Source organism: Spea bombifrons, chromosome 1 (assembly GCF_027358695.1).
Source record: "Spea bombifrons isolate aSpeBom1 chromosome 1, aSpeBom1.2.pri, whole genome shotgun sequence".
Classification (NCBI taxonomy): domain Eukaryota; kingdom Metazoa; phylum Chordata; class Amphibia; order Anura; family Pelobatidae; genus Spea; species Spea bombifrons.
Genome location: NC_071087.1, coordinates 32146303 through 32218391, shown reverse-complemented (window position 1 = coordinate 32218391; position 72089 = coordinate 32146303). Strand labels below are relative to the sequence as shown.

At 37.7% G+C, this 72089-nt stretch overlaps 1 protein-coding gene across 1 annotated transcript; it reads right to left on the bottom strand.

Annotated features, from left to right (window-relative positions):
* Positions 1 to 15247: 15247 nt before the first annotated feature.
* NAF1 (nuclear assembly factor 1 ribonucleoprotein) lies at positions 15248 to 35922 on the bottom strand. The gene is made up of 9 exons (XM_053460040.1): positions 35859 to 35922; positions 33792 to 34294; positions 31576 to 31693; positions 28321 to 28414; positions 25161 to 25243; positions 20737 to 20897; positions 17890 to 17941; positions 17387 to 17489; positions 15248 to 15760 (listed from the first exon to the last, which is right to left on the bottom strand). Exons 2-9 carry the CDS (start codon positions 34283 to 34285, stop codon positions 15330 to 15332), a joined length of 1536 nt encoding a protein of 511 aa, XP_053316015.1. The 5' UTR covers positions 34286 to 34294; positions 35859 to 35922; the 3' UTR covers positions 15248 to 15329.
* Positions 35923 to 72089: the final 36167 nt, after the last annotated feature.

Genomic DNA, 72089 nt, shown 5'->3' with positions numbered 1-72089 from the left:
TAAATTATACAGCGCTGCATAATTTGTTGGCACTAAATAAATAAGAAGTAATAACAATTCACCCATTTCTAGAAGTAGATAAACTAAGCTTACTCGTTAGCTAATGCTCAACAAACAATCCGTTTTATTAAATTAAAATAAAATTAACAAAGGTTAAAATTCCTCACTGAGAACTCTCAACTCACCCACACAACTTACTAAAAAAATCCCTTAAGGGTAAAAAATTAACCCTTAAGGGGAAAACATAAATAGTATAGATACTCCTGATATGATCACTGTTACCATAAAAATATAAAAAAAATAAAAAGCTTTTTTTGACACTGTATGTTTCTCTAGTACCGCTCAGAGAACAGAGACAAAATCATTGCAGCCTAGTATTGAATTTTTCTGTTAAAGGTGTCCATTACTGTGTGAAGTACCCCTACATATGCTGAAGCTGGTCTGCCCAGTGTCTGTGTAGACAACTTCAACCGTTCCTGCCATAGATTGCGAGGGAAGAGCAGTGCTGGAGGGGACGAAGTATGTGTCCTCAATGGCAAGTAACTGCAGGATGTTGTCCTATTATCTAACCAATCAATAAAGAATGTATTCCTAATAAGAGATCACCTGGCGATAATAAAAGATTAAAAAGTACTTCAACAATAGGCAGCTGCAACCCAAGAAAAGACCCTCTCCGACTGTCCAACACAATATAGATCCACTATGGGGGGAAATGTATAAAACACAATAGTGTATATCATTATATCTGATAGTAATTGTAGAATATAAATCTAATACAGGGTGAGACAGAAAACTATTTAACATTAGGCTAAAAAAATCCGCAGCACAATGTCACGTCCAAGTGTTCTGCTACCAGCGCGCAGGCTGCTGCTAGCCGGCGCAAGGGTCCTAGATGATACGTACTCACCTGACTGACCAGGCGATCCTTTCTGCAGAGGTATACTGGAGGTACACTGTTGGCATGTAGCAGGATGGGTGGCACCCTGGGTGATGAGTTTAAAAATCCAGAACTGCTCTGCACAGGTAACCCTAGTGTGATATTGCTGATTGCGTGTACTGTATTGCATTTGTGTATTGGGGTTATTTGCCCTCGGCTTGTCTGACTACTCTCCTGCCTATTGATTCTTTTCTTGATTTGCCCTACTTATGTACCATACCTTGCTTGTCTGACTACCTGCTCTGGGAACCGACCCCTAGCTTATATGACTACCCATTTACTGAACCGAACCCAGCTGTGTCTCCATTAATCCCTGGCACCCTGTGTTACTTGCCTGCAAACTCCACTTGTAGTTTACCGATACAGATGTACGGCCATTCTACTGACCTTCTATATCTACACTCATAGCATACGCACAGTTGGGATCATCCAAGCCCTTGTCCACTTATCTTCACTTAACTAGGTGAAAAGATAATAATTTCGGAACTGTGGTCTGGGATTAAATTGCTTAACAATGTACTAAGTCAATATAGGGAAAATAATTGTATCATGTTATATTAATAGTAGACATCAATCGACAGGACAAATAAGAGATGCAGGTTTCTAATTGAGTTAGCTGAGATCTCAGTATTGTGGAGAGCCCAATATGGAGTTCTGCTGTAACAACTGTTGAGGCATTTGTAGATACAATTTATTCCTGTTCCATGAAGTTTGCAAAAGGAGAACTAGGTGTAGATTAAACACACTGCACGCTATAAAAAAGAACGATTTAAGCATGCTAGGTGAGGTAGTTTCATGAGATTAGGCAACCGAAAAAAAAGCAAAAAAATATTTAAAATAAAAATAAGATCATTGTCTCTAAAAGCGCCAACAATTTACAGACGAAAAGAGAAAAAGGGACCAATAAACTAAAGTGAATCCCAATGCACATGTTGCCACCAGGCACAAATGAGGCTCCTTCTGTTTCGTTAAAAAGAATAAATTCATTTTGTTAAGGATCAAATTATATGTAACCAATTACTATACTAGTTTATTCGATTTTTGTACGTATTTCAGTTTCAAATAAATCTGCCAATTTTGGCAATTCGGACAAATGTCTAAAAAAACAAGGAGGGAACCCAACACGACAAACAAAAAATGAAACAGATAGCACCAAATTTTCCTTTGCAATTTGTTGTTTTTTTTTACTCACACACTTACTCTCATTCACTCTCTTACACTCTCATTCACACTTTCTCACACTCTCTCTGTATCCCTATCTTCTTTCCCACAGCTCTGCTTATTCTCTTGCCTCTTTTTGTTCTTAGTCTTCTTTTTTTCATCTGCTTCTCAGTGAACAGAGACATTGGGAAAAGAGTGCAAGAAAGACTGAATAATAATAAATAGAGTGAGGCTGAGCCACAACAAATCTTATTTCCAAATCAATTTTGTCTGAACCGAAAGAGCAAGAAACAAAAGTTTCCTAATTACTGTCATCTACCCAAGTTTTAAGCATATAGCATGTATAACATGATAACAGAATACAAAACATGTGAGGGAAGGAAATTAAATTGTGTTTACTCTTTGATTAGAATAATCAATTAAGCGAATCCAAAATCAATGTATCTATGTGTCTCCTTCCTCTCACTAAAGCAAGAATCCCTGACCTACAACAAGAAGAATGCAATCATCTTTAAGATCATTTGATTACAAGTTCATGGTGCGGCCATGACTCTTTGGTTCAATAATACATTTAAAAGTAATTGAACACAGGCACATTAAAACTAGGTATATTGAGACAAAATTTTATTTAGACTCACATGGATCTTGAAAATGAAATTGACAAAACAATAATGTTGCTTGTTGAAGACATTTATGAGCTATAGCAATTTCTAAAGGTATTGATACTGGATGGAGAAAAAAGTTTAATTGCTCAAACCTGAGTTTCCATTAAATGAGCTTCACAATAAAAGGACAATTTTTAAGGGCAGAACAGGCAGGTACCTGGAATTTTAAACTAAAGGATGCGCCTTGTCAAATGTTTGTGTGTTGTTGTGTTGTGGCTGTTATTACAGCTCACCTCTTTATGAGCAAAAGTAATTTAACGTTTTAGTTTTTTAATGTGGAAAGGATGGAAAAAAAAAAGAACCAATGTACACTGATAAAATACATCAATAAAAAAACACTTGAACATAATTCCATTTTTTACACCCCAAATAAAGAGTAGCAAAATAAAATTCTCGAGATTTCAATATGCATTTTGGAGAGTCACGTGACTACTACTAGGCTGAAACACATTGGGGTTTCAAATGCATAGGTAAGTCATGACTGAATGATTTGTCTCACCTCTACAAACTTTCTACACATTAGAAAGTGAATAAATCCAAATGTGCATTAAGTCTTTATTCCCATAAAAGGGCAATGTATAACTCCAGTAATTAGTAGACTTGTGCATTCGTATTCGGGCGAACATGAAAACAAACACGAAGAGTGTGTTTTTGTTATTCAGCCCGAATACTGAACATACGAACGTGGCGGCAGCAAAACATAGACAAAGACGAAGACACACAACATGAAGAATCTATGTATTCGTTTACTAATCTTCATGGTCCCTTCCCCATCTAGCCTACCTTATCTACGCAATTGGTAGATGCCAGAGGAGGCCCCTACAGGTGACCAATAGACTCGGCCCGCACAGCCCTTTAACTCCTGATGGCAAACCTACGGATTTCCGCTCCTGTTAACCCCTGTGATGCTGCGTAGATAACAGGACTGGAAATCCGTAGGTTCGCCGTCAGGAGTTAAAGACCTTTAACTCTTGGGGTGGGGAGACAACCCAAGTTCCCCGTCAGGAGTGCACGCCCTGCAGGCGACCAATACACTCACTTGCACAGCCCTTTAACTCCTGATGGTGCAACTTGGCCTGGGGAAACCATGGTTTCCCCACTCGAAGAGTTAAAGGTCCGTACAAGCGACTCTATTGGTCGTTCATACCGACCTTTAACTCTTGGAGAGGGGAGACCAGTGGTCTCTCCCGGCCAAGTTGCGGCACCAGGATTTTAAGTCTGTATGAGCGACTCTATTGGTCGCCAGCAGATGGCTCATCTGCCATCAACCAATGACGTACAGGTGCACCTGATTGGTTGATGGCAGAGGAGGCTCCTGCCGGCGAACAATAGAGTTGCTCGTACGGACATTTAAAATCCTGGCGCCAAAGCTGCTGCGTAGTGTGTACCACGTTAAACCCGTTTTAACCCCTTCTACAAAAAAAGGAAAAAAACTAAATAAAAAACGAACACGAAGAACATACACGAATATTCGCCCGAACCAAACACAGGAACGGGCGAATATTCGTGAAATACGAAGAAATTTTTCCCCACGAAGACGAACGCGAAGAAGATCACGAAGAGTTGGCTGGCTCCCAAGTCTTGTAATTAGTGTTACAACCCTACAGGTTGTAATTTTGGAATTTTTTTTTAAATTAGGAGTTTGTCCAAAACTGTTCTCATTTAATTTGACGAATATGGCCATGGATATTATGGATGGGAGCTCCTGTTACTGTGAATTATGAATCCTTTTCACATTCTACAGTTGCTGTCAGGCTAGAAGTAGTCTATTTAACATACATGTAACAGTCACAGACTTATGTATAACCATTAAAGTGCTGTTATTTTTTTTTTTTCTTTTAATCCGAGGAGTTGAATTATATTTAACATCAGCTTTAACTGCACAGGAGAAGGTGCAGATATCTTTTTTTTTATCTTGCAACATTACAGAATTATTAATATATTATAATGAAATAGGTATTATACAGAGTAGAGGTGTAATTAATCCTGACATGCCAACTCACTAAGAAATTCCCAGGGTCTGCTCATAATCTTAGATCACACAGGGCTGGATCCAAAGCTTCATCCCAGAGGGGCATTCAGACACACACCGGTGCGGCTGTGACATCCTCCCTGATCATAAAATAAGAGAAGAGAATGTCACTGCAAGTGTACAATAACGGCGCTTGCAGTGAAGTCCTCTCCCCCGATTGGAGGATCGGGGAGGACGTCCCTGCAGCATCACCATTTTGGCAGAAGTTGCCACCGGGTTATGTCAATGGAGATGCAGACGAAAAACATAGATAACAGATTAAGGATGGAAGGATTGATAAAATAGAGAAGAGAGAGGAGAAAAGCGAAGATAGAAGAAAAGGGAAAATGTGGAGGAACATTCCAAAGAGGAAGTGGTCGGCAGAGAAGGTAGAGAAACATTTAGATAGTGTGGGGGAGAGAGAGAGTGAACGAGAGTGTGAGAGAATGAGTGAGAGTGAGAGTGAATGTGGGAACTGGGCAATAAATTTTGTTCCCAAACCATAAATGCCCCTAATGTTCGTCTGAAATTAATTGGCAGGGAACAAAATGTGTTGCCTAAAATGAATAGGCCAAAGACAAACCGAAAAAATGAATCTGAATCTTTTTTGCCCATTTGCACATATCTACAAAGATGGCACTGTTGAGCTCTTTGGGGACAAAGATTGCAAAGACGGGCTATTTGGAGATAAATTAAACTCTGTTACGCTTTTTTGGGGTCAAATGTGGTTGAGACAAGCTATTTGGGGCAAAGATCTTTGCCATCTTTGTCCCCAGACAGCTTTTTTTCTGCCATCTTTGCCACAAATTGCTTGTCACATGTACAGTTCATCCCAAATGTGTTTGATAGGATTTAGGTCAAAATGTATTGGTATGCTAAAGAGGACATACCAAGACATTTTGTACAATGCTATGCTCCCAACTTTGTGGGAACAGTTTGTGCCTTTTCTATTTCAGCATGACTGTGCCCCAGTGAATAAAGCAAGGTCCATAAATACATGGTTGGATGAGTTTAGTGTTGAAAAGCTTGACTGGCCCACACAGAGCCCTGACCTCAACCCCATTAAACACCTTTGGGATGAATGGGAATGATGATTGTGGGCCAGGCCTTCTCATCCAAGATCAGTGCCTAACTGCACAAATGTTCTACTCCAAAATCTTGTGGAAAGCCTTCCAAGAAAAATGGAAGCTGTTATAGCTACAAAAGGAGGACCAACTACATATTAATGTCTAAGAATTTAGAATGCAATGTCATACAAATCCCTGTTGATGTAATGTTCAGGTGTCCTGATATGTTTGACCATATAATGTTTTCACAATATCCAAAGAGAAAAGGGTGTAGTCAAAGTGCATTGAATCTGGAGGGATAAAAATACATAGTATAGGAAGATATTATCTAAATGGACAGATGTTAACAGGAGGAGGAGTGGAACATTGTCATAGTAAGAAACCCTGGAGTCATAGGCGTAAGGGGAACATGACCCTGCCAGCACTACAGCACTACATGGTATTAGGGCAGGAAAGGGTTAACTCAGCAAGGGTTAGCACGAGGTGAGAATGCACAGGGAACGAGGGGGAAGTCACAAGGAACGTGACTGTAGGAGGAAGGGGACAGGGCTATAAAGCCCCTCTAAGCACACGTGCAAGGGGCAATTACTGAACACCACAGGAGCAGTTTCTCGCCCGCCCTCCCCCTTTTTTGTCTTTTGGCTTTGTGTTTCTGTGTTGGCTTTGTGTGTTTTTTCTTTCCCCCTTTCCCTCTTTCTTTTTGCAGGATCCGTTTTCTTTGCTGTGGCGGAGGAGTTCCCTGGAGAAGTTTGAATGATAATGGGAGTGGCAAGTTGATGGTTTTGGTTAGAGTTAATGCCCTCCCTGTACAGGATTAACCAAAGCGTTAAGGTGGAGCTCCCCTATCCGACCCGCGGTCGCTTGGGCGATTGTGGTATCCGGCGGAAGGGGTAGTGTGAAGCCATTGTTTTGTGTTTAGGTTGGGAACCCTCAGCTGTTTGTACACAGGTGTACAGAAGACTGTATAGTATTTATACAGAAGTTATTATTAAAGTGTTTTTTCAATAATTTATAAGATGTTAAATAAAGTTATGTCGAGACATTTGTTAACTAAATGTCTCGGCCTTTTCTAAATCCAATCCTGCTGGTGTCTGTCTCTTATTTTGGGTTTGGGAAATGGGGAACCTCCTGGGTATGGGCAGTGCAAGGGTCAAGAGTATTGAGATATCTACACATAAAACTAAGTAGAAAAACATAGTAGACCTGAGGGAAATTAATTATGTCCTTGTTCCATTTCTAATGTTAGTTGAACATCTGCTTTTGAATTTTTTGTATTTTTCTAAATGTTTATTTTTCCTATATGAACAAAAATAAAAAGAGTGCAATCCAGTTCAAATAAATAATAATAATAATAATAATATTTTATTGAGAATAATAAGCAAGACAAGTTGAGAAAAAGTGCAGGCAAAAATACAATAATGCAGATGGAGAAATTCATGTAAAACTGCTTTAAGGAAAAAAGTGAGAAGGAAGAGCACAAAGGAAACTAGAATCTTAGAGAGAAATAGATATAAAAATAGATATTAGTTATATGCTAATAACATATAAACATTAGCTCAATGTGTGTGCATGTATATATCAGAAAAAAATCATATTATATATAACATACTGTATACTGTATATAATATTAATGTTTTGTACAATATATGCATGCACACCTATTGAGCTAATCATGTAATATATGATCATATGGCATGAAAAAAATCCTCAATTTAGTTAATCTGAGATGTATGTGATAAAATGAGATAAGATTTTTCCTGTACAACCTCTATATATAATGTTCTCCATTTTCTGTTTCGTACATAAAACTGCTATAATGCCATTGTTTCCAGTTTTGCTAAATCCATTTATGTAATTTCCTGAACTGAATCCCCAAATCCAAGTATTGCCCACAATTTTACTTTATTCATATTCACAATTTTTACATATTGTTAAATTAAAAAAATGAGACATTGCTAAGTTTCTATTTTGGAAAATAAAAACAATAATAATCTGTTTGCCTGGAAAAAAAATCCATATCTTTGTATTTATCTCCCAAATCACTGAAATCCTGATAACACTGAAAGACGAATGCCCCAAAGCAAAACCATTGCTGAAGGAGGTGGTGAATACATTATTTTTTGAAGATAAAAGCAACTCCCTCTGACCTTCTAGAGTTATTCAAAGTCAATAATGCCATGAAAACAATTGTGTTATTTATACTGGGAATACCATTAATGCTTTTCCATTCTTGGTGGCTGCTGGCAGAGGTCTTTCAGTTCTAAAACAAGGACCTCTAAAATGTTTTACTCTGGACAAAAAAGATCATTTAGCTCTTAAATAAGAGATGTTTTACCAGTTAACATGGGTAAACAGGGATTTTTTGTGAATAGATGTCTTTATGAGGAAGAGATGTGAAGAGATGAATTATTCGAAGGGTTATTTGAAATTTGCACTTAGTTAAAAATGTATGTTTGGAACATGTACTAGTTTATTTTTAATTCACATTGCATAAAAGCAATAGAACCATTACATTGTGTACAAGGCAGACTATTAATACCCATATGTAGCAAGGGAGACACTAATTGCATCCCAATTGAATTGGCTGGCAGTGAAACTGCTGCTTCTGTTTGATTTTTCATTTTAAGGAACCCCAATTCAAATCAATAAAATGCTGTAACATGTAAGACATATAAATCACATTTAAGTAGTAGTCCATGATTGCTTCTTCATAGATGGTTTAACTTTGCTAGGTAGAGGTCTTCAGCGCCAATATTTTGTAATGATTTTTGAAAAATTAATGTAAGTGCTCCAACAGCAGGACAGGGAATAGCCGGTTTCTTAGTAGGTAGGCTTCTTCTTCAATAATTAAAATCAACATGTTTAGAATAAAAGAAGAAAAAAGCAGTGAGCCACTGAGAAACTGGCAGGCTCCGTTTACAGTACTTTTGTATGTAAATGATTACTAACTTTACAATTCTCTGCTGTCTGCTTACCTTTGCCCAGAAACAAATACCGAAAGGGGAACTGTGATTATCAGAGCTTGTACCGTATCTAAATTTATTGATTAAAACTTCCTATAGCTTGTACGTTTTGATTTTCAATCAGTGTAATTGTTCTGGAAATATGTGGTTTAAAAGTTCACCTCATTGAAGCTGAGATCTATTTCATTATGGAAGAACTAATAGTATCTAATCAATTTCCTGTTCTAAAGTTTTCACCTTCTCCCCAACCCATAGACAGAGTGTCTGAACCAATCAGTAGCAATCAGCAACTTAACAATAATAGCTAGCTAGGTCGGAGATAATCCACAACTGCAAAAACCAAAGAGAAAAAATGCACCTTTAAAACATAACCTTTAATGAATAAAATACAAAGTCCCTCCACTTAAAAGTAGAAAGGTGGTGCACTTGGCTAGATGCACAAGTGACGATTGAGGAAAGATGCCATAAGTCATGTAATATTAACAAAATTAAAAAGTTCAAGGGCATTCCGTGCTCTGCTCCCCATGTTCTACTTGTGCCAATCGTTTTATATTTAGTTTGATAAATTACGTTATTATTTCCGTTATGGCAGCAAATTTTGCCTGCCACTTATAAAGATGTTCACAATCTAGTGCTGATGTGCGGGTTGATGTTCGTTATTAGGTTTTAGTGTACTATAGGTATACCTTATATGTATACCTATTCATTGTGACGCTATCCTAGACATCAATGTTACATCTTAATAATAATAATAATGTACAAAAGTAACAAACAATGGTACAGAAGGAGAACAGAGCACTGCTCTTGCAAACTTACATTGAGGTGATTGAGACAGACGTTTTGGGACTGCTTGGATAAGGTAGATTTGGTTATAGCAAAAGTCACATGGAGAAGTCAAGGGTGTGGAGATCTCAATCACGGGAGGAACAGATGAAGCACATGCAAGTCACGTCCCATCAAGTCAGCTTGCGCATTTATCTCTGCTACAAGGCCTATGAAAATAAGAAAGCATGGTATTACAATCCATACATTTCCCAAACTATTGAGCCACCACAAGCCATTTTGGCGCCACTACAAGCAACTACAAGCGCCTGTCACGCACGTACCGGCACGTAGGGTCGGCGCCGGCTTTCTCCCGGATCCCTGGTGCCGGCGTCACCTCGGTCGGCTGCTTCTTCGCTCCCCACATCCACGTGGGGAGCTGGGGAAGATGGCGACGGAGCGGCGTCGGGTGCCAAGAGAGGGGCGGTGCGTCTTCATGCCGCTCCGGCACCTCCTCCTTCTGCCGTCTGTGTGCAGGAGAGGGTGGGAGGTGATACTGTGGGGGCTATTGCTAGAGGGGCGGCGCTTCCAGCGCCATCTCCCTCTAGAGTTCATGTGGAAGGCGGTACTAGGGCTGGATCTACAGACGTGACATCATACGTCACACCCGTGATCCCTATAAAAGCCCCAAGCTCCCTCTCAACAGTGCTCAGATATTCTGAGACGCTCTGTATGTTACATAGCGTCCCAAGTGCTGTGCTCCTAGCCCTATTTGGTGCCTGAACCTGAACCTGTGCCTGAACCGGTATCGTTACCCACACCTGTGCCTGCACCTGTATTGCTACCGCACCTGTGCCTGTGCCTGAACCGGTCTCGTTACCCACACCTGTGTCTGCACTTGTATTGCTACCGCACCTGTGCCTGCGCCTATACCTGTGCCTGAACCTGTGCCTGAACCGGTATCGTTACCCACACCTGTACCTGCACCTGTATTGTTACCGTGCCTGTGCCTGCACCTGTACCGTTGCCTGTGCCTATACCTGCACCTGTATCGTTACCTGCGCCTGCGCCTATACCTGTGCCTGTACCGTCATCTGCACCTGTACCATCACCTGTACCTGTGCTTGGTCCAGACCCTGGACTGTACCTAGTAAAGTGAGTCTGAACTACACCTGTTTTTGCTTCCCTATTCCTTTGGTCGTCCTGCATATTGGGCTCCTTCTCTGAACGGAACACAGACACCTAGTGGTGTCTGACAGCGCCACACAAGCCATTTTGGTGCCACTGCAAGCAACGTTTCGACCAAACAGGGCGTTTGTCAAGCTGAGCTTGACAAAGGCCCTGTTTGGCTGAAACGTTGCTTTTGTTTGCTCTCGCTTAATAAAGTGTCCTAGAGACTGGAAGCTGTTTGGAGTGCTGGGATTCCTTTTCTTTGTTTGTCTTTTCTTGTGTCATTCTTGATGATTTCATCCAAGCTGAATGGCTGAAATGTTGCCCAAGAAAGAAAGCTGTTTCATCAAAGTCAATTTTGTTGGCTGTGCACAAGTCTAATGCCTAACATTGTAATAAGTGGGTATTGGTTTAAGTATTGTAATACATAATAAACAGTTTACATAGCACATTAAGCTGGATAAAGCTAAAGCTCTTTGCAATACTTGAAAATGGGATACAAGTTTTCAGTAGTCTAGTTTTGAATTATACAGTTCTTGGTTCTGGACCTAGCTTGTCACTTCAAGTTAACATTGTTTATCATGGCAATCATTCTAAATCTATTTAGTTGTGCACTCACAGATGTTCAGCTTTATAGGGACATTTTCCCTAGATAACTACTATATTCAAACTCTTGCTAATTCATAAGAAGGGTCTGTTTAGTACAAAAAAAATAAATAAAAAAAATCCTTTTGTACAGTGAGCTTAAAGGTCTCCTTGAAATATTTGATTTTTAAATTTAAGGCTGTATAGTAAAGTAATATACTACCAAAGGCAGCTAGGTTTTGTTTCACATTGTTTCATAAACTGCTTAATATCTGTAGATCTGGAAGCCACCATGTAGACAATCATGCTGATTTATGGAAATGCCTATTAAGTCTAACTTATGTTAATAATTTCCTTTCATAGACCTTAATAAGTCAGATGGTCCCTGTGGATGATTAAGACATTACATTATATGGACGCAGACAACCCCCGCTGCTAACTGCACCTCCTTCCGGCTGCAGCGGAAGTTGTCTACGCACCAGGGACTCAGAAGCACTGGTAAATTTGGAAGGGGGGGGGTTAAATGTGGGATATAAAGTATTTCTGTAGGCAGAGTGCTCTATGAAACGCCTTTTAACCCTCTATACGCCTTATACCTCCCTATATGCCACTGTGCCCCATAATATGCCTTTTAACCCCCTAAACGTCAGAGTGGCATATAGGGGTATAAGGCATTTCTGGAGGCACAGTGGCATATAGTGGGTTTACAGGCATATCATGGGGCACAGTGGTATTTAGAGGGTTAAAAGGCATACCATGGGGCACAGTGGCATATAGCGGGTAAAAGGCATTTCTGGGGCAGAGTGGCAAGCCTGGGGGCAGATTGGAAAATAAAAGAAAATATTTTTCTCAATCATAGCTTTTATTTTAAAAAAAAATAGTTTACATGAATTAAGATTTACTGGTAAAACTTTTTTCCTATAGGGTCATCTTATATTCAGGCTTTTTCTTTTTTTCCTAAATTAATATGCAGATTTTGGGGGGTTGTCTTATAATCGAGCAAATACTGTATTTTGCTTCGGATGGGAGGCTGTCCCGTTGATTGAGTGCATTTCAGTGTTTATGATTTATGTTTTAATTCCATGTTATTCTTTTCCCTAAGCAAAGCACAATTATTTCCATACTACATTGTCAATATGTTTTCATGAGAGGTATACTATGGCAATCAATGGGAAAAAAACAAAAATTTCTATTTTCTTTATAATTGTTGTGGATGGTGAATACGCATGTTCTCTTCATCTCTCATATTTTTTACGTAAACATAATCTTGTATGTAACTAGTAAAATGTTAATCTCCACCAGCACTTTCTTCTGTGCGATTGGTCCAAGTTATTTAATTTTGTAATTGGTAAATACTTCACCCATACTTGACCCTCTTTCTTTACATCCTGCATACAGTACAACTGAATAGCTGGAGGAAGAGTGTTGTGTGGGGAGGGGTTTTCCTCCGCCTTAAGTAGGCAGGGGAGTAGGGGATGGGTGTGTCCAAGCACCACTCTCCTGCCCAGAGAGAGAAGAAACTGACCCAGGGAAACAGGGATTTGACCTGGAGATTCGGGGTCAAACCCAAAAACTTCCTAAGTACGTTAATCACATGCAAAGCCTTAGAATACAGTATAAGCAAGCTGCATTAACATTAAAATGATGTGGATTACAACGAAGGGTTTGTTTTTGTTTGATATACCGTGATACATGTAGAAACTTTTTCAGTTGAATACCTAACTTCCCAATTATCCCATCTCAGATTATTATTTTTTTTTTTTACTTAGTTTTTGATATCCCCATTGCTCTTTTATATATAAAAAGGTAAAACGATGGCATCACACAGTTGCTGCAGATTTGTCGGCTGCACATCCACAATGCAAATCTCCCAAAGGTGCTCTATTGGATTGAGATCTGGTGACTGTGGAGGCCATTGGAGTACATTGAAGGATGGATCCATGCTTTCGTGTTGTTTACGCCTAAATCTGACCCTGCCATCTGAATGTTGCAGCTGGAACCGAGACTCATCAGACCAGGCAACGTTCTTCCAGTCTTCCATTGTCCAATTTTGGTGAGCCTGCGCGAATTGTAGCCTCAGTTTCCTGTTCTTAGCTGACAGGAGTGCCACCGGGTGTGGTCTTCTGCTGCTGTAGCCCATCTGCTTCAAGGCTCGACATTTTGTGCATTCTGCATATCTTGGTTGTAACGAGTGGTTATTTGAGTTACTGTTGCCTTTCTATGATTTTGAACCAGTCTGCCCATCCTCTGACCTCTGACATCAACAAGGCATTTTCATCCACACAACTGACTGGATATTTTGTTTCTGACAATTCTCTGTAAACCCTAGAGGTTGTGCATGAAAATCCCAGTAGATCAGCAGTTTCTGAAATACTCAAACCATCCCGTCTGGCACCAACAACCATGCCACGTTCAAAGTCACTTAAATCCCCTTTCTTCCCCATTCTGATACTCGGTTTTGTCTTGACCATGTCTACATGCCTAAATGCATTGAGTTGCTGTCATGTGACTGGCTGATCAGCTATTTGCGTTAACAAGTAATTGAACAGGTATACCTAATAAAGTGGCCGGCGAGTGTACATATTTGAAAATTAACAAAATCCTTTGTTCATTAGACTTGTACACATGGACCTAAAACAATTCAAATTTGAAGTTTTATTTTCTGACAAGATATTACATTTCTTGCCCTTTCGGTTCAGATGAAATTCAGAGGGTGTTTTTTCGATTAGGAAACTAAATTCTTGGTCACTCAGTCTCTCAATGTCTCCCTAACACTTCCATGTCCTGTTTTTTTATGCAGCTCTGCTTTCTTGTTCTTGGTCTGCTTCTCCCCGGTGCGTTATCCAGGCATCCCTAAGCAGTTCTGCAACAGGGTGGTAAAGCTCTGTGCTCACCCCCTTCCTCGATTAGAGGAAAGGGAAGAGGCTGGCTGCCCTTGTGGGGTGCACCACAGCTCCGCTCTTTTGCGGAAGAGGCCGGAACAATGCAGTTTCCAAGAAAGAGGCACAATCAAGCTTCTCTTTCTCTGCGGATCTACATTATTACGGCCTGGTGTAGTTAACTTACAAGTACTACACCAAGCCAAAATGCTCATGTATACGTGTATTTTTTTTTAAGTGGAGATATGTTATTACTCATAACTTTTGTTCAACGTCTATGACTCTTTTTGTTTTCCGTTCTGTTACAAGTTGATGCCTCAAAAAAATAAATAAATAAATAAAATCACCTTATGGCCCAAATGGCCAGACAAACTTAATATGTAAATATTGTAAACTTTATTACATACAAAAATAGGTACTTTCAAACATATCTCTGCACAGCAGAGCATGACTATTTTTGAACTTCTCCATGGTGTTTCACTTCAGTTGTTTTACTATTTGGTCATCAAGTAATTTCTGCTGTAATAAACAATGGGATAGACTTGTAAATTTATGTTTTTACTTTTAATGGAAAATTTCTAATGTTTTAGGATAGATCATCATTTTGGACACCAAAATATTCACGAAAGGGCTATTATATCTGCTTTAGGCAGACTTCTATAACTTTCTGAGGGGAAAAAATGCTTCTTCTCAGCTTCATACTGCCTTAACTTAATTTTTATCTCAAACACCGAAACTTGGTGCCACATGTAAATTTCAATATTTACATTATCATATTCCTCAAATGAATGAGGGGAGAAAAATTAAATAAAGATAATATTCTACACATAGAAAAATAGACATTTAACTACAAAACCTACTTTCTGTTCCTTGGGAAAAAACATAAGTTATATAATTTTTGGAATGTTTGTTAGCTATATATATATATATATATATATATATATATATATATATATATATATATATATATATATATATATATATATATATATATAGCTAACTACTTAAAAATTAAGATACATTGGCATAATATGAAATGTATTTTCTATGACATTTCTTTACCATAATAAATCAAGAAAGCTTTAAAGAAATGCATTGTACAATCCTTTAGTTACAGATAGACCTTCTTTTAAAAATGAGAACCAAATGGAGGATGATTAGGGTTTCCAGAAGGTGGTGGTGGCGGTGGTGGATAGAATGGTACATTCTGCATGTAGTGTGCATTTGGATCAGGCCAAGCCATGTTAGAGGGAGGTGGTGGAGGAGGAGGAGCAGAAAAGGGGTGTGTATTGCCATAGTGAGGTCCATATGCATTTGACATAGGAGAACCATAACCATTATTAGGGGTTGGCATGGGATAATCTTGAGAGCCTTGATTGTGGAAGCCATAGGACTGTTGCATTGACTGCTGTACAGAGAAATCGGTTTGAAAAAAGGGTCCATGATGCTGTCCATAGAAATTTTCTTGTGCAGTAACACTGCTTGGAAAGCGTGGCCCAGAGTTAGGTCTTGAGAAATTCTGTTGTCTGCGATAGCGGTTTTGTTCATGTGAGGAGATTGCTTTAAGGAGAAGAGGAGTAAAAAAATTTTAAAAAAAAGTTACAAACTCTCTAAAAATTCATGAGTTGAAAACATTTTAACATAGTTGGTCAGAATCAAAGTTCAGTTGATCTATGGTTTAATAGCATCCATCAATATTTATATTAAATAAAACACAATATTCAATATAATCAACAGGAAAAGAAAATGTTGCCAACTTTAATCTTTGTAACCTTTCTGAAAAGAAAATACTAATTTTGTTGAAAATGTGAAATGGTTAAATTGATTGATCTACACTATATGGAAAAAGTATTGGGACATCTGACCATTACACCAACAGGGACTTTTGTGTCACTGGATTCTAAATACATAGACACATCTTCCCTCTTTGCAGCTATAACGGCTTCCACTCTTCCGGGTAGGCTTTCCACAAGATTTTGGAGAGTTTCTGTGGGAATTTTTGCCCATTCATCAAGTAGAGCATTTGTGAGGTGGGGCTCTGATGTTGGATGAGAAGGCGTGACTTGCAATCTCCATTCCAGTTCATCCCAAAGGAGTTCAATTGGGTTGAGGTCAGAGCTCTATGCACACCACAGTCACAAAAGTCCCTGTTGGGTAATGGTCAGATGTCCCAATAGTTTTGTCCATACAATATATGTTATGGACAGAAGTGATGTGTTTCAGGCACTTTTCTCCGGGCATGTACTTTTTACCATTATATCATGCAATGTGAAAAGATTTGTCTTAAACTAATCATAAATAGCTTAACTTGTTCAGAAAATATGCTTTAGTGGCATAACATCATAAACACAAGATGAGGTTCTAATAAACAGACTTTTACAGCAGATAGTATACCTGAAAGATTAAATTGGATGAATGTGTTATATTAATACCAGGTAAGGTGCGTATTGGTTGGTATTTCAAAATGAAGTTAACATTGTACAGTGCTGCACTAAGCACAAACAGTTAACATTTAATGCAGATCTGTTATGAAACATGCTCTGCAGTATTGGTAAGGTTTATTGTCCCCCCCCCCCAGTATGTATCGGCTTGTTGTAAATAACAAGGTGGGCATATTCAATCTAGGGTGTAATCAAATGTATCTTTACAAACAGATTAGAAAATGCATCATCTGCATATGTCATGTTTCCATAGTGATGTGCTTTCAAAGCATATTTCCTATTATACATGCAGTTTTCTGCATGACAGAAGGTTTATCTTTTGCCCCCCCAAATGTGCTTTCCACACGCACCACCCATATAGAAAATTTCTACTCGGGAACAAATCCTGTTGGTAAAAATGAATAAAAGGGTGCAGATAACCGACGATGCTGGCATCGGGAAACAGTCTATAGGCAAATAGCAACAATTGCTGTTGTATGTTTGCAAGCTTGCTCTTATATTTTACCACATGCCAGCATACAGGGATTTTTTTTTCTTAACTTCTGGTGAACCAAGGACACTCTAAAAAGACAAGCTGTTGATCATTCACTGGTTGATCAGAAATACTCTCCTCTGGTCCATTGGATGTCTCATACACACATTTTGTTTTATGCAGTAGGACCTTAAAAATAGCAACTCTGAGATTATGGGCTGTAACAACTCAAACCGATAGAAATCAAGTTCAATTTCAATCAACCTTACTTACATGATTGGTCCTGTTCCAACTTATGTTTCTTTTTCCCAGGATTTTGGAGCTTTTTCTTCTGCTTTGATTCTCTTTCCTTTTCATCATCACTGTAATCCAATGCCTAAATAATACATTTTTATCTTTATACCAGTCAAAGTATAGAAAACATGAGGGTGCTGAAACAATCGTCAGTTCATTATATAATCTTGATATGATAAAAAGAATGCTTAGTTATCAGTACTATTAAGATGAAAGTCTGGCTGTGGTGGTAACCGGTTATCTTTGTACATCCTGCTAATTCATGGATTTGGGGATTATTACTGTATTACAGCACTGATGTAGATAATACTAGAACTGCAGTCAGTCCATGAGGAAACAGTAGCAGTGAAATATAATAGAAAGAAAAAGTATTCACTTCCTCCAAAAAGCCTCAAAGGATGCAAAGTAATTTGTGAGTACTTTACGAAAAGTAATAAAATAAAAGCTCTTAACTGCAGCTACAGACAGTAATAAAAGCGTACCTCTTTTGGTGGCTCTTGATCATGGGTCCAGGAAGCATCAGACCCCTTTTCACTGCAAAGATAAAAGAAAAAAAAACATTTTTAGAGAAGCCTGGAATGGCAGAAGTGCATGTGCATCAGATGCCACTGTGGGGAACAGGTGGGAGCCGAAGTATATATTTTATTATCGTCACGTTGTGTCATTCCACCTACATGCCATTCTACTGTCATTTAACCTTTCCAACATATCCCTAAATGCATTGCTTCAAAGGCAAATGTCACTTTTTCCAGGAAGACAAATTCCTTCTAGATTCCATGGTTAATCACAAAAATCCCTAGATTAATCATTCTGAATTACAATTTAAAACAAATTAATACAATACACGTTGTTGCTTCCCTCCTTTGACATTTGTCTTTATTGTTGTAAAAATGAACACGGGAACAATGTGTGCGCGGTGTCCCAGTACAGCTGTGTTCAGCTCAGCTTTTGATTTCTCTAATTGTTGCGTAATGAAAACGTTGTACACTTAATTTAAACATCTATGCTAGTGGAATTAAAACGATCATGATGTGTTCTTAATTCATGTGAATTTAGTTAAGATACCGTGTCGACATAGTTCTGCCACTTCTGCAATAAATGCAGGCATATGGTGAGCAGTACCAAGGTATGCCAATGAGTAGCTAATCAGTTCCAATCAACTGATAGCTTAGGGCAGTTTATTTCTCTGAACGATAAATACATTGTATTTTCCTCCAGCTAAGGACGTTCAACTAGCAACTCTATTTGTGATTTAGGTTACAGATCTGTGCTTGATAGATTACACTGAAAAGAGTACAACGTCTTCCGCATGAATATTTTGCAAAAAAAAAAATCACACATGAAACAAAAATACACATCTCACCCAGGGATTGTGTATCAAAGCTCAGTGGCTTTAGATATCTTAAGCCTATAACAATGCTGAATTACAGTAGACTGAACCTTTGAGATAAAGATAAGGTTGCAGCTTGAGAAATAATTGAATGCACTGCTGATTCTTAGGGGTTCCTGAGGAAGCACAGGTTACTATAAAAACCATATACATTCAGGTTTACACCTACTGCCAAAACAGCTCTAAGTGTTTGGGACCATTTTCTGCCCTTACAATGTTTAAATGTCACAGATGAAACAAGTAGGCCTTTAAGCAATGTTATTTGAGCACTACATAAAATATTGAAATCAATTATCCGTCAATGACTTTTCAAGCTGCCAAGCTGTACTAACAAGTACATAAAATCAATATTATTTATGTTTAATAGAGCAACTGGCTACTGGAAGAACAAAGTTCAAACAAGAAGGTTATAGCATATATACCATGCAATATTTTTTGTAATCACGTAATACTTTATGTCCTTCCAATAATATTGTAGGCTACAGCTGAAAAGTAAATATATATATATATATATAATTTAAAATGCCGTAAAGTAAGAATGCTTTCAAAAATAGTTTATTTTTATCATTTAACAAAAAGCAAAGCTAGCAGAAGAAAAAGCTAAATCATATCAAAAGTTAGTGTGACCACCCTTTGCCTTCAAAACAGTATCAATTCTTCTTGGTAAATTTCCACAGTTTTAAGAACATTCTTACTTTACAGTAGACAAATAAATGCATCCGGATTCCTACTAATTGCAAATTTACAGAATTTTGGCTAATTGGACGAGTCGTATAAAGCAACAAAAACCCCCAATGAAGAGGATGAAAAAGAAGCAAAAAGCTCAGAAATTTCATCTGAAATTCACAGACCCTTTCACTCACATTCTCCTTCACCCTCTCTCACACTCTCTAAATGTTTCCCTGTCTGCACCTCCACGGACATAATCTGGCACAAACGTCTGCCAAAATGGAGGCGCATCCGGTGACAACCATTTCCCCGATCCTCAAAATGGGTGAGCGGACGTCCACGAAGTGCTGCCATTTTGTCCTAAAGCGAACTTGCGCATAAGGCGATGCTTGGATGCATATTATACAAAACATGGGATTATATTAAGTCTTCTAGGACCTTAGCACGTGCCTCATTTGAGTCCACATAATGCAATGACAGTCCAACATTACAAAGGTTCAAAATGAAAGCTATTGACAAAACGAGTTACCACTTGTCTTGATTTGAACATTTCCAACAAAACAAAAAGTAGCATCAACCCCACAATACAGCCTTTTCAGTTGTTAATGCTATATCTTGTCAAATTGTGAGATGTCTTCTGCTATAAAAAAGAAAAATCACAAGTTGTTTCCAGCCTCAATAAATAATAGTACCCAAATGTCCTTAACCTTTTTCTGAACATAAACTGCAAAAAAAAGTTTTTCCACGATGAGCATTAAACATAAAATGTACCAGTTTGAAGCGTATTTTCTAATGTATTACAAGATAACAGGGATGAAGATAAACACTTCACTTTAGAACAGTCATGAAACAAAGAAAAAACGGCAGATAACCACCCACTTGCAGAAATACATAATGTTTTCAGACACCCGTTGAACAGAATGATGTGCTTTATGACTTTCCTCATATAACTGAAATAATCTATGACAGCACAACATAGTGTTCCCATTTTTTGTCTGCCTTTGATGTCAAACAAGATGGAACCCAAGCCAGCTGGAGTATTAATGTTTGCATTTCACAAATTCCAGCTTCTCAAAATCCCAAGTCGATAATCCAAGGATGTATCTGAAGCCTGGTTCAAGCAAACACTAAGCCCACTAGTGCAAACTACTAATTGCGTCTTTTTTAGTCTAACTACATGAATATTCTATGCCGTTATATTAACCCCAACGACCAAAGACAGAAAATAAAAATGAACATATGTTAATGCTGCACTGTTTGAAACACTCACTTTTTTAATACATCCGGAATGATATACTGTGTAAAGTCTTCAACAGTCGGTGCAAAATACATTGTGTCTTTTATTTTGAAACCCTTGTCTTTAATTTGATCTTTTGTATTATATCGTATGACATAAAATGGATGTGGAACAGGTCCAAATATTTCAAATATCTGTGGAGTAAAGATAAAGGAGGAAAATGTGACAACACATAACAGCAGCTGTGCAAAAGCTAAATGGAAAAAGCCCATATAATACAGCACAAGGCAATAATTAATAAAATAAAATTTATTGGGTGCAAAGATAAACGATATCGTTTATTAAACAAAGCTCTGAAGCCAGCCATCTGGCACTGTTATGGGTGATAAAAAGAACATGCATGAAAAATAACTCATATGACCTGGGTTCCTTACTTAAGTGTACCTTTTGTTTTGGGTTCAATCACACAGGAAGGACATTTTTACAACTTTGGTGCAAGCTGACCTTTTCTGTATTCTTTAAAGAACCAACAATTAAGAGAAATGTTTAAAACACTGAAACAATTACTAGGAATAACCTATTTACATGGTTCACGTAAGCGATTAAACATTATAAAAAAGCACTTTGCAGGATTCCCAGTGCAGTCACAGTAACTACAACCCAGGAAATAAATGGCTTTTGCTCTTGGAAAACACTTTTTTTTATATATAAGATCCATCCAGCCTTTGTTGCAGTTTAATCAAAAATATTTAGGCTTTTGTGCTAGGTTCTCCCACCATAGTTTTAATTATTTTTTGAGAATTACTATTATTGAATCATTGTTAAAAAATTTTGTCATTGTATTTTATACTCAAATGCTTAGGTGTTAGCTTTATTATAGCCCAACCTATTGGACAAACACAAACAGCCCTACCATTATACCTTACTATGTTGGAGTCTTAAACACCCAGAAGGACCAAACATTGACGGCTTCTCAACGTACATAAAGGCATATCAAGGAAACGCAGTGGGGTGCCATGGTATTCTGGCAGGAGTGAAACCTGGGGTTGGCAGGGGATCAGGTGGTGTGGAGGTTAGTCTTCCTCTTGGCCAGATGCATGGCATTTAGCTGGGTGGTGGGGAAAGGGGACAATGCATATGGGAGGATGCTGAAGAACCCCCTCATGCATTTGCAAAACCAACAACCCAAAAAATGAAAGGGACCACACAGCTATCATATGAAAAAAGTGTATATGATTGCTAGAGTGTCTATAGCGAAATAACTTAATTAACATAAGCAGGACTTCATTAGCATTGCTATAGCAGTGACTTTAAGGTCTGTAGATAAAGAAAGTTTATTGAGACATGATAAATATTCTTTTTTTCCTAAAAAGATTCCTTACTGGCCTAGTACATGAAATGAACTTTGAGACAAAAACACTTGCACAAGCCACAACCAATGTAATGACAGGCAGAGCAGCAACAGAGGTCTCAAAGTAAGAAAAACATTCCCAACAGAATTCCCCGAGGGATACCAGCCATGTTTATGCCTGCTGTGACCATTAATAATTTACACTGTGGTGTGTGTGGGGGGGATTAGCAAGGGTGAAATAAATCACTAAGTCTAAATCCAAGTAAAACAATTTTCTGTAATTACAGAAAAGATAATATTGTTTTACTGCCTTGTCTGCAATATATAAACAGTTAAGCACGTTTCAATGTGAAATTATGGTGTTCTACTGTTGGACAAAAAAGAAGATTTTCACAGAGTAGTCGTAAAAACAGTAAGTACCTAAAAGGTTACAGCCCTTACTTTGTCATAAATGGTCTTGAGCAGTTTGAGAAAAGATTATTTCCATACAAGGACATTGCTTTGTTTTATTTCTATGACTGACAAATGCAACATATATGGCACAAGATATGTGACGTAAATCTGCAATTAAGGGGTGATTCATAAACCCAGGAATAACAGTTTAAAAATTCTCTGCTACCCTTGGCAATTAAATACTTTTTTTTCCCACTAAGAACTATCTTAATGGGCAATCCCACCGTGCCAAACATTAAACTTTACAATAAAATCTTTTCTTAATGTAACTATTTGCCAATGTTTACCAGTGACAGAAGCTGTTTAACCTACTCATGCGGTGAAATTGATAAAAAACAGGTACCAATTAGACACACATTAAAAGAAGGCCTTTGGTATGTGAACAGATCAGTCGTATGAAACACCTGCAGCTTCTATACTACAAGAGAAAAATGTAAAACTCAGTAACTTACAATAAAAAAAACAAATTAAGAATGTACTAGGGCTGCAACTAACGATTATTTTAATAATCGATTAGTTGGCCGATTATTTTTTCGATTAATCGATTAATCGGATAAAAAAAATGAATGTAAATTTTTCATTTATTTAAAATAATTTACTAAACAAATGATGTTAAATACAAACAGCAGAATAAAAAAACTTTGATAATACATTTCTTGTCTTTATTTCCCAACCAGCCCCCCAATATATGCACATTTGAGCCCAGGCTTGCTACGCTGCCTCCCAGACATGCCATGCTGCCCCCCCACATATGCCACGCTGCCTACCACAGCACTCCACGCTGCCTCCCACATATACCACACCACGCTGCCTCCCACAAATACCACACCACGCTGCCTCCCACATATGCCACTCCACGCTGCCTCCCACATATACCACACCACGCTACCTCCCACATCTGCCACTCCACGCTGCCTCCCACATATGCCACTCCACGCTGCCTCCCACATCTGCCACGCCACCTCCCACATCTGCCACGCCACCTCCCACATCTGCCACGCCACTCTACCCCCACATGCCACTGTGCCTGATACGCCTTATACCCCCTGAAACACCACTCCATCCTCCCCAGACATGCCACCCTGCCCTCCCCACATATGCCACGCCATGCTGCCTCCCACATCTGCCACTCCACAATGCCTCCCACATATGCCACGCTGCCTCCCACATCTGCCACTCCACGCTGCCTCCCACATCTGCCACTGTGCCTGATACGCCTTATATCCCCACTCCATCCTCCCCAGACATGCCACCCTGCCTCCCAGACATGCCACTTCTCTACCCCCAGATATGCCACTCTACCCCCAGATATGCCTTATACACCCTGATACAACACTCCGTCCTCCCCAGACATGCCACACTGCCCTCCCCACATATGCCTTATATACTGTATATGCCTTATACCCCCAGATATGTCACTTCACTGCCCCCAGGATTTAGATTCCCCTAAATTAACCCTAAACTCCCCATTAACCATAACTGCCCCTAAATTAACCCTTAACACCCCCTTAACCACAGCATCCCCTAAATTAACCCTAAAGACCCCATCAACCACAGCATCCCCTAAATTAACCCTAAACACACCATTAACCACAACTGCCTCAAATTAACCCCAAACACCCCATTAACCACAGCTGCTCCTAAATTAACCCTAAACACCCTATTAACATAACTGCCCCTAAATTAACCCTAAACACCCAATTAACCATAACTGCCCCTAAATTAACCCTAAACACCCCACTAACCATAACTGCCCCTAAATTAACCCCCACCTCCCCTAACTTTCAGTAGCCCAAATATATATATATATATATATATATATATATATATATATATATATATATATATATATATATACATATACATATACATACATATACTTACAGTTAGATGAGTGTCACAGCCATGTGGTTCTGGCCTGGAGAAGGAAGGGGCGGGGCCAGTTGTCACAGTGATTACAGGGAGGGGGAGTAAGTAGGAGCTGCTGCTGTGAGACGGTGAGTCAGACTAAACGGATTATATAATGAGGGGGATTTTCAGAGCGTTTGCTCTGAAAAAACCCTCATTTTATAATCGATAATAATCGATTCAACTAATCGATAATGAAATTCGTTGCCAACGAATTTCATTATCGATTATTATCGATTTTATCGATTAGTTGTTGCAGCCCTAGAATGTACTAATAGAAAAGTTAATTTGACCTAGAGCAGGCATGTCCAAACTTTTTTCGAAGAGTGCCAGATTTCATGAAGTGAACATGTGCGAGGGCCGACCATTTTGCCTGACATTCTTTGAACCATTAAAATTAAATGCAAATTAACTATTTTATGCAAAGTTTATTGAAAACGGCATACTTTTAATTTTGTGACTTGGATGACAAATCTAAACAGGTGTTAAATCACTCTGCCTTTAATATAAAAAAAAACAGATCTATGTTTGGGCAACTTATCTTTGGGGCCTTATCAGTCCGGAACGCGGGTCGTAATTGGCCCTCGGGCCAGACTTTGGACATGCCTGCCCTAGAGACTAGGTGATACGTCTCCAAAACCTCACTTTTATGAGTGCTAGTTAACATTAAGGTAATCAAATTTAACATCTAGAAGTACAAAGTGTATGTGGACGGGGACAACCGCAGCATCATTTAAGTATGTACCTTTCCAACAGAACGTCGGTCTTCCTTAAAAATGACACTGTCTTCATTAAGTGGTGGAACATCTTTCATAGATTCAATTATCACTAAAGGAAAAAAAAAATACATGTTTTATATTGCAACTGCATAAATGGCAAAAACTGTTTCATGTAACCAGTGTAGTAATATTGTATAAGAAACGTGGGTTGTGGATTCAAAAACTGTCAATTTTTATAATAGCCTATATGCTAAAGCCACTAAACCTTTGTTGATATGCAAGCCTCGTATCTGGAATGTCATCACTGTCATATGATTTAGACACAGAATGTCAAGGCTAAAACATTATGAAAAGGAAAAAAATAAACTGGAATATTCCTGGCCATAGTATGTGTGTAAAAACTGAAAAATAATGTTCTTGTGTGACAACAATATAGTAAATTAAGCCTTTCAAATTGCACAATATACCTTAATACATACCAAGTACATATTTATTTCTATCACTAAGAGAAGTCCATAAACCATTAATACTAACGTAAATTAAAATTGTGACAAATTGAAGAGGTTTTCTAGGTACCCTTAAATTAAAGCCACTTAAATGCACGAATGGAATTTAACAAAATCAGAGTAACAATCAAATATATAGTCTGAACAGTTATTTTTTAAAAAAATCAGAGTATCTTATTTACAAATAAAATGAGGCACAGTTGGGGAACAATTACAACTATAGTTCATTAATTTTTTTGTGCTAATAATCAAGTTAACTTTCACTTTGTGTGTGTGTGTGTGTGTATATATATATATATATATATATATATACATGTGTGTGTGTATATATATATATATATATATATATATATATATATATATATATATATACATACACATACATATACACTCACACATACTCACACACAGTGACTACTTTATTATTAGGTACACCATGCATTTAGCCATGTAGACAGTCAAAACAACTTGCTGAGGCTCAAACAGAGCATCAGAATGGGGAAGAGAGGGGATTTAAGTGACTTTGAACGTGGCATGGTTGTTGGTGCCAGACGGGCTGGTCCGAGTATTTCAGAAACTGCTGACCTACTGGGATTTTCATACACAACCATCTCTAGGGTTTACATAAAAAGAAAATATCCAGTGAGCAGCAGTTGTGTGGACAAAAATGCCTTACTGATGTCAGAGGAGAATGGGCAGTCTGGTTTGAGATGACAGAAAGGCAACAGTAACCACTCATACAACCAAGGTATGCAGAATACCATCTCTGAACACGCAACACGTCAAACCTTGAAGCAGATGGGCTACAGCAGCAGACAATCACACCAAGTGCCACTCCTGTCAGCTAAGAACAAGTAACCGAGGCTACAATTCGCACAGGCTCGCCAAAATTGGACAATGGAAGACTGGAAGAACGTTGCCTGGTCTGATAAGTCTCGATTCCATCTGCGACATTCAGATGGCAGGGTCAGACTTTGACATAAACAACATGGCAGCATGGATCCGTCCTGCCTTGTGTCAACGGATCAGGCTGCTGGTGGTGTAAAGGTGTGAGGGACATTTTCTTGGCACACTTTGGGCCCTTAAGTACCAATTAAATGTTTCCAGCACCTTGTACAAAGTAAGCCACGAAGAATGAAGGCAATTCTGAAGAAAAAGGGGGTCCAACCCATTCAAGCAAGGTATACCAAATAAAGTGGTCAGCGAGTGTATATATATACACAAATACACACTAAGAATGAAAGTTAACTTGGTTATTATATATAATATAAATGAGTGTGTATGCGTCTTAGACTCCTAATGGATTTTAGCGGCTGCAATTCCTCCACACATCTATCCAGCACCTGCTCAAAACACATGGTTATCACACTATACTGTGACTTAAAATAAATATGAAGTAGAACTAGGGCTCATTTAAACTAAATTAGGAAGACTGGGTAGGTATGCAGGGGTTTCAACACAAGTCATGATCCCTGAGGGAAAGGGGACACAAGAGCCTGTGACAATATCAGAAAACATCTACAGCTCACAGCATACGCACAATATAAAAGTGCGCAGATTGTAGGAGTTTAAACAAAAAAAGAAATATGGGAGGGGTGTATTGCCAGGTTTTCATAGGAACCTAGATAACAGGCAAATAGGCCTATATTGAAATTAAAGTACTTCTTACAATATTTGAATTTAATGGAACTGTTGAATACCGGCTTGTGATGATGCACCTGGAAGTGTGTTGGCTCTTAACTATACTAAACTAACTGGATTGACTATACAGTTACATGGAAATTAGTTGTTTATATAAAGTTGTTGCTTGGATACTGTATTTGTTTCTGTTCTTTCTCTCAAGAACTTACTTAAACATGCAAGCGTCTCCTGTTGAAACACCTCTGTACTCTTAAGTCTTTGGCCTCTGGTGAGCAATGTGACATTGTACTATTTTATTTGTACTACACATGTTTTATCCAGTGACACACACAGTACTTTTGGGGATACAGGACCAAACTACTAAAGACAGAAGAGAGTACGTGCGGGTAAGCCAGTCCATGGCACGATCAAGCTCAATCAAATCCCCTAGCTCACATACAAGCCGAGTCAGACTCAAAAGCTGCATAAAGAAAATTCAAAAATGAACCAACACTAAAAAGCTTGGTTTCACTCACTCAGTTCTACAGGTGCATATTACTAAATATTACTAGGGTTCTACAGGTGTGTTTCTTCTATGTTGTGGTAGGTGGTTACCGTGCAATAGTTTAACTACGATGCTTGGACGTCTACCATTTCAGTGATAAAACATGTCCTTCATAAAAGTACAACTGTTTCCCATTCTGCGGAATCCCTTTGCCCTTATCAAAATCTAAAGAAAAAAAATGGAACTGCTATAGAGCAATGATTGTGTGAACATACATCTGTAAAATTGACACAGTGATAAACTAAGATTATTTTGTTTTTTGGGCTAGTGTGTACAAGCCCATGATGAAAATAGCATAGAACATAAGTATTTTAGATTTTACCTACAATTACAAAACATTCTAAAAGGTCAACTAATCAGTGCAGAGTCATTTTAAATATCAGTCACAGTTTTTAATTCCAGCTATCCATCTATGTCTTTCAATGCCCGCTTGAATTAAATTGATACATATTAAAACAGCTCCAAACCGAAATTCTAAGAAAATAAACAGCATACCTAGCTGTTCAACAATGCTGGAGACTGTTCCAAACGGCTTTAGTTCAACATCTTCAGGCAAACTAATTGTGGCTTCTTCAATTTCAGGCAGCTCCTGGAAAATATGAATATCATCAAAATATTGTACCACGTACAAGATATACCCATCTAAAAATCTTTAATATGCATGAACATGATCATGGATAAACAAGGACACATAGAGCAGAATTAAAAAGATAGATAAGTATTGCTTTTCCTTGATGTTTGTTCTAACTTTTGCTGTACAGCAAATAATGATTTTTATATTGTATTTTTACAATAGCCATATGCTATTTTAAATTCCCTTACTGTACAGACAGCTGAGAAGCTTTCCCACTCAGCTGCCTGCCTCTCAGCGACGTAGAACTTCCTTACATTAACATCTAAGCCTCGGACTCTCTAGTTTTACAGTACGGCCCTTTGTCCTAACATCTCTCATTTGTCTTGTTTTCGTATATTGATAAGTCATAAACTAGAAACATCAGCAAGTCGAAACTATTAAGCATACTCTCTCTAAATTCTGCCTATGCACACTGTCCAGACCGTTCTAAAAATAACATATGACCCTGAGGCTGAACTGTATGTCACTTGGTATTTATGTGGAAAAGTCACAACTTTACAGACAAGAACATGCCAACAGAATAAAAAATGGTAATCATGGGAAACGCATTAATTCACTGGCGATAGCGGGAGTAAGTAAATCAGCATTTATGGAAATGGTTAGGTCAACATCCTAGACAAATGAGTTAGAACTACGCATAGCTCTGCCACACCACGATGAAAAAGAAAAAATATTTAGTGGGTGAAGGATGGTTAGAAAAATATATTTTCACCATGCATAAAACGAATTAAATGCATTCATTCAAGTGGGATTTCTACTCCGTTGAACTTGCATTAGTATAACTAAATGTAGTGCTAGAATCATTTAATGTGCTTTTGAATGCCCAAGCACTTGCTTTAAATAATTAATCAGTAAAATTGTATAATTCATAATGACTTGGATACACTGGAAAGGGCAGGAGATGGAAATTAACAAGGCTGGAAAATTATGGACTTGACATAAGCGCGATCCAAGTGGCAGGTCAACATCTTGTGATCACAGCCACCACCAATTTACTGAAACACCTGCTGCTGCGGCTCACTATAAGTTCAGAGTAATAAGATACAACTGTCCACAATTACCTGACAGGGAATGTACCTAAAGCCATGCCCTCTTTTGTATCATGATCCCATCGTTACATGTTAGCTGTATCTTAGAAACCAGAGACTATTAGTCTTGTTTATCCGTGGGGTATTTAAACCATAATGGTTGTTTCTTAATATCAATGGCATAACTGGGTCCCATAGTTAACGGTATTAGAACTTAAAAGGTCCTACTGGAGCACAGAGACCAAGAAGCACCAGATAAGGTGATCCTGAGATGATACAGCTGATTTTTTTGTTTATCCATGAAAAACAGAGTCAAACAGACAAGCAAGCACCCTTACAATGCTAAATGTAACAGAAATTTAAAAGAAAAAAAAAAAAATTAAAGAAATGGCCCAGCAGTGCACAATATTAACTAAAGCCCAGGTCCCTATTATAAGCCAATTTTATATGTGCCCTTTTAGGTTTCCTGGATCGCCCGGGTGTTTTAATGGTTGCTATGACAATTACTGAAGGATCTGTTTATCTTCCCCCACCAACATCACGCATGGATGCATAGTTTCAGGTCATAATACTCTGTAATTAAACTGAAAAATAAAACACTTGATATAATTACATAAGAATAATCACTCTCTTTTAAAAAGGGTTTCCTGTTTTAGAAACTAGTGCCTTTTTATTTAAGATGTTTTTAAATGTTCTGTTAGTGCACAATTAGATAATTTACTGTACTAAACATTTTAATTGGATAATTAAAATCATAATAATTTAATGATGCGCTTGTTAGTTTATATGACAATGTACAGATTATATGGTAAACACCGCTTTCTATTTTTGTCTGTCACTTGCTTTAATCTTTGAAATGCCAAATGCATAGGTAAAGAACCGGGTACTTTTAGGATAAGTCCGTAAAAGGGATTTCTTTTTCCCATCTCCCTGAAGAGTCCAAATGACTATCCAAAGCGTACTTACTCACTTTGGAGAGGTATCAACGATCTAATATGAAATATAAAGTTCTGTGCTTTATCATTCTTGTAATACGTGTCAATGCCCAATAAGATAACATACAAATAATGCAAAATGCGTTGTTTTTAGTTACTGGAAGTTCTGAAAAGCTAAAAAAAATTGTTTAAGAACACGAGTTTACTGTCCTAAGAAGCTATTGGTTTTATAAGCTGATTTGGAAACTAAACTCTCTGTATTGGACAGGAATTTTTTTTATTCAGAATCCAAGACATTTAGTATTTGTGTCATTGTTGGGCAGTTATCAGTGCTAGACACAGTTCAATTTAGATGGCTTATTTGCATATTTTCACAGTTTATAACATATAGGCAAATTCAACAAAAGCTATAATAGAAAACCAAGAGATAAGAAAAAACACCAACAGATTTGTAAGATAAGAAATTAACAAAACCTGCTATTCTGTAACAAAGACTAACACAGTTTACAGGTTAACAGCAAAAATAGCCCATGTGCTCCACTGGAAACCTGAGATTTATGTTACAAATAGTGTCGGAGAGAGGTGTTTTGAATTACCGCAGTAAAGTGATTTTCTGCAAAACAGTTTGTGCGCAAAAAAAAAAAACATTAATGCAAGCATTTGAGAAAGGTATACCTTCCTATGTAACTAACGAATCATTTTAGTTTTAAACAATCTCCTTCAAAAACTACTACTAAAGTTGAGTGATGCCAACTTGCATCTGAGTGAATGAAACAAGAATTATAGCATGGGACTAACTGTAATTCTTGTTTTTACACAAATGATTGGCGGAATCCATGCTGTCAAAATCATCTCCTTGCTGCTGCAACAAAGTCAGGATACACCTGTACACCCTAAAGGACTTTTAAAAAGACTCTTTAGGATGTACATGTACGTCCATAAGGGACTGAAGGGGTTATTCATAAGCTTACATACTGTTTGCACACAATTTTCCCATATATCTGGGTTCAATAATAAATCCACTGGTGCACACATGGGTTATCAGCACAAAATACTGCAAGAACAGGCTGTGGTGCCAGCGCAAAGGCGGAGAAGGATAGCGCACGGATAAAAAAAAATATATGTTACAAAAAATAGATGCAACCACACTCACATTAAGAAGAATTTCATCTTTTGTCTTCAAGGGAACTTCGCTGTTTTCATCTGGGTCATCAACCTCTTGTACGTGAATTAACAGAGGCAAGGAGGAGGAGGATGATGAATCAGACTCGCTGCAAAGAGAAGCACATGCGCATTAACTTTAAGACAATAATTCGTAATGAGCTGACAATTACAAATCCATCTTAAACAGAAAAATGAAGTATCAAAAAAAAATCAGAGGGAAAAAGCAATCACAAAAAGACAAAAAATTAAACTAGCATTCAAGCTGGCTCTGAACCTAATTTAAAACCAGGTAAGTCTTAAATGCTCTTAGTTAAAAAAAAAATCCCATAAAGCAACACAATTGAGATTAATGATGACTGTACTCTGACAGAAGAACAGCATCCTATTATTCAAGGTTTAGGTGATGATTAGTTATTGTAAGAAGCTGGACTCAAGTGGGGAAACTGCTCTTCAGATGGGTTCACTGCGCAAAACACTTTAACAAGAAAGACGGTTAGGAACAGAATGCATTTTATGAGCACAGCTCATTTATTTTGTCTATTGAATGAAAACAATCACCCATTTAAATTAAAACAGTAAAAAAAAAACCATGTCTGGATTGTATTTGATATCTTTCTTGCTCCCAGAGAATACAAAGGGTGCACACAAGCAGCTATCATTCTGCGTGTCTTTGCTTCACCATACAGCATCAATTCAACCTGAGATGCAGAAAACAATTGCTGGAAAATGAACGACCCGTGATTCTGGGTGAAACAACACTACTTTAGGGGTCAGAACGCTTTACTGGTCATATTAATTAAAACAGGGGAAGCCGTATATTTTCCAGGCGACGTTAAAAGCACATTAGATGCAAAAGTTTTAGGCAGCTGTCAGAAAATGTTGTAGAGTAAAAATGCTTTCAAAAACATAGATTATTTTTATCATTTAACGAAATGCCAAGCAACTGAACAGAAAAATCTAAATTAAATCGATATTTGATGTGAGCACTCTGCTTTCAAAATAGCATCAAATCTTCTAGGTACAGCCTCTGTGTGTGTGTGGGGGGGTACCATTACTTCTAGAACTCCTTGTTCTTGTTTAAGTGGAAGATAGTTCTTAATCCTTTTGTGGACGGACTGTTTTGTACGCTTTGTGAGAATGGCTGTTTGTGCGTAGCTGTAATTTTCTTCTCTCATTTACTGTACCGACAAACTATATACGGCTTTTAATTTTTTTTTTGCCACAACAGCTTTCTTTAGATACATGATATGATCAAAACAACGGTATGATAAAAAAATACAATATGGTGAAAATTTAGAACAAACCCTTTTTCTCACTTTTATTTGAAAAATCGTTTACTCGTCTGCAAAAGCTAATGAAAAAACTGCTAACTAGATTCTAATATTTGTCCTGCGTTTAGAATGTAAATTGTATTACATTTTTTATTTCTTGATATAAATGTTTTAGATTTTGTATCTAATGCTTTAGATTTTGCTCCATTGCGCCCCACATTGCTGATTGTGGAACCTGAGGTCTCAGGGGGTCTGGACAGACTCTCTTAATTGTTTTACTCTCATTGGTTCCAAGTTGCCGCTATCTTGGTAAAGGCGCGCAGCTTTCCAATTTAGTGCTTAAAGTAATATGAAATGCTTATTTGATCGTAACCATAGCCAAAAATAGAGCCTTTATGATCTACTACCACTACTACTATATAGACTGTAAGCTCTATGGCAGGCATGTCCAAAGTCCAGCCCGAGGGCCAATTGCGGCCCGCGTTCCGGATTGATAACGCCCCACAGATAAGTTGCCCAAATATAGATATGTTTGTTTGATGTTAAAGGCAGAGTGATTTAACACCTGTTTAGATTTGTCATCCAAGTCACAAAATGAAAAGTATGCCATTTTCAATAAACTTTGCATAAAATAGTTAATTTGCACTTCATTTTAATGGTTCAAAGAATGTCAGGCAAAATGGTCGGCCCTCGCACATGTTCACTTCATCAAATCTGGCACTCTTCGAAAAAAGTTTGGACATGCCTGCTCTATGGGGTAGTGACCTACTTTTCTAATGTATTCATTTTGTACGATGAGCAAAATGCCTGTAGTCTACTGTACTTACGACATGACTATTTATTGTATCTCCCCCCTATACTATACTGTAATCATTGCTGGTGATTTATACATCAAGTTTGGGGCCTTCACCGATTTATTAAAAATGCAACCAACCTGTCAGACGATGAGTCTTCCGAAGAGCTTTCCTCTTTTTCATCATCTACAACACTAACATTGGGAAAAGTTGTTTCTGAGGACAGACCCAGTTCACCATCATTTTCATTACAGACGCTGACATTAAGGCTCCCCAATTGCACCTCTACTTCCATTTGCCCTTTTGCCTGTAAGTCACTTGATTGAACTGTTGCCATAGCTACAATGTTCTCACTTTCAGAATATTGAAGAGCAGGAGACAATATGTTGACACTTTCTTTGCAGATTCTAGAACTGTCATTGCATTGTATTTCTTCACCAATTACAGCATTGGTATCAACACACAATTGTTCTTCTGATTTGAGTTCATTGCCATTTTGTAAATCAACGACACCCTGAGAAAGTGTTACATGAGACACTGAATTTAACTGTATCTGAGAGTTTTCATTTTCACACGTGGAGGTACTGGTCTCTTCAAGCTCATTGTCATCCTCTTGCGCAAACTCGGTTTCCATACTTGAATCCTAAAAATAAAAAAAAATGAAAAGTAAAATTAAAAACGAGTTTACAAAAAACAAGGCTCACAAAATGTTTTAAATACAATGTGAATGTTATGAAAATTATAGCAAATTTGAAATCATATACCACTAGTAACACAGAAAAGACTCAAGCAGGCAACGAATTAAATGTACATTATAAGAGTAGTCTTGTCTAGAATCCTCCGTAGCTCAGCACTTTAGGGTTTTCTGCAGACATGCGCATCTAAGAAGGCAAAAGTCCACCCGATGATGCAATATAACATAGTATATTGAATTAGTAGAAATATCGTGCCTGACATACAGTGCTGTGAAAAACTATTTGCCCCTTCCAAGTTTCTTCTATGTTTGTTAACTTGTCACAATTAAATGTTTTAGATTATCCTTTCTTATAAGACAAAGACAACACGAGTAAACACAAAATGCAGCTTTTAAAAGATTTATTGATGGTAAAGGAATTACCTTCAATCAATTAAGTTTGGTTAATTGGTTGCTTTAGAGGGGCAATTAGTTTATCACATGGGGCTAGGTAGGCTTGGCTAGGTTTTTTCCTTCTATACATTTAAAAACTGCATTTTGTGTTTACTCAGGTTATCTTTGTCTAGTATTGAAGTTAGTTTAATGATCTGAAACATGTAAGTGTGACAAATATGCAAAATCTGGGAGTCACTGTTGGACAACTTCAGTTTTTACATGTTTTTTATCAGTTTAGTCAACCTCTTTCTTAGGGAAAATCAATTTTACCAAGTTGTTTTGTAATATATACTCATATGGGAGCATGTATCATTTTTTTTCTGTGGACATCATGTTTGTACCTGGCAAATTAGCTGGATAAGAAAGTACTTACATGAAACAGAAATCAATGATTAAAAGGTTATAAATATATAACATAAAAGGTTACTAATTATGAGAGTTTTTATAACAAATAACAGATATTCCTTACCATAGGAAATAAAGGCTATATAAATAATGGTGCGAGTTCCACTAATAATGGATCATGGCCACCCTTAGAAAGTTTCTAAATAAGCAAGATGACCTAAATGATGCTGGTTAAGTCACTGATGGAATGTTTATCTCACTGAAACCACAGGCCGCATTCAGGTATAAAGTCTGTTGCCATATCCGCAAAAAAACACTTTGCATGTTCTTCATAAGACTATCACTCAAGCTAATCTAAGGCTTCGTATTATTTGGCAACATCTTGATAAATATTGGTAACTAAGTTTAACAAAACATTGTCTAAAGCACTACAGCTCATGCATTACAATAATCAGAGCAGAGCATCGGTAAGAGTACAGCACCCCGGTTCGTTATTTTCCTATGACATAAAAAGGGAAGCCAGGGAAACGCAGTTTAATTTAACATCGACTGCCTTCTTTTTCGTCACTGTCCATTTTGGATATATACAGCACAAGGGTCGCTATGCCCGAGCACGGCCTGCTTGACACGACACACAGCACTATATAAGCCATGCACCATAAAACAGAGAGTGCCTTGAATATTAACATTAATGTTATTGGTGGTGGTTAAAGACACTAAACATTGCACCCACCGTTTTGACGTTTTCGGGTAACAGCTCCAAGTTGCGCTATTCACCCAGCACAGCTCTGTACAACACACCGCACACACGTGGGTCACTAGGACGGAACAAGCAGCGTGCGCGCTCTGAATAACAGTCCGACCTGACACTGCACACACTGAATACACAGTTCCGGAGAGAGAATGCAGCAGCAGTGCAGTCTGCAGCGAAAACTAACCATACAAACTGAAACAATTAGATAACTTCTTAGAATTGGGATATCATAATATTATGCATTTTTGAAAATGTATATATTTTTTGTTTTATTTTACTTAATTTACTATAAAACAACAATAGTTCGTTCACGTGTATTTTTCAAGCCCAGTGGTTGTCACAACCTAAGGACCCGTGTTTGTTTTGTAATTTTTACTATTTGTTTGTTAAACCATGATTCCCCTTTGCTCTATTTGATGAACCCACGCAAATTATAGATCATTTTGTTTAAGACAGGTAAGGCCTGCTTTTAAAACCAAATAAATAAATAAAACATAATTATTAGTGATAATTTAATAAAGTATACTAAAATAGAAAAAAAAAAATTTTTTGCAATATTGCTTAACATTTCTCCTATACTGTAGGTGCCACAGGTGAGGAATGAAACAATTTATGTTCAGGAACATCCCCTGAATACAGGCATGCACCACATACATTTTTTTGGGTTAAAAGGGCCATTCCTGTCCTTCACCATATGTTGGATATTTTTTACTACTACTGGCTTAACCCCTTAATGACAAAGCCTGTACATGTACGGGCTCAAAATGCATTGTTTTCAGTGGGTTTAGGGACAGCCCATTAGATTTAGGGGTCTTTTTTTTTCTTATAGTGATAGGACTAAGAACCATTTTTTATTCAAAAATATTTATTTTTTATTATTAAAAAAGGGGAGAGGGGACCTAGATCCTAACCGTGCTGTTTGCCCGCAGCAGGGCTAACTGAAAAAGAAAAAAATACACCTGCCTGGGACCCGGAACTGCATCTCCCAGGTGTTGTGCAATACAAATGGGATACACCCCATGTTATTAAAAGAGCTTGGTGGTGTACTAGCAAAATCTTTAACAAATCATTGTTAATGAGAGTAGTCCCAGAGGATTGGAAATTAGCAACTACAGGCCAGTAAGTCTTAATTAATGGAAACTATGTTAAAAACAACATGGGTTTACCTCAAGAAGATCATGCCAAACTAATCTTATTGATTTTTTTGATTGAGTGACTAAAGTAATTGAGCAAGGTGGTGCAGTTGACACTGTGACGGGACCGACCTGTACCCCGACTGGGTACTCCCGCCAAACGTTGCTTCCTCCTGACGGGACACCAACAAGTAACCCCTTCAGCACCAGGCAGAACCAGCGTTGTAGATAGAAGGGGGGACGTCGCTGCACCGTAGCTGCATTGGCACTGTAGCTATCCGAAGCTTAGCTACACAGCGAAGCTACAGCCCACCCCAAACATCAGTCAACACTCATGTTGAGGTGAAAACAGGACTCATTTATTAAAACCAAAGACAGAGCTATATATACACAAGTATGAAAAGGGGCAAGACAAATATCACATGATCTAATTACCATGGCAGGAAGGAAGTAATTAGATCAAATCCTGCAACACAATATCCGGGGGAAGGATAGAATGACATGAGACATAAATAATTACATTAATTGGGGACGTAGACATGGAATGACGATAGACATATAATTGGCTTAAGACAGACAATGGCCAGGACACAGGGATAACAGGAGCTCACAGGATTAACAGCTACCTGTTATGTAATTGATAATTAGGTATGCAGCAGGGACACCAAGTCATACCTACAGGGGGTCTTAAGACAAGGGCTAACTCACACAATAACAGGGGAAACACTTCACACCTATACAATTAACAATGCTAAGACAATCAGCCTTCTTCCTACCACAGGATGTCCAGCTGATGTTACAGTTCTGATACTCTGAGTGCTAAAACATGGGGTACATCAGCAGACTGAACCCCTGTATCCACACACAGAAGTCTCTACAAGGCCTGGACCCATAGTCGATAGGGAGGAGGCTGGCTCTCAGGCCTCTCCAGGGACCCCAGTGATGGAGGGTTCTGTCACAGACACTGCATTTCTAGACTTCAGTAAGGCTTTTGACACTGTCCCACATAGAAGACATAAATAAACTGCAATCTTTGAGTTTAGATCCCAATATTGTTGAATGGATTAGGCAGTTCTGAATGACAGACAACAGAGGGTTGTACTCAATGGAGTATATTCGAAGCAAGGTCTTATTACCAATGGGGTACATCGGGGATCTGTACTTGGATCCATTCTCTTTAATAAATTTCTCTTTAATAAATGTATTAGTGATATTGCAGAAGGTCTTTGTGGTGAGGTATATCTGACGACAAAAATTTGCAACAGGGTTGATGTTCCTGGAGGAAGAAGCCAAATGGCAAATGATTTAGGTAAACTGGAAAAATGGTCAGAGCTGTGGCAACTGACATTTAATGTGGATAAATGCAAAGTAATGCACCTGGGGCATAAAAACCCAAGGGCAGAGTATAGCATATTTGGTTGTATAGGGAGAGGTATTAGCAGTAGAAAGAGGGAAGTGCTCATGCCATTGTACAAAGAACTGGTGAAACCTCACTTGGAGTATTGTGTACAGTACTGGAGACCATATCTCCAAAAGAATATAGATATGCTGGAGAAAGTTCAAGAAATATTACTTTCCAGCAGAAATTATAGCTGTTAATACCGTGAGGCATTTAAGCAAACATGGGATAAGCATAAGGCTAAGCTATATATAAGATAGGGCCATGGACTAAGGAAAGTATTCAGAGGTTTGGCAGACTGGATTGGCCCGAATGGTTCTTATCTGCCGTCATTTTCTATGTTTCTATCTTTGTCACCAAACAGCTTGTCATTACCTCAAATCAGTTTGTCTGTGCCATCTTTGTCCCCAAAGAGCTTGTCTGTGCCATTGTTGTCTCCAAACAGCTTGTCAGTGCCATCTCTGCCCCCAAACAGCTTGTCAGTGCCCACAAAAAGCTTGCTTGTGCCATTTTTGCCACCAACCAGCTTGTCCCACGGTAAAATTGAGCCAGAGAGGTAAGATGCCGGCCCTTGGTTTGCAAGGAGAGCAGCTTTTAAGGAGCAGACAAGTGGTCACCTAGAGTGGCAGGCCCAGTCGCAGTTGCATTGTGATTGCTACACCACTGTGTGCATGGGCATCCATTTGAGATGGTAGTGTAAGGGTATATATGTGTATTTATCCATACTATTGCACGATGAACCCAGAGGTAGCATTTGGTATTGTTCTTTTTTTTCTTTTCTTTTTTTTGATTGCAAAAATATACGTTTATTTACTAAAGCTGAAAAACCAAAATGTAAAAAAAAACGGAAACAATTTGTTATTAAATATTTAGTTTCTTGATATTTTTTTTAAAAAATATTATACTATTTTCAGTAATTGTCGAATAATTCGAGTTTATTGTTCTTATGCTTTAGTATGTTCTTAGCTTTAATCCACTTAAAGTAATTTGCTCCTGTACACACAGTGGGACTCTCTTCATACAGGCAGAAAGCATATTTTTAAATGTAAGCTGATGTGAGTGTTCATTGTACATTAATAGTTAGACACAATTTCAAACTCTCCTTTGGTTTTATGCGATTCAAGACTCACCAAGGACATAGTAGGTGTCTGTTTAAAATCATTTCTTTAAATTGCTTTGATTATTTATACACCAAAGGTTTATTTAGATATTCCGTTTTTAATAGTATTTCAAAGATGTAGCTTTCTCTCTTCCAGAGGTGTATCATTTATTTAATTGTACTGCAGAGCAAAGAGACAGCTCATAAATGCTCCAGTGATTTGGAAAATTTATGCTAGACCACACAGGCAATTGATGTTGTAAACAAGCACTATTACAGCGGACATTTCATGGAATATGTATTCTCTCTGAGCAAATTACTAAATATTTCTCCTTGAAATGTAGAAATTTAAATGAAACTTTTTTGATGTATGACATTGTGTTATGTTAAAGAACCTGCTAGTTACAGAATGCGGTCATATACCAAATGCAATATGTGTAACATTCACTGAAGCATATACCTACTGCTTAAGCCTACCTGATGGCTAAAGGAAGTAAGAGTATTAAGAATACATTGCAATTCTATAACCTATAGAAGAACACATACCAAAGGCATCTATCACTAAGAGGAAAATTGACAGGAGAGTTTGCAAGAGAATTGTGGTTCCAACTACTTGACTTCACCATACATTATGATGGGATAACACCAGTTAGCTTCTGCTATAGGAGGAGATAGACTGCCCTTTTTGGAAACTTGCAGCATTGGCCCTTTGTAATAAATAATGAAACAAGGGAGCTGAAACTACAACTCTCATGCCAACCCTCACCTCAGTGGATAAACTTTGAAATCTAATATATAACATTTTTTTCTCTATACTCATGGTATACAAATGGTCGAAAGACATAGTGCCAGTTCTAAGCATGTAGTCATTGAGTAGGAAAGTGGGAAAATGTAAGCACACTCTACAAATACACAAATGTTTCCTTGTGGCATGAAACTTCCTTAGTTCTCTATGGCATAAAGAAGAGACTTAGTCTTGGATAGCTTCAATTCTATTATACTTCATTTAGCCAATAAAGATATCATCTTTAACAAATTTGTAATTTTCTGCTTGCAATCATTGGCAACTTTCTTTTTTGACCTATTACAGTGTATCTATGTTCTGCCTAAAAAAGACATGTTCATCGTTTATGATGTAAATTAAAATTGCATACTGAGAAGGAAGCATACAATGAAAAATGCAGTGTGTCATAAGAAACAGAATAATGAGTTCTAACTGGTGCAAATATTTCATGTTGCTGAAATGTAACAAACAATAATAGAATCATGAAACTTGAATAATAAAAATTATATTTTTTTTTATGGGAAAAGGTTAGAAACAAATGTAACATGGCAGTGGAAGAGTTCCCACGCTTTAAGCTAAAACACACATGTTTTGGGAATTTTATACCCGACCAAAATAAACAAGCAAAGAGACAATTTAGAAAGATATATTCTGCTCTGAGGAAATAAAATACTAATATTGGATTTTTATATGCAAGACTTGCTGATAATGGTAAATATATGAACAGAATATTGTGAATTAAACCCTTAAGATACCAAACAGTCTGCCTTTCGCAAAAAAATAAAAAAAATTCTTTGTTCCACAATATATGCCTTAACAACTATATTAATATATTATTGTTTTTTTGTGGTATGTATAAATACCATGCAAATTCCAAATTAACCTCTTATAGGGCTCTGATGAGCAAAGCCAAAAAAATAATATAAGATAAGATAAGAATCCAAAATTAAACTAATAAACAATTCCTGATAGTTTACACCTCTAGCTCTGCTACCTCTAAAACAAAGGAGTAGACATATTGATACAAAAATCAATCCCTTTCTTGGTATCTGATACATGGAGAGATACAGAGGGATCTCATGGTTTTAGACCCAAGAACTGATTGTGCCACAGGTAGATCCCATATACTGCACTCGCAAATTAATAAGGTTAAACGTTCCTTACATTTGACCCAACTGGTCCATACCCCCAGCACCCTACCTCCAAAGATTACTCTTCCTGCATGACAGGTATACAAGAATTGATGCTTTTTTTCTCTTACACCATCAGTTAACTCTTCTGTATTTGACCAACATAGCCATTTCCTCTTGGAGTGACCATGCCCCACTTCATATGTCTCTCAAGCTACGGTTAGCTACCAAAGCTATTTAATTGTATGCATATCTCAAAGCTTATGACCTCTGATCTAGTGAACTACTTTACTGAGAACAATCCCTCATGCATCCAAGGCTACATTATGGCTTCCTGCACACTGATCGTGTGTAACGACGATGGACGCGAGCATCAGTGCTCTATCAATCAAGCAATTTCTAATCACTCTTACTGCACTGAGATAGTTCCACTATAGGTTAAAAAAAAATATAGGGTAATATGTAAAGCATGGATGTGGCCCTCTGGAACATAAACAAAATGTATGTAGGGTATGACTGTAATCAGGAGATGTTGCTGAACATAAATTGGGTCATTATTCAGTTGTGGCACTTAAAGTATAGAAGAAATTTTGTTTTACAGAAGAAGGTCCTACTTCTAAACAAAATGATGTATATGCTGGTTCATCGAATATGGGAAAGGGGAATCATACTTTAACAAAGACTTTTATTTTTACCATATATCAGTTATGAGAAAGCACATTTGATTGGAGGATTCCGGAGAGGGTATGCCTGGAAGCTTCTCCCTTTTGCAGAAGTTCATTGGGAGGCCAAAATAATGAGGACAGATTAATTAAGAAACATCATGAGACGAGTGAACGAGGGTGTGTGTGACAAACATTTTTTTTCTGAATGTAAAATGCACCCCAATTTTCTTATTGTAAAAAACAAATAATGGAACGAAAAATGTGTCCAAATAGCTTTTGGTCTATTTGCACATGTCTAATAAAAACTATTCCAGGTACGCTGCTAGCTCTGTATATGCTATGTATGCATATATGTATCAAATTACAAATGAAACTTTGAACAAATAGATTAGAATTATGTTTTTTCAATGCACTTTGAATGCTTAATTTGGTACTATTACCATGTATTATGACTATTTCTGTAATTTAATGGCAACACAGAGGTGTTTCTTGGTTCCCCAAATATCTGAAGCTATAGCCCATAAAAACAAACAAACAAAAAAAAGAGTCTTCAGCTTCTTTCTCCTCATCTCTGCTTCAACTTCTCTCCCTGTTCCTGATTTCTGCTTCATCTTGCTTCCACCATATAGTTTCAGTCCCGACCCCCCTTCTGCCATGTGCATGTTTACCTTTCCTTAAAAGCCTGTGTCCCTATTGCTCCTTCTCACTTCTCATTTTTCTTTTAATCAATGCATTTGCTTTCAATTCTCCTAACACAATGTATATAGAGACAGGGGAGGGCTGGCAGCCTAAGGCCTGGGGGGCAAGTCTAGTCAACTGGCCCATTGCACCATCAAAGCGGCTGCGAGCGACATTGAAAGCGGCCGTCGTGCGGCAGTCACTCCACCAGCGCCTAATGAAATTAAAGTGGCCGGCGTGCAAACACCGCATGCCTCAGCTCTTCATCACACCCCTTTTAAGACGTGGGAAGAGGAGCTGAGGAATGGCCGTTGGGTCTGACAGCTGCATGATGCAGGGGCGTACCTAGAGTATTTGGCACCTGTGGCAGATCCTGTATGTGCCCCCCCACACACACACACACACACTTTAAAACTGCATAATTTCTATGGTTAGGCAAACATTGACAGGGGTACCGCATAATTGTTATCATTATATACTTAGGGATTATGCGGTACCACCGTCAATGCGTGCCTATACATTGAGCCAGACACTGACAACCCCTATCACTATATACTAAGCCAAACATTGATGTGGTGTAGGCTTACCACTTTAGTGACTGGCATAGTATATAGTAGGGATGCACCGAAATGAAAATTCTGGACTGAAACTAAAAATTCAGCATTCACTTGGCCAAAATTGAAAAAAAAAACAAAAAAAAACCTTTAAAATACTTTATTAAAAGTAACACCAAAATTAGACAAAAAAATCAACAATAATATTAACATATATATATATATATATATATATATATATATATACACATATATATAACAACAATCACAATCCTATCATGCCCAGGTTCTAGCATGTGCTGGCTGACTTAGCATGATAGGAGTGTGATTGCTGTTTGCAATTATATATATAAATATATATATATATATATATTAATACTGTCATTGAATTATTCTGTCCAATAAAAGTGTTAACACACCGAAGTTGGACCAAAAAATAATTTATAACAGCAATCACACTCCTATCATGCCTAGGCAGCCACTACATGCTGGAATCTGGGCATGAAAGGAATGTGATTACGGACTCCCTATGCCAAGCTATCCCCCAACACTTACACATCCATGCTATCTGAAACCCTCATTCACAAACATTCAGCATAACACCCATCACTCTCACACACTTACATTCAGCATAACACCCATCACTCTCACACACTTACATTCAGCATAACACACATCACTCTCATACACTTACATTCAGCATAACACCCATTACTCTCACACACTTACATTCAGCATAACACCCATCACTCTCACACACTTACATTCAGCATAACACCCATCACTCTCACACACTTACATTCAGCATAACACCCATCACTCTCACACACTTACATTCAGCGTAACACCCATCACTCTCACACACGTACATTTAGCATAACACCCATCACTCTTACACACTTACATTCAGCATAACACCCATCACTCTCACACACTTACATTTAGCATAACACCCATCACTCTCACACACTTACATTCAGCATAACACCCATCACTCTCACACACTTACATTCAGCATAACACCCATCACTCTCACACACTTACTAATCCACTCTCTCCTACCTTTTCTTCTTTCACTCTCACTTTTCCTCTTCCTCCTCTTCTTCTTCTACTTCTACTTCTTCTTCTTCTTCTTCCTGTCCTGTGCACTGAGCGCGGAAGACGGTGGGCGTGGCTTCAGTGTTGTGCGCCGGGATCAAGTCCCGGCGCACAGCCACAGTTGCCGCGCGCACCGTTTCTGGAGGCGTGCCGGCATGGTGGCAGCCCTCAGATGAGCGGCAGCCGGGGCGGACCGCCCCCCTCCCTCCCCCGCCAGGTACGCGTGACGGCCGCATTCAATCTTGCTCGCGGCCGCTTAGTTTTTAACTTTGCGGCCCCAGCCGCATTGAATGCCTGTCTGCCGGTCGTCCGTCCGGCCCACCGGCCCGGATTTAGGGCGGCCTGGGGGGCAATTGCCCCCCTGCCCCCCGGCCCAGCCCGCCCCTGTATAGAGACATGAATGTTGCCCATCGTGCTGCAGCTCAGTTTCAGGGTCTTGGCAATCTTCTTATGTAGAGCAACAATTCTTCTTTCAGATCCTCAGAGAGTTCTTTGCCATGAGGTGCCATGTTGAACTTCCAGTGGCCAGTATGAAAGTGTGTGAGAGCTATAACACCAAATTTAACACACCTGCTCCATATTCACACCTGAGACCTTGTAACACTAATGAGTCACATGACACCGGGGAGGGGAAATGGCTAATTTTGTTGTCAAGGTTTAGATATTAATGGGTGTGTTGAGTTATTTTGAGGGGACAGCAAATGTACACTGTAAACTCACTACTTTACATTGTAGCAGAGTGTCATTTCTTCAGTGTTGTCACATGAAAAGATATAATAAAATATTTGTGATACTGTATATATATATATATATATATATATATATATATATTATACATAGGAGTGGAGCTAAAGTGTTATCTTTTACTCTATGGGAATATTCTTACCTGGCCTCCCAGGCTCAAGAGAACACTGAGTACCTCTCCCCAGCACTCACATTCAGCAGAGGAAAGGAGCTCTTAGTTGACCCCACTGTTAGAGGGCAGAACCACCCATACCCGCTACAGCCAACCAGATCTTCTCTTTTGCTCTGTGGTGAGAAGATTTTTGAAAATTGATTTCTGAATGTAAACAAGTTGTCGGGGACAAAATCTAATCTCTGTGCATTGACCTGGGTAATTTGGAACAGCATGAGGCCAAGCAGGAGCAAGAAGGCGTGCAGTACTCACAGAAAATCTTACAGGTGATGGGAAAATGTTCTTGGGGTTTACGGAACTTGTATGTGGCACTCGTTTTAAATGTGCCACATACACACCTCCCCTTTGCTTTCTGTACCCTTACCCCTGCTGTGATATGCCAAAAAAAATAGCAAAAAATGGATTTAACACATAATGCCTATGCTGTTTATCATGTCATGTAAATAAAAATGTCCTACCGTCAATACTTTAGGGGGAGAGGGACTGTAAATCAGTGACCTTTATCTCCCCACACTCACCTCTCTCGACAAAACACAGACCTGTAAAGTCTAAATGAAATAGTAGTGGAGTAAATGATTGCTTGCTACAGATCTGCTCCTTAGCTTTCAGCAGGTGGCAGGTAATGATGTCACCCTTCTTCAGAGCTGCTTTTCTGTCCCACGTGGATCCTTCCCCTACTCCTTGCACTCAAACAGATTGATGCTGTATAAATGCCCTGCACTGATTGGCTGTCACATCACTCTGCAACCTCATCAGTGGGCTTTTCAGACACACTATCTGTGCGCACAAGGAGCAAATCTGTCACGGAGCTGCCGATACAGACACCCAGGGCTTTGCCTCAGCACATTACGTGCTTCAACCCCCTTAGCCCCCCCTAGAGGCACCGCTGCTGAAGCAGTTGCCATGGTAATATAGAAAAATGGAAAAGTGCTGAAAATCATACTGATGTAATACTGCTATGATGAAAGTAAATAATATTATATATTATACCCAAGGCCAGCCCTAACACTATAGCAGTATACCCACTTCACAGAAATATATCCCCTTAATGACAACTGACATGCCTGGCACGCCATGGGGTTAAACAAGCGTAGAAAGCGATCCATGATTGCTTTCTTGGCTCAGCTCAGCTGGTGTTATGTCTAAGGCAATAATATTGGGGATTCGATCACACTATATGGCCAGTTTGTATGTATGTATATTAGAATAATAGTGTATTTATAAGTGTGTGCGACCTTATCTAAGATTTGAGTTAAACAGAAATATTTCAGCAAAACCCATGGTAAATTCATCTGTATCTGTAATGACCTTCTAATGACCTGGCATATTGCACACCCAGTTAAAACAAGTAATTAGGTATACAATGTTCTACCAACAGTGGTTGATGTAAGTCGGTAGCAAGCTGTTACCCAGTTGCCATAGAGACAAACTGAGCCAATATATATATTTTATTCAAAAACAGCTTTTGTAAATATATCATTCCTAGTGTTCAGTCTGAGAGATACTCATTTAATACTTGTGTATCATAAAACGTCCATTATCTTGTCCTTATAATGCCTGATTGGATAAATTAAATTTTTTGTGAGAATTTCAAAATGTTCAAGATTTTAAACTCATCATAATTCCCATTTGGAGAAACAGATCTGTTGATAAACCTATACAAATACAATATATTTTCAGAAGCTTGCAGTGGCTTATTTCTGTTTCATAGGAAACAGCAAAATGGCCCCTGTAGGAATTTTTCACCAACAGCCTCTGTCTCTTGGCCGTTAAGATGACAGATTTATGTGGCCATTAGATTAAGAGTATCCACTGAGAACACTGAGACCTAAAAGCCAGGCATAGGCTGGTAGAAAGAGCATAAGATGTATCTATGGCAGGCATGACGATGGCTCAGATAAATCAAAATCAGGTCTCAAATCACAGACAAAACAAACAGCATGTAGGTTAATTGTTAGGCCAGGTCGAAATCTGTTCAGAATCATGAAGCAAACTAAAGTCCAAATCTGTCAGAAGTCAGATGGGTAACAAAAAGTAATGCCAGACAGATTTTCTCTTCAAGTGAGAAGAATCCCACATGGGTAATAGGCTTATAGAAATAAAATTATTAGAACCAGGATGACCCAAAGGGAAACTTAATACAGAATTCCAAGAGATGTGCGACGCAGTAGGTGGAACAGTAATATATATATATATATATATATATAGGGAACAGACCTTCCAGGCTAAGATACTTTGGTAGAAATTAGATATATGTTATTTTTTTGCCAGGGAAAAAAATCATTCTTATACATTAGCTGTCTTGTTTGAAATATTTGCTAATCATGACATGCCTCTGAGCTTTATGACTTTTAAGTATTTCCAATTTTGCTAATATGTTGAGTTTAAAAATTATGATCACGTGTTGAAATAATTGAATTTCAAGGAACAAAAAAAAAAAACGAGCCGGAGGGTCAAAAATACAACCCAAGTGATGGCACATGTTTTCTACTACTAATTCCAGTGTAAAAGAAAAATAGATTGCTAAGGTACTGAATAGGTGTTATTCACTTATTTTCTCCTGTCAATCATTTTTGTTTGTACATCATACATACCTTTACTCGATATCTTACATAAGTACTACATCTTCTGGGGGATCCTGACCATATGGCTGTTTCAATAAAGTATATATATATATATATATATATATATATATATATACAGTCACATGAAAAACAAAGTACACCGTCTTTGAATTCTATTAGGACATAATAACAAGCATCTGTTCCTTAGCAGGTCTAGGAATTAGGTAAATACAACCTTGGATGAAAAACAACACATGACATATAGCATGGTTTTATATATTTAACTTTGTTTCAAATGAAGAAATATGTATGTAGAAACTATAATAAAGATTATTGTCTCTCACCACCAAAATATTGTTTCCGTAGTCTTTATATGGAAGGAGGTTTATATGACTCTCTGCCACACACATGTTACTTTATGAGCGGCAGTACAACATACCTCATTCCATCAGTATACTAGGGGAAGGAGATTATTTGTTGAATAATGTACAGAAGATTATACATTTAAGATAAAAAATATTATGTGAAGTATCTAGGTAGTGCAATATGGCCTACATAGCTGAATAATAAGGGTAATAATTACTAATAGAATAATCAGGATAATTGCTAGAAGAGAGGATAGAATGTTACCAGGTTTCCCTGGCCATCCCCTGGCCGTTGCTTTAAGGACAAATAGCCATAAACCAAATTCAAGCCCATATAACACAACTCCCAGGTGAAATGTGTGAGGATCTAGATACTTGGATAGTGTACTTGGCAAGTTATATTTTAAATTGCCAGCATTAGTTTCACATTCTTTCCTTTTTTTAGATTGTTTTTAGAGAGTTTTTTTTTAAATGAACATTTTCTCAATTCGGTTCTAAGCTTCACAATATGAGATATTGATATTTGTCTCAGGAGTATTTAATCTTCCTGTAGATCCTCATGTTAGTACTTTTATGCAACTGAAATAATAATGTGTTTTGCCTTATTTGGTTGCTTCTGTTAGGAAAAATGTTCCCGAGGGCCCACTTACTACCCATAATTAGAAATTCTGACACAGATGAAAAATCATTTAGCTGGCTGCTCAATGAGTTCACAGGGAAGTACTTTCAACTGAATACAAAACAGGAAAAGAAATAGATTGAAAATATAATGTACAAGAGCTGGGATTCAGACTACAGAAAGCTAAGTACTTCTCCCTGGCTGTGAACAAAAAACAAAATCGATTTTGCTTTCACTGATTTAGTTTTATTTGATCTTTTATGCTGGATCAAGTAATTCCGCAATATAATATTATACATACGTGTGTCCTTATATTTTCAAGTTGTCGTGTTTAAATATTTTAGTAGTATTTTTTTCTATACATAAAATGAAAAAAGTTAAATGAGCTAACAATCATGCTGGAGCGTAAAAAAAAATATTTGTACTACATTGTCACATGACTGCTTTATTGGTTTTCAAAAATCAATGGACCTTCACACAGCATTAAAATATATATTTTATATTTATTGCACACATAGTCCACATGTGCAGATGTTTTCCTTCTATAAGATGCATTAACAATGCCAGAGGAATTTGCAATACTTTGCTTATCATGGGCACAACCACTTTGGATCTGGCAGCTAAATATATACATACATTTATGTATTTGGTTTCTGAATGTTCTAGAGAAATGCCTTTTTTCAAATACATGGAATTTTTGATTTATTAGTAAAAATGGTCTTTTGTCGGTGACAAAGCACTAGTACTGAGGCGGTGCAGATGGGAGAGGGCTTTGCTGGTGGCCCCATTTATCTCTATTGCATTTACTCTCTCATTCTATCCCTCCATGCATTTATTGCTCACAGGGGTACTGATCAATGGAGTGAGGCAACGGGCCGTGGTCCTACTGATATGTGCAGCCTGGGTGGAGCACTTGCCCCCAGCCAAGTCCACCCCTGAAAAAAAGACATATTGCTGTTTGGCCACTTGACATTTTGTGTTGTATTATCTGTCTGTCTAACATTTAAGATACTCTGAGTAACTTTCAGAGATATGTATATATAGTAATTGCCACGCACAGCGTAGATGGAGACATCGATATCAGGCAGGATAATGGTAAGGGTTCAAGATCAAGCAAACCAGAGAGCAGGAACGTCGTAGAGCAAGCTAAGGTCAGGATACCACAAATTAACAAGCCAGATCAGAACCAGGAAATCAACCAGAAATGCGTACTGAGGAGTAGGCACTATAGAATATAGGCAGGACCATCAGAAGGCAAAGTCTGAGGGTTTCTGGGAGTCCTAAATAGGCAGGAAGGTTTCCGCCGGTGCCACTAGAGGGTGTGAAGAGGACCGGGCCTGCCTCCATCTTGCAGTCGCTGTGGCTGTTGTGTGGAGGTCTCCCCCTTCTTTGCTGAGGCTTCTGTGGTACGGAGGCGGGAGGTCTCCCCCTTCTTCGCAGCGGCTGAGGCTGCTGTGATATGGAGGTGGGGGGGTCTCCCCCTGCTTCGCAGCGGCTGAGGCTGCTGTGGATCAGAGATGGGGGAGTCTCCCCCTTCTTTGCAGCGGCTGCTGCTGTGAGTTGGAGCCAGGAGGTCTCCCCCTTCTCCTCAGGTAGGTAACAGTAATATTTAATATATTTTTAAATATTCTACTTTAAAGCAAAGCAGTATATCAACAAAAGTCTGCTCACAAATAGGAATGAGATGTACAATATATTACGCATAGAATAAAAACTACGTTTTATAAGCTATTCAGAAACAGAATAAGTGATTCTGAAAGGATTCAGAAATATTATAAATGATGTTTCATTTAGCAGTTTGTATTCTAGCTTTATTTTTCAGTTGAATGGTTTAGTCAGTTTACCTTTAGATTTGTTTTTTTTTAGTTTTTCATTGCTTGCTGAAATTGCAATAACAATAAGCGAATACAAGTAGAAAATAAAATATTGTGGCTTAAAAACATATAAACACATAAGTCAGTGCAAAGGGTACATGAAATACCAACTAGCCACTTGGAATGGTAAAAAAAGGTTTCTTACAATAAGGAAAGATCATTTGTTATTATAATTATTAGACAACTATAAGGCCTGATAAGCATACCTGGGAATTCTCCATGTTCCACCTGGAGACACAGGGAGAAGCGCCACTACTCTGGTTCTCTGGGTCGACTCGCAAATTCTCCGGGTCATGGGGTCCTGAGACACCACACTTCCCGCCCATTTTTCCCTTAAATAGGGTCGCGTCCCACAACGTTTGCAGGAACGCCCACTGATACCAGCATACAAGTCCTGTCCTCATCTCGAAATGGGGACCGCTGGGAGCCGGACCCTAAAATTACCCAGGTATGCTGATAAGGATAGGATAAGGTATGCTAATATGCAGAGAACACATGGCAAACAATCTCGTAAATGGGAAAAAAACAAATTTTTGTTATATATTTAATAGTTTAGTATAAAAGAACTTTAGTAGTAGTTGTAGTGTGAGCAGCCATTTTAACTTTCTTTTTCAAGCAGCGGAATACTATTGATTCAGACAGTCTATGTAAAGATCAGTTAGATGAATGGACAAACTGTATAAAAGTGTATAAGAGAGGAAGCAGTTGGACTTAGGTGACTTATAAATGGGAGAGTGCTGTTAGCTTTTGCATTAAATTAACTTCTAACATGAAGAGATAAGGTCATGTCAGGGATTACGTGTACCTTAGAAAAGATTAGACGTGTGCAGAAGATAGCAGACTGAAGATAGAAAAGAGAAGAGAGGAGAGAAGATAAAAGATAGAAGATGAAGAAGATGCAGAAGTGGAAGTGGTTGGCAGAAGAGGAAGTGCTCAGAGAGAGTGAACGAGAATGAGAGTGTGATAGAGTAAGTGAGAGTGTTAGTGAATGTGAGCGAATTGGGGCCCACATATTTAGGACTAATATTCTGAACTTTTTCTTCTTCCGATTTGTAGGCAGCCTGGCCTTTTTTTTGTGGCTTCACACAAATCGCCAAATTTACCAAAATTCTGTAAATTTGCAATTCGGATGAATCTGAATGCACAAGCCTAGAAAAGATGTCAGTGAGCTTTCAGCTACAAATGCAATGAAAAGCATAGTTTAAAATGGAAAATAATGACTCTGTTTTTATATTTTAATACACGCTATTTTACTATTGGGAATATTAATAACGCTACTGGATAATTAGAATCTGAGAACACGTAGATTGCACATGTAGCCTGTTGTATGATTATTCATCTCATGGAAGGCATTTCCATGGCATGATAGTGTCTGAATAATTCAAACATTTATGAATATTATTAAATGTCATTCTACAAGAATAATAGAAGTCCTTGGGCACATGATTCATAAGCATGACTCATTTCCTATATATATGCACAATAGTTGTTTAATAGAAAATATAACAAACTGCATGTTACCCTTAAAATGTTTGTTAAAGTGCAATCATTATGATAAGATCTGTTCACTAAAGACTGGTAGTGAACACAAAGTTTAATGTATAATTAAAATTGATTTAATAAAACTTTTGTAATGCTGTTGTCTATAATTTTAAAGGCAATTATATTATTGTTAATGAATATTAATATGATGTAATTATATATGATTGAATCAGTTCAAAGTCTAGTGCCCCATACAGCCCCATCAATGAAGGATGCATATTAAAGTACCTTTAAGCACTTTAAAATGCATTTTTTGCCTTTAACAATTAAAATAAAAATAATTCCATGGTCCCTCTCTATCAGGACTTTGCATCAATGATCGTTTCATGGTCTATCATACCAGAGTCGATTGTTAGATTTATTTATGTACCGTATTGGCTCGGATATAGGCCGCCCCCGTATATAGGCCGCACCCTAAAAGTTTGGTGCTTTTTTAAAGAAAAAGTTTTTTTTCTTTAAAAAAGCACCAAAAAAAACATGCTGCCACTCTGTCCCCCCCCGAGATATGCTGCCACTGTCCTCCCTCCCCGAGATATGCTGCCACTGTCCTCCCTCCCCGAGATACGCTGCCGCTGTCCTCCCTCCCCACGATACGCTGCCGCTGTCCTCCCTCCCCGCGATACGCTGCCGCTGTCCTCCCTCCCCGCGATACGCTGCCGCTGTCCTCCCTCCCCGCGATACGCTGCCGCTGTCCTCCCTCCCCGCGATACGCTGCCGCTGTCCTCCCTCCCCGCAATACGCTGCCGCTGTCCTCCCTCCCCGAGATACGCTGCCGCTGTCCTCCTCTGCCCCCCCCTCCTCGACTTACCGGAGCAGACTCCCGGTGTCTTGCGGGGCCGGCGAGGGACATCTACGCAATACGCGTATGCAACTTCCGGTACCGGTACCGGAAGTTGCATGCGCGTATTGCGTAAATGTCTCCCGCCGGCCCCGCAAGACACCCGGGAGTCTGCTCCGGTAAGTCGGGGGTGGGCAGAGGTAAAACGCTTAGATAACCTCCCGTGCCGGCACCCAATCCCCCCCCCGTGGGAAGTGCTGGCAGGGGAGGCTGTCTGAGCGTATCGGGGAGAAGGATGCAGGTCCCCTGCACCGCTGCGGGGGATCTGTATCTTAACCCCGCTGCCTGCCTGGCGCCCGGGACTGCATGTCCCGGGCGTCGGGCGCTAGAGCCCGAATATAGGCCGCACCCCCACTTTAAAAACTTAAAGTGGGGGGAAAAAGTGCGGCCTATATTCGAGCCAATACGGTATATACTTGTCTTCTTTTATGTTCAGTTAGGGTGAGCCACAAGGGGAAAATGGAGGTATTTTGAAGTTGCACAAATTTCTGTGTTTTTTCCCCGCAGATATAATTTGTACAGCTAACTTTGGCAGTCATAGGGGGCCAAACGTCTGCATAAAAAGTGTCCAAATGCTCCTGATGAAACACTTTGATTTTTCTGCTTTACAGAAATATATTTTGTTCCTTTTGTCAAACCCAGCATGCTAAATGTAAAATTGCAACAGTTTTGAAACCATGATGTACACCTTATAATAGATGCATTTTAACTGGATGGGAAGTTCTGTATAACTGAGGTATATTCAAAATCAGGACACCTTTTAGTTTAACTAATTTTGTGAGGCTTTTGTGAAAAATTGCTCTGTATTAATCAAAAAGGGATTAACGTTCTCTCAGAGTACTTAAATATGCATTCTACTTTAGTGGGCTTGTCTGAGACACTAAATTGCCCCTTTACCATTGCAACCACCAGGAGTACTTTGTTAATAGGCAAAATTATAACAACACAATATGGACGTTCAGAATGGGTTCCATCTGAGGGCCTGAAAACTTGTGAAACTACATTCTACATTGGCCAAATAAAAAGTAGCAACATTTTCTAAAGACTACATCTTCTGTTTAAATAATATAGCTATACATTTCCCCATTTCAGCAGTCGTTAATATTGTTTACATTTTTTGAGAAGTGCTCCTCAACCCTCTCCTCAAGGCACACTTAACAGTCCAAGATTTAGGTATAATGCAGGTCTAAGGTGTTGCATAATGAAAAAACAAAAACACCTTAAACACCATAGACACACCAGTAATACCTAAATACTGGACTGTTAGGTGTGCCTTGAGGAGAGGATTAAGGAGCACTGGTTAAGAGGACAATCTTACATAAAAATAGTTATTTTTTAGACCTATCAATGTAAATTTTCATATTTCTGATAAGTTTACATTATAAATTATAGTTTCTCCACAATACAATCGAATGCTGCATTTCTTCTGCTACTCTTTTCAGTTCACCTAATTAGAAACATGGCACATGCTTTCTTTCTACTTAATGGATCTGGATAATTATGTCAGTTAAATTAGCTTAGCCAAAACAATATGAAAAATGTCTGCTTCTAGAATTTCCCAGATTACTTGTGTATTACAGAAAACATGGTAATTGTATTATCTTATTATAGAAATTATGTGATGACTCATATCCTTACCCCTAACCTTTTTTTTCATGAACAGTTTAGGATGAACTGACCAGATCTTTAAAGCATAATCGGGGGACATTTTTCAGGCAATTAGATCCTATTTAGTTGACTCTTCTGTCCGGGATCCCTGGGCAGAATGTGAGTGCACTTTGTTATTTTTCTAATATTTAATATTGGTAAAAACATTGCTTGAAGGGTAATATTCAATAATTGGGTTATATAATGATAATGATGTTGAATGTAGTGGATATTTAGAGACTTCAAAGCAAAATACCAGCTTTTTATAAGAAAAAAATACAATTCTTTAGGCTTTATAGGGTTTCAAGGACAGCCGCAAATAAAATAGGCACAGAAGGATCAATTTGGGGACTGTGCGACGGAGGAGGGGGTTATCTGGTCACCTTAGTTGTTAAGACAAGGTCTCTTACCATTGATGATGGAGTCCAAGAGCAGGAAAAAGGCCACACACACCTTCAAACAAAATCTCAAATAGTTGAAGGTAGTGACCAAAACAAGGACAATAAGTTGGTACACAAGGGTAAATAAGGATGTCCAGAAACTCATTAGAGAAGGACAAAATAATAGTGGCTGCTTCAGTTCTTGGTTGAGGCAACATGCAGAATTCCAAGGATCATGGGGACTGGTATGGAAGGTAGTTATGAAGAGAGATTAAAAAAGTTAAAACTATATACACTGCCAAAACAGAGGGGTTATGATAACATTATATAAATATATCCAGGGCCAATATAAAGAGCTCTTCAGTGACCTGTTCATTAACAGAAATATACAAAGAACAAGAGGTCACCCTCTGAGCCTGGAAGAGCGCAGACGACAAAGGAAGGGATTCTTTACAGTGAGGACAATAAAGGTATGGAATTCACTTCCAAGGGAGGTGGTGTTATCCAATACATTAGATACCTTCAAAAGGTCTCGATATTTTCTTAGAAAGGCATGACATAGAGGGATATAAATAGAATAACATTAATATTTTAGAGCTTCTTGATCCAAGGAGAAATCCGATTTCGACTTGGAGTCAAGAAGGAATTTTTTTTCTCCTGATGGCAGAATTCAAAGTAGCTTAATTAGGGTTTTTTGCCTTCTTTTGGATCAAGAATAGGAAGGTTAGGTAGAAGGGTTGAACTTGATGGACTTAAGTCTTTTTTCAACCTTATGAACTATGTAACTATGTAATCTAAGGCAACAGGTTACACTGACCGACATCTTCCAAATAATGAAACTATGAGAGTGTGGAATGGCTATGTATAGGATATCAGGGCACTGACCTTTACCTTGGAGAAGGACATCCTGGATCATATATTGTTGTGTTTCTACATCAACCCCAGCTTATTTGATGTGGACACTGGTCATATTGGACCAGTGTATTTTAAAAGTATGTTCTGCCAATATTCTAACAATATATTAAAAACAACATTTGTGCCTGTAATAAACACCATTTATAATGGTGAGTAATTATTTAATTTGCTAATGGCATATTGACATATTAACGCTGCAAATATTATTTGTAGTGTAGATCATATTAATTATTCTTAGTAAAATTGCTTCCCCCCAGAAAGCACACTGGTAAAGTTTAGTTAAAAATGCAATAATCATCCCTAGATTTTTAAACACCTTTATGAAACTGTAATAGATTTTTATTGGATAATTATTATAAGACAAAAGGTTTTCCAAAATTTCTCATTCCCGGCCACCTTACATGCATGTTGATCTAACTAATACAAAAGGGTCTATTAACAGATACATACATACCTACATATGCACATCTACACACGTGTACATCCATACACCATATACATGTGTACATATATATATATATATATATATATATATATATAGCCACACAACTGCTTATAGTGTAACAATTACCTTGTATATGTATTATATGGGCAAATTATCAATATTCATTTTCAGTGACTTAAAAGAACCCACACTCCTAATTTTTATCACTAGAATTATTATTTAACAATTACACAAAAATCAATTAGATAAAAAAGAAAAAACTAAAATATTTTGCAGGATTTTGTTGAGTACACACTAGTAATCTAATTTTACTATAGTGTGTTATGAATTATGCCTGTGCATCTGTTTTATCATTTTGGCATTTATCGTTTAATTGGTTTCTTCTGTTTGGAAAATAGAATATTTGATTAATTAATTAAAATCATTCAATTCCAGCGGAATAACCTATTCAATGTCTGTGTGCTTGGTCAGTTACTGCTATGAGGGGTGCAATTCTATTCATCAAAATCAATGTGAACTGTTCAGCTCAGTTTGGTGGAAAAGCTGAAATTTGAAAACTACATACCTCCAAATATGCATCCCCTTTTTAGCTTTGCTTTGATTTTTTAAAAATCTTAAATACATTACTCGTTCTGCGCTAATACTTGTTAATACATATGAGAACTGAGAGGCCCCTTTACATCTACAAGGTATTCCCTTGTTATTGTCCCATTACCCACCTCCAAGCTATTTTCTGTGAACATTTTATTTTATCTCCTGGTGTGTGATAAGCAAATAAACTTGAAGAGATCTGCCTTTGTAATCTTTTTCTCTGAAAGCTTAAAAAATATATTAATGTTAAAACAAAAGGGATAATTTACTTGCCAGATATTGAACGTTACTTTTGTCACGAGTTGCATAATTCCAAAATTTGATATAAATGATTTACATTTAATTAACACCTTGTAAGTAATTTCTTTTTACAACTTTTAATTCTGGGGGAAAAAAACATTGATTTTTCTGACACCTAAAAAAAAGTATTCTTTATTTGAATTTCACATTAATATGTGCACCAAATATTCAAGTCTCTTTAGAAATCTTTTCTAAATCTTAATGAGCTTCTTGTTTGTATTTAGCTTGGGGCAGCACATTCACAAAGCATAGAACAACACATGTAACTCGCACTTTTTTCTATCGCCTTAACTCTGTTGTTGTCATAGCTTTTTAGCTTAAGTAAATGAATATATTGAAACTTCCTCTTGCTTTTTGTTTGTCAATCAATATCCCCCGGAATTTTACAGGATTGATCTTGAGTCTCCCGGTGATGCTCTGCTTCCTCAGCTATTTGGGTCATTTTCTTCTTTCTCCATGCAAGGGAGAGACATTTGGCCATGTCTGCTCTGTGCTCACTTCTCTCCCATTCCCCACCCACTAAAATGTTACCTTAGTCCTACATGTGGATAGCCCACCTCTATGCACAACTACTGTAGCTTCCACTCTTCACAAAACTATTCCCAGAGGAGAAGAGAGAGCTCCAGGTAGCTGAAAGTTCAGCCCATGGAAGCTGAGATAGACAACATCCTATGGCAGGTATCATCATATGCCAGCGATGGAATTTTTCTTTACAAAGACTGTCTGAATAAAACAACACTCAGCAACTTAACTACAGGACAGTGCTAATGTTAACTATTTATGGAAAATAAAACAAGATATGCAAGGACAGAATTGTCTTGTTGTCTTGGGTGTAATACTTTAAGGATGCTTTACTTAAACATCTGTTAAACAAAACCTTGGCAGATATCTTTCTTCTAGAGTTTTAATTACATTACTTGGTCCTATGGTAGTACGGCAGCAGTGTGGCAGAAAGCGAAGAGAGAGAGAGAGGGGAGGCTGAAAGAAGATCTGTCAAGCAGCACTGATGATGTGAAAGAGTATATGTATATGTAATAGACTTGTGCATTCGTATTCGGGCGAACATGAAAACAAACACGAAGGGTGCATTTTCGTTGTTCAGCCCAAATACCGAAGAAACAAACATGGCGGCTGCAAAACTTATATGAAGACGAAGAAACACAACACAAAGAATCGTTTACTAATCTCCCTGGTCCCTTCCCAATCTAGCCTACCTTATCAATGCAACATTGCAGGGGTTAATGGGACCGGAAATCCGTAGGTTCACCGTCAGGAGTTAAAGGGCCGTGTAAGCGACTCTTGTTCGCCTGCAGGGGGCTCCTCTGGCATCCTGTGCAATGGTTGAGAAAAATGCATTTTTGGTTTTTATTTTCTTTTATTTGCCAACCTGCACCCAGTTATGCACATCTGCCCCCCGAAATGCCTTATTCCCCCTTAATTTGCCACTCTGCCTCCCAGATATGCCTTTTAACCCCACTATATGCCACTCTGCCTCCCAGATATGCCTTTTAACCCCACTATATGTCACTCTGTCCTCCAGATATGCCTCCCCAAATCCACTACTGCCACGTTAGCCTAGCCTTGCTCAGCACTCTGTCAAGGCCCACTATAGCCCATTCTGGCTTCATGAAGCACTCAGCTACCCTGGTGGTATGGGTAATTGTACTTCATACTCGGCTGAAACTAGCAGTCTCAATTAAAATCAATACTTACTAAACCCTCAATGAATTATGTTGCCATTTATAAATATAAAATGAATAAATATAAAAAAAAAAAAATTACATTATCATTAAAGTGCAATGGATAGAGGAATTAGAATCTTCTTCCACATAAGTATGGCATAATATAATATTATAAAATGTATTTAAATCCAATAAAAAACAAAAACAATTGTATTTAAAAAATATGGGCATATATATGGAAGAAGGATCTACTATTCTTGTAATTAAAAGGACTGCTGTTCATTGAGCATATCGAGCCTAAAAATGAATCAATATACCAAGAAATTGATCAGGCTTATAATAAAGTAAGTTGAACATGTTAATAAATCACATTGTTTTCATACTGTCTACAGAAAATTAAAAAGGTCGAAATCAACATCAATACCCTTTAGGGACAATTTTCTGTAGGCCCATCTCATTTCTACTTGACCCATTCTTTTAATAAAGTCTTCACCTCTCCATGATTGTTTCACTATTCCTATCCCTGCAAACCATAATAATGACGGATCACTGCCGTGATGGTCACTGAAGTGTGCTGAAAAACTATGCTTCATGTATTTGTTAGAAATGTTTCTTATATGTTCCCCTATGTGTATATGAAAAGGTCTATATGTGCGGCCTATGTACTGAAGACCTTAGGGTTAGGATTAGAGGTATATAATATTTTTATTGTGAAAAATGATTAATTGATCATTTATTTGTTCTGTCACTGATGGGTAAAAGTTAGTATTTTTTCTTGGCAGAGATGGCAGTTCTTACAATAATGAAACCAATTGTTTGATTTATAAGTGTTGTTTTTTAGCGTGTTCTCTAATCTTGTGCGAATACTTTTGGCACCCGTATATGTTACCCATGGTAGGATTTCTTTTAAAACTATATCTTTAATTAGCACATGCCAGTGTTTATTCTATATTTTCTTGACTTGCCACTGTGCTCTATGAAAAGAATATTGGAGGACCTCAGTGTGAATTTTAATATTCTTGTCTTTGGTTTTAAGTATATCTTCCCTATTATATGTCCACACTTCATTGAGAAATGTATTTACAGATTGTTGGTCATATACCGTATCTAAAAATAAATCTTTAACTTTACTGGCGTTATGATCCTATTGCTGTAGAAAACGACTGTTTCTTCTCATTCCGAGAAAATAGCTTTTGGGGACATTTTCCCAACCAAGAAGTGAAATTAGTAGTGTTATATTCATTGTAACTGTTTTCATTTACATCCTTGAAATAAGTTGTAGTATATACCTTAGCATTTTCTGTGTTTAGGTCTAAAAATCTACTTCACTGTTACTGTTGTTAGATGTCAGTTGGACACCCCAATTATTATGATTTAAATATGGCAGGAAAGCCTCCAACTGAAAAAACAAATTGTCAATCTACCTATTATAGGAGACCAGGTTTGCCTGCCAGCTATTCTCTCCATGTACAAAGTGCTCCTCCCAATATGCCATAAATAGGTTTGCATAGCTGGGAGGCAAACCTGGTCCTCGTTGTCGTACCTTTTCTGTAAAATAAAAAAATTTTGATACTAAAAGTGTTTGCTTGTTAGTAAAAATATTATGCCTTTCAAAATATATTCCAGTTGGAGGGCCTTTAACCCCTTAAGGACAATGGGCGGTCCCTAAACTCATTGAAAACAATGGGGTTAATGTGGTATCTTTCTCTAAAATAGATCTCACATCCTAACTTGTGTTCAATTATTGTGTACAAGGAACTCACGTCACTTGTCACCAGAATGTCGCTGTCTTTTCATGTTATATTGCTAATAATTTGCAGCATATCTGTTGTACCATGAAGTAGCCACAAAAGGAACAAGGATTGAGGCAATAAGCATGAAAATTATAGTTGGCATTTATTAACTCAATTTCAATGTGTTTTTTTTTCTCCAAATCACAAGTAGAGGTTAATTAATCCCTTAAGTAACTGAGGGCGGTTATTTAAAAGGATCTGATTGACCTATGATGAGTGGCAACAGAACAAATATAAATGGGCTGATCCTCAAAGACTGGTCGTGATAAACAGAATATGCGCACCAACAAAGCAGATTCCTCACACATTGCGAAGGTGTGTTGATTGCTAATGCATATTTCAGGGTCATTCATAAGCCAACAGAAAGCACAACCAAGCTTGTGTGGTGGGTTGTTCTCTGTCAAAATATATGTGTTAACAGCTGACAACACTATAACTAGTTTCCAATCCAAGGTATACACTCGGTTACACTGTCCTTAATATTTATTTGATATACTCCAAAAATCATCATTATCATTGTAGAGTATCATATTATAAATAAACCCTACGTATTGGAGCACAGAAAGGTATAAATGCATTAGTCGCCATGTAAGGCCAAGAACCATTAATCGATGAAGAAGAGAAATAAATCAGAGGTCAAAGCATGGGGCACTGAAACCAGCGAACGCAAGAAAACCATAAAATACGTGAGGGCATCAAATAAATAACAAAAAACACAGCCAGACGTATAATCCTACAAAACTCTCGTCCTTGCAAAATGTGTTTAAAAAATAAGGACAGAGCAGAGGTCAACAGCAACAAACCAAATCATCAATCACAAAAGAGACCAGAAAGTACATTTAGAACCCTGCCACAAATAACAATGTATACAACCAAATCAATTTAAATAGATCCATAATGTCACCATTATGTTGCAATATTCTAATTCCAAAACTGCTCATGCCATAAAAAGTTTATGATGCTCCAATACAATTATTAAAGAAAAATCATCACCGTGAATGTATGGATGGAAATCTGAGCAAAATATCTACTCCTCCAAGACTCAGCCTATGCTAAGAGTTAATGCTCTTCCTGAACATATGTAGAGGAAGGATAGTTGCCTTTTTCTCAACATAGGAAAGATATATGTGTGGGATTTATCCGTTGCTATGGCAATTTTCAATGTTGTGGTTGACTTCCTTAGAATTGCATTGTGCACCTTCCCTAAGGCAGTTTTAAGGCAGTTTTCATTCCACCTTAAGAAAAACAGTGCCATTAATCCCTTCTGTTCAATTGTGTTTTTTTGTATAGTCTCTTAACCATTATGTATTAGCCGTACCCTCTCGTACCCATTATAACAATACAAAACTATGATGCATTCATAAAGTAGATATACTCTGCATATTATTGGATTGTGTGCTATTGGATATCAGTGACACTGTTATGTTATTGTATTATGAAAAGCAACCCCGTTTTCATAAATTATTATTTTCTGAAATATCGCCAGATGTATAGTTAATTAATATTATATAGTAATGCTAGCGTTCTAAACATTCCAGATTTGGTATGACAAAGTGAGTCTTTCCTAATTTTTCTAAGAAAAAACTAATCAGGAATGAAAGCAGTAGCGTTTTAAAAGTCTTGTTGGTTTACAAGAGCATTTGTGAATATTTCTCAGGCATTAAAAGCTCTGACTCACTTAATGGATCTATAACTCTAAGCATTCAAGCATACACATTGTGGAAAAACAATACAAATGGAAAAAGACAACCTAAAGATATATGCACCAATACTACAATCAATGAACCACAAACAGTGGTCAACTACAGACTTCAGTCATGATTATTTTTTTCAACAATAACAAAATTAAAAGAGACCCCCTTACATTTTTTTTGTTATTCTATTGATATGTTAGTTCAGGGGACCATTTACAGCGTGAGTTTAAATTTAGAATATTTTGGAGAATATTTCTTATTAGGCATAGTTTAAACTCCCACCATTTGTTAATAACTTGTATTAGATTATATTTTTGTGTTTTCAAAAATATTGTTTTTTAAAAAAAAAAAAACAGTATCCATGCCAATTTTGAATGCTGTGGTTGACTTCCTTTGAATTGGATTGTGCATCTGCCACAGGGCAGGTTTCATTTCACATTAAGAACAACAACAGTGCCCTCAACCCCTTCGGTTCAATTGGGTTTTTGTGTTATCTATTAGCCATACCCTCCTGTACCCATCAAATATTAAACTGTGATGCATTCGTAATGTAGATATCCACTCTGCTGGGTTGTATGATAGTGAATATCAGTGACACTATTATGTTGGTGTAAACGCAAACACAATTCCATTAGTGTCTGAAATATAACACGGTGTGCATATTACCCATTTGTACATGTTCTAGCTCTGTTACCTTGGCTCAAACTACTACGTAAACATACTGCCTGTGCTAAACAATAGAATGGCTCAGTCTTAATCTTCCTAAAGGCTAATATGTCTAAATAGGACTAAGCTTTTTATCATTGCCATAAAGAATCAGCTTAGTGTGGTGCAAAAGAAAGTCAATTAAACCGCTGGCTAGTGACTGGCAATAATGGCAGCTTCCAGGCCTGCCGATAAAGAAAGATTATTGGAACAAAACAAGATAAAAGCAGTTTTTTTGTCAATGCTAATTTAGGGGACTGTACACACCATTGCATTTTATGCTCAACTTGAAACATTTTCCTCTTTAAGCAAACCAGATTCTCAAAATTTCAAATGATTCTGTTTTATGCTTACAATCCCCCACAGTTCCCGAAAGTTTATCAAGATTGCCACCTCAGTATCTCTGTATATCAAGGGTGTTAAGAAAAAGTGTGTTATATAGCAATTACCTTTTTTCATGTTAACATGAACGTGAGTAAATATAGATGGCTAGAGGAGCATCATTTTTACTGGGAATAAACATGGAATGATAGTAAAAATTGATTATTGATTATTGTATCACTGTGTATATTTTAATTTGAAATTAACAAGTTAACAAAGTTTTGTTGCAACAAAAACATGTTATGCATTATATACACAGTTCTAAATTATTCATATTAAAATAGTAAATTTAGGCCAACAAGGCTCTTTTGTTCCAGTGACCATTATATCTGGCATGGCTTCATTACCTGGCAATCAAGATTGGGATTACCTAGCAAAAAAGTGCAGATTTTTTCTCAAATACGAGGAGAGCCTAATGAGTGTGAGTTACTTTAGGCCGTAATTGCTCTAGAGCTTCATTAGATAAAGCTTGCATGCCTGTTAAAATATTAACTACAACTTCAACATAACTAAAGGACATGTTGACAAACTAATCCTTAATTAACAATTTATATGTTTCTTCTATTCATGACCATCTAGGGACTTTGGGCTGCTATAAATATTGAACCATAATAATGTGCACTCTGATTTAATTAAAGACTGTGGAAGATGGAAGGACGTACATATGCTTTGAAGTATTCTAGGATATTGTTCTCAGCATAGCACTAATATAGTGTCAACTTAATTACTGGTTTTAGAAGTTACTAAATTTAAAAATATGTGAAATTTTTTTTATAAAATGTTTGGATACTGTATGTTGGTCGTATCCACGTTTGATATTGTATCTATGTTCGTATAAACGTTTTTTAAAAGCCCTACATGTCCGTCCCACATATTGAAGGCCACACGGACACTCTAGAAGGTAAATAACAAAAGTAGAGTTACAGGAGAGGTATCTCTGAATATAAAACTTACAATTAATTATGAGTCTATAGTTTTTGTTTTGGTGAAACATAGCACTGTTTACATCTACCACATCTATACCAACCCTTCAAAGAAGAAAGGAAATGAGTATGTTTGATTGATTGAGGCCTACTCGCAAGGCTTTTTTTGGAAATATCAGAAGGAGCAAGGATTTAAGTTTCCACCTTTCCATCTTTCTACCTGAAAAAAATCGTATAATATGCAAGAAAGGTGAATGCATTAGTAAGGAGGATTTTTCTTATAAAAACAGACTTATACTGTAGCTATAGTTTCCCTTTAAAATCACAAAATGAAAAAAGTGACTCCACTTCATTCAGAATTCCATGGACAATTACGTGAACATTTTTCCCCAAATAGAAGATAATTTCTGACTTTTAAAGCTATTCTGAAAGCAAGTTGTATACCAGATTCATGTCGAAAACCTTATTGAAATATGCATTACAGATTTAAATAAACATTGTGCATGACATTAACATGCATCATATAATGCTACCTTTAGGCATTTATGCCATTATTTCTAAACCATTAATACATTTTTGATGTGCTGCATTGAGTTGTGGGATCTAAGAAACGATCCTCAGGATCCTCATCATTTGAATCAGTAAACTGACAAATTGACTAATCAAGCTATGTTCATGTTTTGTAAAATAAATCTCAGAATGAAATTAATCACCTGAAAAAAGGAATAATCATTTAAGATGGCAAGTTAGCTTCTATGCATTTTAATTAACATACAATATTCTATGAATGTTTATTCATAGTTGTTTCATTGAAGGTAATGTTACTAATACTGTATTGGCTCGAGCATAGGCCACACCCGATTATAAGCCGCACCCTTAAAGTTCAGGAGTTATTGCGCACTAGCGGAGTTGGACAGGGCCTGGAGCAGGGCGACGGCACTCTCCCGCGTGGGCATCTAGGGTTGTGCAGCCACATACCAGGCCCCTGACATAGCAGCTGCTGTTGTCCAGAACAAAGCAAAACTTGATGATATCCTGCAGGCACCCTGGAGCAGGCATGAAACATAGAACTGGAATCATGTGCAGGCTGGGAGTAGGGGAGCTAAGCAGAGTAACAGCAGAACACAACAGTTTATCATATGGAGAGGTAGCATAACTTTCTCAGGGTCTACATAAATATTTGGGGTGCAACATTGTACTAGCAAGGTGTAGCTACTAAAGTGGCTAGTTAGTGTATATATTATATGGACAAAAGTATTGGGGAACACCTTTTACTTATTAAATTTAAGTGTTTCAATCAGACCCGTTGCCTCAGGTGTATAAAATCAAACACCTAACCATGCAGTTTGCATTTACAGACATTTGTGAAAAAAAATACGTGGTACTGTGATAGTCTGCCACCTCTGCAATAAGTTAGTTTGGGAAATTTCATCACTGCGGAAGACCATGTAACGTCACAGAGCAGGGTCACCGAGTGCTGCGGTGCATGATGTGTAAAATTCACCAACCCTCTACAGATTCCATAGATGAGGTGTTCAAAACTTCCACTGGCATATATATATATGCACAAAACCATGCGTCGGGAGCTTCAGGGAATGGGTTTCCATAACTAAGCAGCTGCATGCAAGAGTCGGACCGAGCCCGCACAGTATACAAACTTTTTAGCACAACTGTATATATGTATATATGTACAAATGAAGATACAGGATATGGTTCATAGTGTGCTCCTGTTAGCCCCTAAAACCAGACAGTGGAAAGCACTAAATAAGTATAGTAAAATATTAGATACTACAATAGTTCTCTGTACAAACCATGTATTATATAAAAAAACAAAAGTCTTACCTTTTTGGTATAAAAGAAACGGTAAGATAAAATGTTTTGCCCAGTGAGGTGCCATGTGAAATGAACCATAATTCACTGTTCAAACTCTCAGTTAGAATTAGTGTTATTGCCTGCTGAGCTACCCAGTGACTTCTGTCTCACTTCAATTATTACAGACTGGAAGCTGAAAATCCCTCCTGCTACTGACTGAAACCAGGTATATATTTTTTATTATTACACAATGAAATTAAACATGTCCAGCGTTTTGATGATTATAAGAATATTCAATATTTCCTCAAAATAAGGTTATCTCATAGTTAAAGTTACATATATGTATATATATATATATATATATATATAATAAATTAATTTTCTTAGCTAAGACTCGGTAAGGTAAGGGAATTGATATAATCAAAGATTATCAGATATTTTAGGTTCAATAAAATTAAATAATCAGCTGGTATTTATCATTTCTGTACTAGAAATCGAAGGAATCAGTGTCAGATTAATTTATCCAATATAAAGCTATATAACTTGAGATTCAATGTCTGTTTCAATAACCCAGTAGCAGGATAATCAGCTGCATTTTGGCTGTTAATGTAACTACTGTCAAACATTGAAAAATATTAAATAACGTATGAGAAAAACAGTGAAAGAGACAACTGATATGTAATGTTTGTCTTAAAATATTAAGCACAAGGGCCACCAAGCAACTTAATGAAAACGCCAGATCGACTTTCTAATTTTAATGATACACAGTTACATAGTTCGTGTGCCAGAAAAAAGAATAATTACATTTAACATGTTCCAAGTTCCATATTTAATTAGTCTGAAAGAGAAGGACCCTTATCCATTGCAATTCCATTGCTAATTTTGTCTCAAAAGAAAAACATTTTTTCTGGATTGTAAAGGTTAAAACCTAAATTATTATTTCTGAGCCAGCTGCTTCCATTTCCAGTATTCCTATGTAAGTTCCCCTTTGTCAACATAAATACTGAACTCTCATCAAGAAGAATTAGTGAACAAATGTTATGGCTGAATTATAATTATATGATAACAGGGCAGCTAAGGATGAAGGAACCTTGTATGTGGTATTAGTAACAGCAGGGACCATATATATATATACATATATAAATATATATATATATATATTAGCAGAGATCAGAAATCAGAAAATTTAGCTTGATGAATATAAATACAGGCCACTTTATTAATATCCAAGAGGTCAAATTTGCCCTCTTGCGGATGTTCAACAGGAGCTGTGCTGCAGGGAGACAGGGACATGGAAGCGGACGGTGGAAAAGGTAGGGAGACATTTAGAGAGAGTGTGAGAGGACATGAATGAGGGTGTGAGAGGACATGAATGAGAATGTGAGAGGATGTGAAAAGCATGTGAGAGGATATGAGTGAATGTGTGAGAGAGAGTGAGAGACCATGAGAGTGAAAGAACCAACAAAATTCAAATAAAAACCGCTTTTGTAGATACGAGTTGATGAAATTGGCAAATTTTCTTCAAAGTTTAATTTGCATGTCTGAATGGACAAGTCTAAGAGACAACTTCCATTTCTTGTTGTGATATTTTGTATATTTAATTAGACTACAAAAAACATTTTGTGAACATTTAAAAATTACTTATGGTTTGTTTGTATCAACGTGGAAAAAAAACCCAGTTAAACGAAAGGCTCTCTTTCTGTACAAGTGCTACAGGGCCCCAAACTTTAATCTAGCCTTGATTATACTTTTTTATACAAAATGTCTATTTCAAAAGTATTGGAGTATTAGGAAGTTGTTAAAAAAATAATGCTTAAAAATATTTCAAATATAAAAAAATATTTTCTGGAAATATTTCTGATTGAACAACTTGACTAAATAGCTGGATGTTTTCCTGAAAACCACTTATTTAACAAAAAAATTGCGCAGGCAGTAAATGGGCTTACTCATCTCTGTAAAAAGTAAAAAATGTAATATTACAGTGCCTTCTGTGCGCTATACCACAGCTGTATACATGACATGCTTTCAAATTTGCTGCCAGAGGTACTCCTGTTATAAGACTTAACTGTCTTACACGACAGCCTTCTGAATTAATGACTGTTAGCACAATCCTTGCCTATCGTTTAAGGTTGACCTGTTACCGTGATATTTTAGTCTTGGAAGGTAAAATTATGTTTGGAGATTAATTTAATTTTATGGGAGGACAATGCATACTTCAGCTAGGATTCCTAATACTATCAAATCAAATACATAGTAGGGAAATAAAGATATTTTTTAGACATGTTATGGATTCATTATACAAGATTTGAAATTGCATAATAGGAGCCTCCGTGTCCTTAATAAAATTCCAGGATTTTACTATTAACATGACGTGAAGTCATGATTTTATTAATGACACGGAGGCTAGTATTATTCCCCCCCTTCTTTCCCTCCCTGGGCGGTAGAAATGACTGTGGTCTGGTCTCAGGTAAGATTTTACTATGTTTGTTCGGCTCCTACATTTTATCCGCCTATGTTTAGTTGCCTTGTCGATTTTCCTATTTTGTGTTCCCGATTTGGCACCTTTTTTGATCACTACTATCACCTGTTGTCTTATTTCTCTCTAGCTTGATCTGCTATGGATGATTCGATGGAGTTCTACATGATGCCTTGGTTCGGTTTCCTGTTTTGTTTCTTTTGGTTCGGTTCCATTGAATCCGCAAAGAAAGAGGAAGTTCGTCCGGATTGCACTCCCCCTGAGGATGATGAGGACTGCTGATTGGTTAGCCTATCGCTGGGCAGTGTTATAGATGTTACTATTTCATTTGTTTTAACTCTTTCAGTCAATTGTTCCCCTCAATCTTTGCTGCTGAGGGCGTAATAAGGAAAGCGAATGCATAATAGGAGCCTCCGTGTCCTTAATAAAATTGGCAGTTATCTCAAACAACTAGTTATTAACATCTTTAGTCTCCCAAGGCTATACTGGTATGTCCAGAAAAGTTGAAAATACAGTTGTTCTGCGCACTGCATCTTGCCCTTTCTCATTCGAATGCGAGGCAGTCCCCAAGAACCAATGATCCGGCAGTACAGTCATGTGATTGCTCTGATCAGCCACAGCGATTGCATGGCCGTTACTACCTCTCTCCTTAATCTTTGTGATTGGGAGAAGACAGACAGAACATCATGTATGTTAGCTGCACATTTTAATGTATAAAATCCATCCCAGTTTCCATAACATTTAAGCTTTCCCTTGTCCCCCTTGATTGTGATATATATATAAATACTGTATATATTAGACATGTATATATTGCTTGTGAGGAAAAAAAAACGTGTTGCCCAGTGCCCAGATTCACTCTCACTCAATCTCTCATTCAGGTTTACTCTCACTCCCTAAATCTTTTCCTGCCTTCTCTGCCGACCATTTCTTCCTCCTGCCAACCACTTGTACTTCCACTTCATCTTCTCCTTTTACTTCTCCCTTCACTCTTCAATCTGCTATCTTCTATCTTCATCCACATCGTGGAGAACATAACGAGGTGGGAACTTGCGGTTAGGTCCTATCTACCTATTGTAGGATTAGGGAGAGGGCGTCACCCCGAGAACAACCATATTGCCTTCAGTTCAAGTGAGGGCAAAATGACAGAGGTTCTGGCAACATACTCTCCCCCAGTTGGAGGATCAAGGAAAGCAGCACCATTTTGGCTGAACTTCCTGCCGGGTTATGTTCACCGAGATGTGGACAAAGATAGAAGGTAGCAGATTAAAGATAGAAGAGAAGGTAGGGAAACATTAAGAGGCCATGAGAGAGAGTGAACAAAAATGAGAGTGCGAGGAAATGATTGGGAGTGTGAGTGCTTCGTTTTTGTCCTGGGGGTTGGCCTTGTTTTCAGGGCTTCGTCTGAATCGCCAAATTTACCAAAATTCTGTAAATTTGCAATTCATATGAATACAAAGCCACACATCTGATATATAGATAGATAGATATAATTATAATTATTATTTTTTTTTTATAGTGTTAGGTTAGTTCAGATTAATTTGGTGGGTGGTTAGAGGGAATTGATGATAGTGTAGAAGGTGTTTTAAGGAGGGGAAAAAAATATGTTCAGTCATGTGAAAAATAAATTATACCCAGACATGTCAGATGATGACGAAAATGAGGTGTACAGAACCTGTGCTTTTGAGTACCCACAAATATGGCAAATCCAGAAATTCCCCCTTTTATTGTGACTCCTGGCATCAGATGTGACATTGATACCAGTGAACCAATATTTTGTTCCCCCTTTTTGAATAAGGGGTACCAGCCATACCTGATATTGCACAAGACCAAGACCTGGTACAAAAGGCCTACCTAACCCAGGTTCCCATGTACAACATGTATGTGCGGTATCCCTGCCAGTCCAGCTACAGTTCCGAGGTGCCTGTCCCCTTTCCGAGTCCGAGGTGCCTGTCCCCTATCCAATATCCAAGTTCAAGGTGCCTGTCCCCTATCTGAGTCCAAGGTGCCTGTCCCCTATCCAAGTCCAAGGTGCATGTCCCCTATCCGAGTCCGAGGAGCCTGCCCCCTATCCGAGTCTGAGGTTCCTGACAGGTTTGCACCTTGTATTAAACCCTCTGCCTTTACTTTGATGTCTTCTCTTGATTGTAGACAATGATACACCTACCTCCTGGAGCATGTTCTTGGGACGGCTAAATGCTGTGAAGAGGTTTTTCTTCACCAAGGAAATAATTCTGTGATCATCCACCACAGTTGTTTCCTGTGGTTGCCCAAGCCTTTTGGTATAGATAAGTTCGCCATTGCACTCCTTCTTTTTGAGAATGTACCAAATTGTTGATTTAGCCACTCCTAATATTTCTGCTATCTCTTTGATGTATTTGTTTTGGTTTACAGCTTTAATGATAGCTCTACTTCCATTGATAACTCTTTGGACCTGATATTGAGCGTTCATAGCAACAGCTTCTAAATGCAGATTCTATATTTGGAATTTACTCCAGAACTTTTAACTGCTTAATAAAAAAAAAAAAAATAATAACGAAGGAACAGTCCACAACTGGCCATGAAATGGCTTTTCAGTCAATTGTGTAATTACTTTTGACCCTCTGAAAATAGCAGGACTGTCAATGAATATTGCTGTAATTCTTAAACCATTCACCCTTTTTTGGTGTAAATACCCTGAAATGAAAGTCGGAATAGTTTTGATCCTTAGTGTAAAGTACAAAAACTTTTCACCAGATTAAACTGTGAGTTTTCCACTGCAGACCATCTTCCATACACATACTTTATGTACTATTGGACTCAGGCAGCCTTTAACCTTTTCCTGCTCATCTTTGTCATTGCTGAATGCATTATCCAGGCATTATAGCCATAGTATAATTATTTATAGATATTATTTAATTATAACTAGGAGGGCATGTTCTGGTTCAAGGTTATACTGGCTCTTTTTTCTGTTTACATCTTTCAATCACTACCTTCACAATTGTGGCAAATGGTTAACCTTGACTATTTCTAATAAAACCATTATGTTTGATACAGTTGCTACATGTTTTAGCACATTTTTTTCATGATTGCACATTGTACCATTTCAAATGCTGAGTCTCTAGCCATCAATAAAGTAGCAAGTGTATTTAAAAAAAAAAATAAAGTGAAAATGTATTAGCAAAGTTGGCTGAAAGGTGCCTAACATTGCCATTTACGTTGTGCACCTGCA

What these genes read in the sequence shown, in the direction of transcription:
- NAF1 (XM_053460040.1), bottom strand. Translation starts at nt 34,285, where the DNA reads ATGGAAACCGAGTTTGCGCAAGAGGATGACAATGAGCTTGAAGAGACC. An exon ending in ATCAAGAGCCACCAAAAGAG is followed by an intron (nt 17,490 to 17,889) that starts GTACGCTTTTAT and finishes TGTATTATTTAG; the next exon opens with GCATTGGATTACAGTGATGA. An exon ending in GTTGGAACAGGACCAATCAT is followed by an intron (nt 15,761 to 17,386) that starts GTAAGTAAGGTT and finishes TTCTCCTTAAAG; the next exon opens with CAATCTCCTCACATGAACAA.